The following is a 72089-nucleotide window of genomic DNA, read 5'->3' as shown; positions in this document are numbered from 1 at the left end:
TGCTGACCCCATTTGCAGTTTGAATTGATTCTTGACCTTAAATTTTGATGAACTACTATGAATTAATATAGAAAAGAATCATTTTTATGTGTAAAGATTTGACTTTGAAGTTTTTGGTCCTTGACCCATTTGCAGTTTGAATTGGTTCTTGGAATTAATTCATAAATACAAGTATGAACTGATGTATAGAGAAATCATTTTTATGTGTAAAGATTTGATTTTGAGGTGTTTGGCTGTTGACCTTTGCAATTTGAATTGATTCTGGCGTTAAATTTGATGAACACGTATCGATTGCTATATATAAAGAAATCGTTTTTATGCGTAAAGATTCGATTTTTAGGTGTTTTATAGTTGAACCATCTTCAGTTTGAATTGATTCTTGGGTTTGAGAATGGAGGAGGGTGTTCCGAGTCAAAGTGGGGAAGAACCCACATCATGGGATGAGCTTTACAATGTCAATCTGATGCCTTCAGAGATTTTTGTCAAGTTCAGAAAAGAAATAGAAGGTTATCGAGTTGGTGTTAACTTGGAGGTACTAATTTCTCACTGACCATCTATATCGTTGGTGTTTAATCAATAAACTACGTCTCAGTCCTATACTAGTTGGGGTCGATTATACGAATATGGTGCTTCCTTGATACTTTCTTTGTTATTAGTTTAATGGGGCTATTGTATTATAAAATTTGTTTATGGTTTTTTATTTATGATACATCTTGACTAGTTTTACAACTGGTTTAAAATTCTTTAGCCCCTTTATCGGAGATGGAAGTTCATATACGAGCCTTTGCCCCAGTGATTTTGTTTTTTCAAAGAATAAGGAATTTTGCTACATTTATATTAAAATTTGCACTCATTCTTACAAATGATTTATGGGTCAGTTTTATTTCTCATCCAACAAAAAGAAGAATCATTGATCCATCTTTATCGGCAACTTATTAGAATAACATAATGGAATTTTAAATTCTCGAATAATGTATGTTTATAAGTGTGCAGTATGATGTAAAATGTTGATTAATCAATTCGTCATAAAATTGTTCTTTGAAAATTATGATCGCTAAAATCTGTATTTGCTAACTATCGAATGCAGCTTGCAAGCTAAAGTAATAACGAGTTAAGTAATATATACAGTTATGGTGCTTCCTTGATACTTCCTTTGTTATTAGTTTAATGGGGCTATTGTATTACAATTTTTTTTTTTTTTTTTTTATGGTTTTAACTAGTTTTTTAATTTATGATATAACTTGACTAGTTTTACAACGCTCCATACAATGAGTATCTGGCTAAGCTGGTTTTAAAGCCTTTAGCCCCTGATCGGAGATGGAAGTTCATATATGAGCCGTTGCGTCATGAAGTACGCCTTCTTTCCAAAAAGATCCCAGTGACAAAATTTCTGAATCTTCAGGTTGAACTTTTTCCGTTCCTTCCCTACAACTGTGCTGTTTCCTGCTTCAGCCCTTATCAGCATAAAAGTTATAGGGTAACTGTTTGAACTTATACAGGTTGGTGTAGGCCATAGCTTTCAGTTGCATGCAACTGGTTGGAAATGGAAGCTCAATACTTGTTTCGGTGGAGATGGTCTCTCCAGCATCCGGAATAAAACATCACTTGGATTATGTCCCGGTGTGGATTTCCGTTTTGGATGGAAAGCAGATTATGTACTTCCAGAAGTTACTGGGCAAGTTACTTTATCCTCATTTGCCTTTCACTTTGTAGAGAATCATTGGGATTCTAGCCTCCTGAAAAGTATACTCTCTCCGTTTCAATTCATGTGTCATAGTTTGTCTGGGCACGAAGTTTAAGAAAGTAAAGAAGACTTTTGAGTCTTGTGGTCTTAAATAGAAGTGTCAAATGGGCGGGTTGGGCTGAATTTGAGTGGGTCAAAATGGGCTGACTAAAAGTTACTTGGGCTGAAATTGGTTGGGCTAAAAAGTGAGTCATAACCCAACCCACCCAATTCTTATTAAGTTTCAATTTTTTTTATCTGTTCTTTAATAATTTTTTATGTATGTAAGAAAATATATATTTTCTTTACAATGCCTATAAGTAATGTATCAAACAAAAAAATGGGCTAAGCTAATAAATGACCCACCCAAACTTGTTCGGGTTGGGTGAGTCATGTTTTCATGGACTACTTTTGTCACCCCTAGTCTTAAACTAAAGATACGTATAATGCCCTTTAATCTTGTAGTCTTAAAACATATGCCATGTGGGATGTAAGATGTTGGAATTAAAGTGTTGCCAAATTAGGAAAGATGCATTCTTTGAAACAGACTAAAAAGGAAAGTAAGACAAATAAATTGAAACAGAGAAAGTAGTACTTTAAGAATTAAAACTGACTGAAACTTGGTGTTACTTTTACCTAATATGAATTTTGGACTCCATTTTCAGGGCTTTAGGCACTGGTGAACCATTGTTCAATATGAATTCTGGACGATTACAGGCGTCACTGGATAGAGTGGAGGCCATCTTTTCCCAATAAGCACATTCAGTACTTGGTATCGTCCCTGCTTATACCTTCTAAACCTGTTGAATTTGGTGGTCGCTCAATCTCCCTTCTGTACGTTCATAAATCATTCTTCTTGATCGTTGATTTGTCTGCACATTTATGATTTGGCGATTTGCGTTGACTCATCTTACTTTGCACGTAAACCATTCATCTGCCTAGGAAAACATGAATCACCCAGAGATCTCATTTATGGAGTTTTAGAGACCTCAAGGACTAATCATTGTCAGCTAAGTTGGTAGTTATTTTCTGTCTTAATTTTGTTTATGTCGAGTTATGTTACTTTTTTTTGGATAACCTTCTGTCAGTGTTATGTTATTTTTATGTTCCTCTCCTCGTAAGCAACACTTTTCTGATGTAACTTCTTGCTTGTGCTTTTTTTAGGGATGGGGGGAAGAATAAACACCAGTGTGTTCTGGACTGAATGTCTGTTAAGAGTTGGCAAGGCAAAAGCTCTCTTAATTGTCTCCTTTCTACAGTATTGATCCTTTAATTGTTTGTCTTGACTTGGTTGATTGTCTCATTTGTAATATAAATCACTTCCATTATTACTGAACTTCTATGTAAGATCGGAAGACTGTTATGGAAATTGTAAGAGGATTTACTGCCACTTTTTTAGACCTTGAGGAGACAAGTTTTTCCAACTTTATGTGGTGTACAAGTTTTTCCAACTTTATGTGGTGTACTAGATAATGGCTCTAAAAACAAGTTAAAAGTAGTAGTAGTAGTAGTAGTAGAGCACTGTTTTGATAGAACATTGAATACCATTGGGTGCATAATTTGAACTTAATTGGTTGAGTCTTCAAAATTGATCCACACGATACCTTATCTCACCAAGGAGTTTTGATTGAGCGTGCAGGGAAAAGTAGAGAGCTCGTAAAATGGAGATATGATCGCAGTGGGTTGTATTGCCAAGATTGTACATCATAACGGGTGGTTTTTGAGAGATATGTATTGTAAAATGATTGAAAGCTTGATTTATCTCGAGTTCTGTACTGTAAATTAGTATATTCTACCTTTGCTTAATTTTTTTGATGTAAGCATAGGTGGATGCTATCATCAGGCTCTATCTTGGAAACACATTGAATGTAAAATAAATGTTGAAGAAATCTTAATTAAAACAATGGCAATTCCTTAAATTGTGGATGATTGTCAATTCACGAGCATATGAGGATGTAATTTTGTTTGGTTTGTCGACTTTATGATCTTCGTCCGATTATAATACAATTGGTTTATCTTTGGTGTTTGATTTATAAGACATGTCATTGTTGATATTGACCAACAAACTATCGAGCTCCTAGAAAATGTTGAAGTAAAGAGTGATGGAGAGTTTGGCTGTCCTGCTGTGCAGGGGTACCAAAGAGACAGAGGCGGAACCGAGATTTTTAGTTTTTGGATTCTGGATCACAATTTTTTTTTTTTTTTTTTTTTTTGCTTATTGGTTCTGCCTGTCATTTGTCAATTGTACCGTTGAACCTTTACGCCCCTGCTGGTTCAAAAAAAGAAGAAAATTGGATGTTGTTTGTTGTATGGAAGTGTTGGACTAGAGTGCATCAACATGTGTGGTAAACGAAACATTCAGTTTGAAGAGCAAAGGGCTATTAATCAAGTCCGACAACGGTTTTCCAACAAGCCTTATGAGGAGCTCTAGGAACTCTGAATAGTTGTTTGAACAACGAGTTACATTTAAGTACCATTAGTGCCAATATTGGCATGTTGAGAATAAACCCAATAAGCCTTACGAGAAGCTTTAGGAACTCTGAATAGTTGTTTGAACAACGAGTTACATTTAAGTACCATTAGTGCCAATATTGGCATGTTGGGAATGATGAAGAAATAACTGATTAGTTTGGAATGACGAAGAAATAACTGATTAATTTTTCTATTGTAGGTATTATTTTTTTCTTTCAAAAAAAGAAAAAAGAAATTTTTACATGAAATTTGTTTTTCCTACTTCCATCAAGAAAATTATTTTTCTAACTTCTAATAAACTTAGTTTATTTAATAAAATATTTTAACCAACCAAACATAAGAAAATTGAGATATAAGGGTGTGTTTGGTATGGAGGAATATATTCCTACTAGAAATAAGGAAAACAAGTCCCACATTTCATATTAATCCTCTCCTTACGACCCTCGAACACACCCATTAGCCCAAAATCATAGCCCCCACCTCCACCTACTCCAACCCACCTGGCCACCTCCGATAATATTTTTCTAAAATTATATATCTAAATATTTTTTATTAGTTATTTTAACCTTTTATGTGCAAAAAATATTCCTTCCCACCAAACCCACTCTACATCTTTGTTTTTTTTTTTTTTCCTCGCACAAAAAAAAAAAGGACCATGGAAAGAAGACTTTTATACAGTGTACTGTTTCTCTCCTGTTTTTGATTTGTTATTATTACAATAAAATCTGTGTAGAGGTATTACCTTCTGATTCAACTTGAAGATCAAATGTAATAACTGAATTTTCTTCTTTGTAATAACTGAAAATTCTTCTTTCTTATTGTATTTGATAACAGACTGACTGAAAAGTGATCAACTTTTAAACTTTTGTAAAAAGTCTTTTTTTTTTTTCAACTTCTTCAAACATAAATTTTAATGCTTCTAATTCAGTCTATTAATTGTTCTTTTTGTCATTGTAGTTGAAACCAGATATTACTCCTGAGCAGCTGTAAAAGGTAAACTACTTTTATCTTCATGTGTTTACTAAACATGTATTACGTCTGAGTTTGTTACTTAGTTAACTTTTTATTTATATTTTAACTTCATATTGAAGTTGCTCTTCTTTTCGCTTAGACTATTGCAATTGATATTGCTCAGGTTCATGGTTTCTTACGTTATAAAAATATATACTTTCCAGACAGAAAGAAGATTTTACTTTTACAACATTTTGGTGCTCTCTCTATATTAATTTATGTGATACTATAATCTAACGTTTAGCTCCTGTGAAAATCATTTTGTCATTAAATCACTGCTTTATAAGCGTTAAATTATTCTTGACCTTGAGCAATTATGAGATTGATGCTTGGATTCACCCTAAAATTAATTATGTTAATTCAACCACAATAAAAGGTGTGGAATCTTATCAAGCATTTTTGCTGGTATCTCAAAATATGGAAAAGTGTTGTGCAGGAAGTGATGTTTTTAGTAAAGAACATCTAGATTATGATTTTATACACTGCAACTGAGCTACATTATTATGGTTTTTTTTGCAGTCCTTTTCAGAAGATCATGGACGCTATTTTTGTGAAGATAGTAGATTTTGGAGTAAAGACGTTCAAACGTATCAGTGACTTTGAGGAGAATTTGGAAACTGTGGAAAGAAATGTGAAACAATTATCAGATAAAGCATTCGATGTGAAGACAGAGGTTCAGGGTCGAGAGCAATCTGGAAAGAAGAAGAGGAAAAGAGAAGTCAATTCTTGGTTTGACGAGGTTATAGAGATCGAATTAGAATTACGTTCTTTGAAAGAAGAAGTAACAAGAGGGACGAGAAATGCAGGTGCTTTGGAGAAGTTAAATGGAAGGGTTGGAGAACTTCTTGAGCAAAGTAAACATTTTGGAATGCTAGTACATGACACGTATGAGCGCAATGAGTGTCTACTCCTGGCGCCGCAAGTTCATGAGGAAACATCAAAACAAAATTTAGAATTGATTTGGACGTGGTTACATGTTGAAAATGTCTCAAGCATCGGTATATATGGTATGGGAGGTGTGGGTAAAATGACTTTGGCAAAGCATATACATAACCGTCTTGTTAATGAGATTCATTATCAAGTCTGTTGGGTTACTGTTTCTCAAGGGTTTAGCTTCAAAAGATTACAAGATGATCTTGCCAAAATTGTAAATCTGGACCTTTCAGATGAGGTTGATGAGCATAGAAGGGCAGCCAAATTAAACCGGGCATTCAAAGAAAGGAAGAACATTGTTATCATATTGGATGATGTCTGGGATTGCCTTAGCTTGGAGAAGTTGGGTGACCCTCTTGGTGTGGAAGGCTGTAGACTGATTCTAACTACTCGCTCTTATGAAGTCTGCCTAAAGATAGGTTGTAAGAAACTACTCGAAGTGAAGAAACTCAATAATTATGATGCTTGGGAGTTGTTCAGGAAGAGTCTAAGATGCGAGACTATGCTCAATCCAGATATCGAGTCAATTGCCAAATCCATGGCAGGAAGGTGCAAAGGCTTGCCACTTGGGCTCATCACTTTGGCGGGAAGCATGAAAGGGGTGACTGATAAAAGGGAGTGGAAGAACGCTTTGAAAGAATTCCCTGATGACATGGAAAGTGATGTCTTCAAGGTAATGCAGTATAGTTATGATCAGTTGAAAGATAAAATTATGCAAGAGTGCTTCTTGTACTGTGCTTTGTATCCTGAGGACTGTACAATTGATGGAGAGAAACTAGTTGGTAGATTTATCATGGAGGGACTGGTGAAGGGAAATAGTAGGCAAGAAGAGTTTAACCAGGGCCATACCATATTGAATAAACTAGTTAAGGTATGCTTACTTAAAGCAGTTGATGGTGATTATGAGCTCGGTCAAGCAGTAAAGATGCATGATTTACTTAGGGAAATGGTATTGCGGATCACATATGTTAAACCAAGATACATGGTAAGGGCTGGAATAAGATCACCTGTGCCAGAGGAGCAAGATTGGGCATTCGATTCGGATAAAATCTCTTTTTTCCAAAGCTACATAGGGGGAATCCCTAAAGACATGCACCGAATTGCCCCAAATTATCAACCTTGCTTTTGCCTGGTTGTTGTTTGAGAAGGATTCCAGAATCTTTCTTTCAGCATATGAACAACCTCCAAGTGCTCAACTTGAGCTTCAACTCAGAGCTTATGGATTTGCCGAGTTGCGTATCTAACTTGGGAAGTCTTAGAGCAATCTCGCTTCGAGAATGTAGAGAGCTCAAATCTGTGCCACCACTGGGAAAGCTAAAAAATCTGAGGGTGCTAGATCTATCAGGCACTGATATTAAGGAAGTGCCTCAAGGCATGGGAAGCTTAGTCAAGCTTACATATCTAGATATGAGTGGAATATATCTTGATGAACTGCCAAAGGAGCTATTACCTAAACTTTCCCATCTTCAATACCTCAATCTTCCTCTATGTATTAATACACGAGTTCATGAGAAATCGTCATAACTATGAAAATGATTGGAGGTGTGACATACGAGTCGGGACAAATTCGTCCCTTTTCAATCGCATTGTCTACGAAAATAACAAAATCAAAGAAAGAAGAGTGGTTGTAAAAGATTGCACCATTGAAGCATGTGGAGGAGAAGCACCAACATCAATTATTCTTCCACATGGCATTCAATTTCTAGATATTAACAACTGTCATGGGCTGAGTAGCTGCTTGGTGGACAATTTTCTGACACGGACTACTTTAACAGGCTTGACCTGTAAGATCAAGCATTGTGATGACATAGAATGGATTGTCAATGTGCCATCTGGTAGAAATACTACTACAGACCCACATTGCATACGTTTCCATATGCTAAGTATCTCTTCTTTGCCAAATCTTATTGGGCTTTGTAAGGGAAAGATTGCATCTCATGTTCCATGTGACACCTTCTCGGGTCTTGCATATCTGTATATTGAGAGACCCAATAAGATAAAGAAGTTGTTTCCACGGGCTATCTTGCAGGATCTTGAAAACCTTCAGAAGCTTGGTGTAACTGATTGTGATGAGATGGAAGAGATAATAGCTGAGGAAGCAACTGAACAAGATGGTACAAGTAGCGACATTCTCATCCTTCCAAAGCTAATGAGGCTCGAACTAACCGACCTGCCTAAGTTGAAGAGAATCTGTGAGGGAAAACTCATCTGTGATTCCCTTGAATCGATGAGCTTTGAACACTGCTCCGAGCTGAAGAGGCTGCCTTTCTATGCTCCCACTACAAATGCACATCCTTTTCTAGCCCTCCATACAATCAAAGTTCTAGAAAAAGATTGGTGGCAAACATTGGAGGGGGAACAATCCCATCTCAAGACCCTCTTCCAACCTCACATTACACATGTGCGCTACTAATAGTCCATTTCGAGTTTTTCTTTTAATAAAAAAGAAACATTTGTTTTGTTCTGCGTTTAAGCAAACGTATTGTATTATTATTGTACAGAATTTTAAGTTTGGGTACCTCTGTTTCTTCTCCTTTTAACTCTTCTTTTTCTTCTAATTCTCAAAATCATGTTTTTACTTCATGGAATGTTCTTTTGTTGAGCTTCAAATTTATCTTGATCCATCTTGTTACTTGTATTATTATTAGTATTAAAATTTTACTTCAACTAATCAATTTTCTGTAATGCATTTATGTTGTTTTCATATCAATTTTACATAGTGTAATTATTTTTTACAAATATTTCATACGTAGTTATTTTGGTTTAATTTTGTTTATTGCTTGAGATTTACTTTACTTTTTTCTATGTAGTCACTTTTCTTTTATCATGTATCTTATAAGTTTGTGGTGTGTTTAATATAAAGGAAAATATTTTCCACTAAAAATGTGTTCCTAGAAAATAGACCCTCAAATAATTAGGTCAAGTTGGGTGGGTCATGACCCAACCCATTTTAGCCCAAATGACTTTTGGGCCAATCTTAGCCTAAACCATTTATTACCGGGCTCAACCCATTTTGATTTGTACAATCTCAGCCCAACCCGCCCATTTGACAAGAAGGATTTATTAGGGGGAAAAAACATAATTGTATACTATTTAAAAAAGGGATAACTACATGATATAACAAACATATAGTGGGTATTGACATTTAATAGCTATAGTTTAACTTAATTACTTCTCATAGCAAACATTTGTGTATTAATGACATTTAGTAACTATATATATACACACACCAAATAGAATACCCATCACACTACAACCCAACCCTCCCATCTCTCTCCCCTCTCTTCTCCCCACTGCTCCGCCGCCGACCACCACCCACCGCCGGAGCTCCGGCGAAATGCCGTGCCCCTTCACCACTGTCACTGCCAGCCCCTTCCCGTTTTCCCTTTCTTCTCCGACAAAGCTCCAGCGAACCAAACAAATTTTTATATAGCTGGTTCCGCTGGTTGGCGAAGCTCCAACGAAGTCCCTCCAATCTCTGCCGTCGTCACCACGAAGAATTCAAAATGCCGACGAGGGCAAGCCGGAAAAGAAAAAAAACTCAGATCTAAACCCTCCAATCTCCGCCGTCGCCACCATGAAGAATTCAAAATGCCTACGAGGGAACGCCGAAAAAGACAAAAAAAACTCAAATCTACGTCGGAAAAAAAAATGTGGCCGTTTTAGTCGCCAAAATTTGTTGTATATTTACCGTGTATACAACGTTTTTCGCTTGTATTTGTTGTATACATACCAGAAAATATGGCGTATTTGTTAATTTTTTAGTGTATCTATGTTGTATACTGTATTTTTTGCCTGTATTTGTTGTATTTACCGGTTAATTTTTTGGTGTATGAATGTTTTATACCGTATTTTTCACTCGTATCCGTTGTATACATACCGAAAAAATATGATGTACTTGTGTAATTATTGGTGTATATGTATTCAGTTTTTACTCGTTGTATTCATGAATACAACAAGCCAATTTATGAATACATATAGTTATTTCATGAATACAGTGGAAATTTTTTTTGTTGTATTCATGAATACAGCTAAAAAAAAAAAATTGAATATACATGTGGGAGCTGGGCTGATTTGCTACAGAACGTAAATATTGAAACATTAGCTATGCAGCTTGATTAACCCCCAAATGTTTGCTATTTATGTAAAATGCCCTTTAAAAAATATATACAGAATCATAGCAGCGTTAATTAAATATCATTCCATGACAACTAATACTAACAACACCATAATTGATCTAAAAAGAAGGGATAATTGAAAAAATCCAAGACAAAAAAAGGTAAAATATTATATTGAACATATATACAATTTATACCAATTATAATAAATTTTATAACATAAATATTCCATGAATATGTAAGTGTAAAATTTATATACAATGAGTAAAAATTTTATATAAAAAATATACTACAGATATTTAATAAATTCATATAAATACAAATATATAGATAAATTCATATTTATATAGCATGTATACAAGAATTAAAACAAATTTATACTAAAAAAATAACTTGAATCATTATTTATTCTAGAAATCTATCATGAATATGCAATTGTTATCTTCGACTAAAATCACCATCAATTTTAATCCTAAAGCATATGGAGGTAGTGGGTTTGAGGGGGAGAGATACAAGAGAGAGAACGTGAATTTGAAGGCTAGACATGGCTGAATTTTACAGTTATAGTGATGAGAGAGAAAGCATAATGGAGTAGATATATATAAGGACAAAATTAATTTCTTAATTTATGGTGTTATTTTTGAAGAATTTTAAAAGTTGTGCTATTTGTGTGCCTAATTTTAAAAGTTTGACCTATCGTGTAATTTTCTCATTTATTAGCTCATTCAAAAGGTAAAAGAGTATTGTTTCTGAAGTCCAAGAAAGATAAGGGGTTAAAGTGAGATCGATGTATTCTTCATATTAAAATCTTTGGTATTACAATTCACATATCAATTCACCTTATAAATAAATCATGCATTCTATTTTGTTAAAATTGAATCTTTGGCACTGATACAGTGTATCCGCGCGCGGAAGAGATGTATCAGCACATACAATTGCGCTGGATTAGCTGAAACTATCGGATATCAATTGAATCACCACATACTATATTAGCTGAAAATCTTTGTGTTAACACGTACATTTGCGCTAGATTAGCTGAAAATCATGAGTATCTGTTGTATCAGTGCATACTGCATCAGCGGAATAGCGTGAAAGAGCTTATAGAGCATACAATTACGGACATGTGCATCGTAAATACAGTCTAAATATTTGTCATGTCTCATAATTTTTCCTACACTGTATGCATTGCATTAATACAAAGTACCTTGAGATATGATATACTGAAAATGATATATAATATAATAATGAAAATGCTACATTATACATTAGATATACCCAATAGTGCTTCCGTATTAATAGGGAGTAGTATTCTTACCAGAATGGAGAATTTGAAGGGACTAATTGATATTATAAAAAATTCCTCATGTTTTAGTGGATTTAATTGAAGGAAGAAATATAACCTATCGGATTCAGTTTCCGCATTTATAAGAAAACTGACATATTCAGACCGTTTCTCACTTACTGGATTATACGGTATATATCGTAGATTATGTGGTTTAATTAATAATAATAATAAATTATGAAATATTTTACTCATTTGCTAGTAGTTATGTAGCTTCTCCTATTTTCTTACTATATTAAAAAACAGCCCTTTATTGTTAATGTTTCATCTACAACCTCTAGTCGTTTTTTTTTTTTCCTTCTTCTTCTTCTTATATATGTGCAACTTCAATCGTATGATTTGATGATATTTAGTCATTCGTTACCATAACACAACAGAAAAAGGGAAAAATTTCTATATATACTCCCCAATTGTAAACATGCGATACTGCGCTATCTTTTATATATGTTTTGTTCATTTTCCTACAGGACAATAAATGAAGTGATAGAAAATGGGAAAATTTCATAAATGACTACATTTTTAGTAAGTTAAAAATCTCAAGATAAAGAACATTTTGCTTATTTACAGCCGTAGCTACTTTTTTTTTTGCCGTATTCATTTTTTTCGTATTCAATTTTTGTTTACCGTATTCATGACTAAAATAATTTTTTTCCCAACGTATTCATGAAATAATTATTCGTATTCATAAATTGGCTTATTTTATTCGCGAATACAACAAGTAAAAAAACCGAATACATATACACCAATAATTACACAAATACATCGTATTTTCCGATATGTATACAACAGATACAAAGAAAAAATACCGTATACAACATAGATATACCAAAAAATTAACAAATACTAAAAAAAAAACATTGTATACACGGTAAATATACAACAAATACAAAAAAATTAATGAATACAATGAATTGTATCTTCGAAAAATTAATGAAAACACCGAAAAAGTAACGTGATTTTTCGCATCCCGTACCTAATTTGACCTGAAAAGCCACCGTCTTGGCCAAACTCCGACAAAGCAACACTTGTCGACGGTGGAAGATCCGATGTATATCCGGTCGTATCCGCAAAGATTTGACTCGTATCCGACCGTCAAAGTTCGCCGGGAGAAGGATGGAAGCCAATCGGCGAAGATCCGATTTATATCCGGCCGCATCCGGCAAGACCGCCCGTCAAAGTTCGTCGGGAGAAGGACGAGAGGCCAATCGATGAAGATCCGATGTATATCCGGGCCGATCCGGCCAAGACCGACCGGATTTCGACCGTAAAAGTTTGGGAGAAAGGTCGGCGGCGGCGGCAGAGGGGGGGCGGGGGGAGAGGGAGAGAGAGAGAGAGACGGGGGTTGGAAGTGAATAATGTAATGATGGGGTATTTTACTTTGCATATATATATATATAGAGAGAGAGAGAGAGCTATAAGTTGTATTTAATATATAATTATTAGCTATGAAATGTAATTATTTTAAACTATAGCTACTAAATATAAATATGTAGTAATGTTAGTTATGCTATGTAGTTATCGCTAGAAAATAACCCGTTAGAATTAATTAAATTGCGCTAATAACTTTAAAAATTGTAATATTTTGGTGTACTTTAATTCTCCTCCCCCTTTTGTTATTAAGTAGTATGTTGGTCATGGAGAAGTGACACAGCACTATATCTACGACAAGTTTTATATAGATAGATTTCATTGCTTTACAATAAGCTTTTGCCTATAGAAACAACATTCATCATTATGTAGGTTCCAACTAGGAACCAGCAGGAACGTCTAAAACGCTATTGAACTTGGAATAGGATAAATTAAAAGATGAAATAGGGGCCTTTTTGTATTCTACCATTTTTTCACACATAAAAAGTTGAAAAATATATTTTCAGGTAATTCTTATCTATATCAGTCAAGTAAACTCATATGTCAAATGTTATCATAAGTGTATAACAATCAATCGCAATAACAATGCAGAAAAGGTCCAAACAAACAGGATTATTATAACAAAGTTTTTATTGTATCTCCACAGTATTATTGAAAGAAGAAATAAACTATACGCCAATCTATTTAGGCCCCGTTTGTCCATAGATCCAAAAAAAAAAAAAATCACTTTTTTTTGGAGTTTTGGAGTTGGAGTTGGAGTTATGTTTGGCCATAGTTTTTGAAATTGTAATTTTTGGTAAAATGTAGTTGTAAAAAAGTTAAAAAAGTGAAATTTTTTTGAAAAACAAGTTTTTTGAGTTTTTGGTATTCCAAAATACAACGTCAAGTTGTATTCGAAATTTTCATGGCCAAACGCTGATTCCTGAAAAAAATGAAAAAAAATTCCGAAATAAAGTAAATAATTCTTATGGCCAAACGGGGGCTATAGTCTATACTTGTATAGTAAAAAAAAAGCTAGTTTGAAATAAAACCTTATGCTGAAACCTTTTTTTTTTTTTTCTTTTTTTTTTTTTTTTTTTTTGGTAATTTGTTTTTAGAGAGTGGAGAGAAGTTTCATGGAAAAGAAGGGGAAGGAGCAAAAAAGGGAAAAGAAAGGAACATTATAAGAAAGTGGGAAGAAAAGGAAATGTAAGTGCATTTTTTCCCCTTTAAAGAAAGACCTTGACCAAAACCAATCAGTATTTTCCCTCATTTATATAGTCCACTGCTTCTCTCCTGCTTTTGATTTCTTACACATTATAAAATCGGAGGTACTGCCTTCTGCTTCAACTTGAAGATCAAAGGTAAATACTGAGCGTCTTTCAGCCTTAAGTATGCCTTGTTCTTCATTTTTATTGCATTTGATAACAAACTGACTGAAAATTTGGATTATTTTTTAGCTTCATTTGTAGAAAGTTTTTTTTTTTTTTTTCAACTTCTTCAAATATAAATTTCAATGCTTTTAATTCAATCTATTAATTGTTCTTCTTTTTCATTGTATTTGAAATCAGATCTGACTGCTCAACAGCTGAAAAGATAAATAAATAAAATAAAATAAATAAATATCTATACATACTCCTTCCGTCTCAAGTTTAAGTGCCTTACTTTCCTTTTTGGTCTGTCCCAAAAAAGAGTATCTCTCGTATATTTAGTAAGTTGACAATTCAAACATCCTACGTACCTTAAAATCATAAGATTCAAAAGTTTCTTTAAGTTAAGACAATAGGATTCAAAAATTTCTTTTTATTCCTTAAATTTTGTGTCCAGTCAAGATGAGACTCTTAGGGCCTGTTTGGAAAGCCATCCAAGTAATTGGAATTGGGTGTAATTGGTGTAATTACTACAATGTTTTTAACTGTTTTTGATTGTGAATTCACGCTTAAAGTCAGACTGAGTGTAATGAGAGGGTGTAATTACACTATTCAATTCAATTCTGGACAGTAATTACACCCTGTAATTACAAGTAGTTACTTTTTAGTTTATTTCTTTTTAATTTCTTTTCTATTATTTTTTAATTTCGTTTTATTTCTATTATTTAATTTCTTTTTTATTTTTTAATTTCTTTTCTTTTATAATTTATTTTCTATTTCTATTATTTAATTTCTTTTTTATTTTTACTTTTTAATGATTTGTATTTTTTAAAATATATTTTTCTTTTTATAGAATTTATATTTCATTTCTTTTCTTCTCATTCCCAAACTTTACTTCTTGTGGTTCCATGTAATTGCTCATATTTTTTTTAGTTTTTTATTTTATTCATTTAGCATAACCATGTTAATATTTTAATTTTTAAAACTACATCTTTTAATATTAGAAAGAATGGGTCATTAGCAAACTTAACATATAAAAAGTGAAGTTATTAAAGTAAAATTTCGTTGTGAATGAGGTTATTGACTTATATTTTTTCTTTCTTTTGAATTATAGGAGTATTTACTTATGTTACGTTGAAACTTACTTATGTAACCTTAGAATTTGACATAAGAGTATTATGTTAAAAACTTATGTTAAAAATTTTCTTTCGGATTTTGAATTTAGGTTATATTTTCGATTTTAAAAATATTTGTTTTAGTACTATTGACTCATTGCATGTTATTTATTTTTCACTTACAATTGATAGATTATTGTCAATTGAATATTGTTATAGCATTATATTTATAAATATTCTTTTTTTGTCAAACATCCAATCCCATGATGTTCTCACAAAAAAGGTATGCTTTTAATTTTTATAATCAATTAAAATTAAAATATTATTAATTTGAAATTATATATCAGTTATTTTTTACAATATTAGTTACAAATATATGATTATTAATTAACATATTTTCAAGAAACAATGTATTATTAAATAACTAATATATCATTTATAAAGGCACATATTTTTTAAAATATTAATTTTAATTTTTTTATAATTAAATTTTATTTTTAAATTAAACTAACTGTGTAATTACACTTGTGTAATGACACCTGTAATTACATTATGACAAACAAACAGGTCGTTGTAATTACACTACTGTGTAATTACTAGGCTGTGTAATTAGTAGGGTAGTAATTACACCAATTCCAATTACTAGGTGCCTATCCAAATAGGCTCTTAAAGTAAATTTTTTGCATCCACCACCACCTTAGATAAGGAGGTAAACAAAAGCAAATACGTCCATACACAAAGTGATTTGGCACCGCTCTAATCTCTATGGCCAGCAAGTTCCATCATTTAACTCTCTGACGTCTGAATAACTCCACCTTAAATGGCTATTTCAACAGATTTAAGATGCACTTTAAACTCAGAATTTGAAGCAAAACAAGAAGCAGATGTTGCCTCATCAAAAAGCCGTAAAGAGTTCTTTCCTATGCTAATTGGTCAGCTGTTGCCATTCTCCAATACATGTTAAATTGTGCCTCCAAAGTTTTTAGAAAATATTTGCAAACAAAAATGGACCCTTCTTCCTAAGTCTAATCTATTTGAATCTATAAATTTTGAAGTCAGTGCAGGACTGTGAATTGAAAATATATATATATATATATATATCCTTCTCACTGATATACAGTATCATCAATCCTATCTGACTTCCTTTTGCAGTATATGTGCACGGACTCTTTTGTTTTGGCAGGTGACATTTCGTTTCTCATAGTTGTTTCGTGATTATATATATGCAGCCAGATACCATCACCGGCATTCTCACTTTTGTATTACAACAGAAGGATCACTCAAAGTCTCTCAGGTCTATAAAACAACAAAACCAACAGGATTTGGAAGCTTATGGGATATCTGTACATCATGTCTTCTTTGGTCTGTGTACTTCGAGTTTTCTTCAGGTTTGTTGTACAATTACATACCTACTTCTATAGATGGATAGATTTTTGGCAGGTTCGTTTCACATTTGTTATTTTATTTTTTACAAAGCTGACACCGTGGTACATGGTTATTAGTGGAGCAAATTACTTATAACTTATCAATCCAAAAAATCTTGAACTTGTTGAATGATGATGTACTGCCCTTTGCTTAATAATCAACCAAATATTGGATAATGTTAAAAAGTTAAAATCCTCCCTGGGATAGCAATACTAATTTTACATCTTTCATGTAAGAGTTACGTGCAATTTGCATAGATTTTATCATATCCGAATGGTAAAATTGACTTAGGATACTTGCTAGATTATATGGCAAAACAAGGTAAAGTTGGCTTAGGATCTCAGGCATTCTTTTAAGTGGTCCAATTGAGCACTACAATGCTTCAAAAGTTGCTCTATTTTACATGAGCAGTGTAATACTTCCTTTGTTAAATCTCGTACTTTAGATTCTATCAATTCTCAGTAATGGCCAGCTAGTCTGATATTACTTTCCTTTATTGCATATTATATGAAGCTATTTTACTAGAAATGATACTTAAAGTGCTGAATTTGACATATATATTATAGTAGCGAGAATTAACCAAAAAAATTAATATGATTGAAAAGTTAGTTTTATTGAGAAAATATCACATTAAGATTTGAATTTGAATTATACGCAAAATACGTGATGTCTTGCGCTCATTGATGACATTCATTTGATGTTTTGTTTTTTTAAAAAGAATCTCTTTGAGATGATTACAGTTCATTGATCAGATGTCCAAGAAATTGAAATGTTAAACCAAAGAAAAAAAAAGCCTTTTGAGATATCTCAAAAGAGAAGAGTTCCATATAAGTTGGAAAGGAGAAAGTATTGTTTTTCAGTGAACTACATATTGATTATGATTTATCCTGTAACTGAACTACTTTATTATTATTATTTTTTTGTTTTTTGCAGAGAATTTTGTAAGATCATGGACATTTGTATTGAGAAGATATCTGACGTTTTTGTTGAGAAGGTAATTGATTTTAGCATAAAGGATTTTAGAGGTATTAGTAACTTTGATGAGAATTTGAAAACTCTGGAAAGAAATATAAAGCAATTATCAGATAAAGCAGCCGATGTGAAGATAGAGGTTAAGAACCAAGAGCGATTTGGGAAGAAGAGGAAAAGAGAAATTGATTCTTGGTTTAACGATGTTATGAATGTCTGTGCCTTAAAAGAAGAAGTAACAAGAGGGGAGATAGATCCAGGTGCTTTGGAGAAGATGAATGGAAGGGCTAGAGAACTTCTTGAGCAAAGTAAACATTTTGGCACCCTCGTACATGATATGTATGAGCGCGAGGAGTGTCTACTGCTGGTGCCTGAAGTTCACGAGGAAATATCAAAACAAAATGTAGAAGACATTTGGACGTGGTTACAGGATAATAATGTCTCAAGCATCGGTATACATGGTGAGAAAGGTGTGGGCAAAACAACTTTGGCAAAGCATATACATAATCGTCTTCTTGAGAAGACTCATTATCAAGTCTGTTGGGTTGCCCTCTAGGGTTTAGCATCAAAAGATTACAAGATGATCTTGCCAAAATTATGAATCTTGATCTTTTCGATGAGGTTGATGAGCAAAGAAGGGCAGCCAAATTAAACAGGGCATTCAGAAAAAGGAAGAACATTGTTATCATATTGGATGATGTCTACGGTCGCCTTAGCTTGGAGAAGTTGGGTGACCCTCTTGGTGTGGAAGGCTGTAGACTGATTCTAACTACTTGCTCTTATGAAGTCTGCCTAAAGATGGGTTGTAAAAAACTACTTGAAGTGAAGAAACTCAATACTGATGATGCTTGGGAGTTGTTCACGAAGAGTCTAGGATGTGAGACTGTGCTTAGTCCAAATATTGAGAAAATTGCCAAAAAAATGGCAATAAAGTGCGAGGGCTTGCCACTTGGGCTCATCACTTTGGCGGGAAGAATGAGAGGGGTGACTGACATAAGGGAGTGGAATAACGCCTTGACAAAGTTATGATCGGTTGTGCAAGAGTGCTTGTTATATTGTACTTTGTATCTTGAGTACTACTCCCTTCATTTCAATTTGTTTGTTTGTGTTAGTTACTATTTGGACAATCAGAGGATATATTTGACCATAATCTTTTCAAATACTTTCTAAAAATTTTGAATTGTTAACTATTGTATCTTATAGTGTTTTTTATGTAGTTTCTAAATATGTAAATTTTATGAAGATTCTATTTCCGAATTCACACAAATCATTAGTTAGTGTAATCCTCGTACTCCGAATCAAGCCTCATCATATCATATGATACTATTCTAAAAGTGGGAAGACCTTAAGTTGAAAAGTTGAATTACCAAAATGTCCATTAAAATTTAAACGACCTTTTCGCCCTTAAATATTAGTATACAAAATGAATATATTGCAAAGGTTGTCTTGAAATATTAAACTTCATAATGTTACCTTTAATTGTAAGAAATATATTGTAGTAATGTTTTTATAGGAATTTCTTTAAATTCCCGTGCGTTACTTTCATCTTCTAATTAAAGCTACTATTTACACTTCATTACTCCTAAAAATTTATCTTTTGGTTTTTATCTTTCACACTTGGCCTTTCATATTTCCTATGGTTTTAAATGAGCAAGAAATGCAGTTTCTCACTTATAGATAGTGTTTTTCCGTAAATCATCTGATACCTTCCATTTTTGTCAAATCCCTTCAGATTCGTGGACACGACTGAATAGCTAGGGGGTGAAGTTGGTCGAGATTCGAGGGATACGTATTCTAATACATTTTAAAATTTTATAGTATTTTGTTTTTATTGTAAAAGTTAAAAATCAAATAATCTCTTTACGTTATACTTGTAACTAGGGGTGTTCACGATTTAGTTAAAAACCGATCCAAACCGAAAATCAAAATCAAAACCAAACCGATATTTACTTGGGTTAGGTTTTATTTTTTTTTTAAAACCGATAATATTTAGTTTGGTTTTGGTTTTATTAAAAGCAAACCGAAGAAAAAACCGAACCTAACCGACAAATTTTATACATAATTTTTATAATTATATATATACAATATATCAATTTTTATAAATACTTTTAAATAATTTATATACTTTTTACTTAAAATTTTATTTAATTCTAATAGGCTAGTGAACTCTATACCTTAAGCCGATTTTAAAAAAGAAATTCATGAATTCAAACTCATATATAAGATTTGCCTAGATTTATTTTGTATTTCTTATAAACTTTATTCACTTAATTAAAATCATAAATCTTAAGACATTTTCTCCATAATGCAAGAAACTATAGCTACCACAATAAAAGGGTAAGAAGGGATTATAAGTTGAAAAAAGATAGAAAATTCTCTCCTAATCGTAGGTAGAAAAACACGAAAGAGACAAATACCGTTAATTTTCTTAAAAACTGAAAAACCGACCCAAACTGAAGCAAACTGATGGATATCTATATTTAGTTTGATTTTAATAATTTTAAAAACCGACTAGATTGGTTTGGTTTTGATTTTAACCCAAAACTGACCCATGAACACCCCTACTTGGAAGTGCCAAAAAATCGTGTTCCATTATTTTTAGCTGATTTTAGGTAATATGGACTAGAAATAGGGACAAGGGTCAAAAATACCCCCTCTACTTTCTTTTATTAGCTAAGTTTACCCTTCGTTACAAGTTGGACTATTTATACCTCTGCCATTACCACAGTTAACGAAATTACCCCTCAATTGCATGGAATCTTCTAGATCCACCTCAATTCCCTAGTTTCACTTAAAATTACCCAATTTCCCCTTGTAACCCCCCCGACCCACCTAATTAAAAGGTTTTAAATTTATATAGCGAGTGAAACTCGATCCTAAAACTCGGGAATTGGCCTATGTATTTAACGAGTTATGGATTTTCGTTTCCTATGTATATGGTGAGATGATTGTATCAGACGTTGAGAATTCTAAGTTTAACCGACTCGCACATACCTCATAAAAGGAGAGAGGTGTCCCGGGGAAGTACGGTTGTAAATCGTACCGGGAAAGTCGAAAAAATCTGCCAACCACTTAATGGCGCTCTAAAGGATATATTTTAGAGTCGCCACCTAATTTTTAGGAAATTAAGAAAATCAATTCAAAAAGGGTTCATTTAAAATAGCTATTTTATGACTATCCTAAAAGAAACCTAATCTACCAAAGTCTGGGTAAGGGTTCTGGTGATCCCCCGGGGAAGGTGTTAAGCACCCCAGTATTAAAGATCCGCTCAGTCGCGGTTTAGTTACGGGTTCTAATAGTGTGCCTTATGATTATAAATCATTTTTGATAAAATTGCTTAATTTTAGATTTCCGCAATAAAAGAGTATTATTTACATGCAAAAAATCATTTTTTAAGAAATTGTCGAAGTATAGTTTTGCTCAAAATTGAGCATGGAGTATTTGGATTAATACCTAGGCTAATACCAAGGCTCTTAGCCTAGGTAGGACTCTACATAAGTCCACCCAAAAAGGTTTTGAAAAAGAAGCGTTTTAAGTTTTGAAAATAGTTTTTTATATAACATAGTTTTGGCATACTATAGTATTCGTATATAAACCGTGATTTATTTAACTAAATTATCCAATTTTATACAAGTTTTGGTCTATTTTTTACAAGTTTTATACAAATTTCACACAAGTCTCAATTTTATCAATCCAAAAAAAAGTCCCAAAATAGTCCACATCAGACCCGTCCCAGAAGTTCTGAAAGTGTTAATTTAAGTCCATAAGGTTTTTCGAAATCAAGCAGATTTAGTCCTTTAATAATCCAAAGCAGTCCAGTTCCAATTTTTATGTTGTATAAACGTTAATTAATGTATATATAAAAAATATTTTAGCGACTCAATTACACAGTTATGAGCATAAGGGTGCCAAATATAAAATTTAAAGCTCAATTAATCATAATTTAGAGGCACAAATGTAAAAGTTTGAGGGACTTGGGCCGACCAAGCCCAAGAGAAGAAGTAAAATGCAATTTTAAATTCAACGTATGCTCCATATGCGTTGCCCGTCCATATTTGAGATTGACTCGATCTAGGAAAGTTAGTGGGTTTCGTTAGGGCCCACCAACTCTTACTGGGGCAACCTAAAGATCAAAATGGAGGGTATTGAATCAACTGTTCAAACACCAAGACTTTGACACCTTAATAATAAGTCCTTTCTTCTTCAAAATTTTATGTATTCTATATATATTAAGTAGATAGTAGTATATATATATATATATATCTTATGGTTTTAGTAGAGGGGTATATTTAGTATATATCAGTGCTATGCTTCTGCTTTTTTATAGTATATATAATGTATATGTATTGTATTTTTGTAGGCTAGAACACTTAGTGTTGTTTTTAACTTAGGATTTTTTTCAGAAAAAGAGAGACCCTTAAAACAGCCATATGGCTTGCTATTTATAGCAATCAAATTAGGGTTTAGGTATAGAAAGGGGAATAAAAACAATTATCCCAACGCATAAATTCCCCCCAAATCTTACCCAATATTCAAAAAAAAATTCAAAATTCCCCTAAAGGGCAGGTTAATTCTCAGCAAATATGCCCGAATGTACTATATTCTAACAAGAAAACAGCCGTATTGTACCAGAATTTATCCAAAAATCCCATAAAATCAGGAAATAGTACACTAGTCATCGAAATAGGTACAATCATAGGACAATAACGTAAACAAACGTACTAATGGATAGAAACCCTCCTAAATTCGTACCCAACCACAGAATCCTAAGGGAATTTCCCCTAAAACCCCTTCAAATTTGTATTGAGTAGCACAAGATGGCTAAGAGTTCATGACTCCGCCCATGGCATCCTCAATACTTGAAGGGATTCGGGTAACACCTTTATTAGGGTTAATTTTAGGAATTAAAATGTGAATTGAATTAAATTAAACCTGATAACCGATAAAATAGAGGATGGGGATGAAAACCCCCCAAAAATTAGGCCTGAAATAACCATGGAAGTGGCTGAATCAAGCTCGCGATCAAACCCTAGAAAAATCGCCTCATTTGGGAGAGAAAAAGACGAGGGTGCGGGTGGAAAAAACATTTAAATTAACCCCCTTTTTATTTAATATATATATATATATATATATATATATTAATCATTTAGGCTAAATAAAAATTAAAACTCGTAAAGTAAAAATGCAAGCTTTAAAACAAGCCCAATATTGATATAGTTCCGGAGGATATTCAAGAGTATGAAAAATGCGGTCAAGAGTAAACCGTAATTTATACGTCGTTTTAATTAACAATTTTTCTGAGCTAGACGGAATGGGATGTGTATCTTCTTTTCAAATCACGTTTGTGAAAGTAAATAACCCGTAATTTGTTGTATTCATTAATTTTTTATGAAAAATAATAATTAAACGTCAGTTTTGCAATTTTCTCGAAATTTTTAATTTTTTAATTTTTAAAGGGCATCCTCACCCCGTCTTGGACTCGGGAAATATGGAAATTAAAATATATGTTTTATGCGGTGAAAATTAGGTGTCAACAATGTTAATTATATATATTTACTTAATCCCAAAAGCTAGCTCATGAGGGGAGGGTTGCCCAAGTCCATATAAGTAAACCACCAGTCCATTTCCTAACCAATGTGGGACTCTAGCCCACTCCAATATGCCTCAACTTCAGCCGTATGTGGTTAAGTTTAATCATCTTTGTCTGAACTTTAGCTATTTTGTCTGACGTTCAATCATTTTTGGCTAAATTTCATATAGAAATGTCTAAACTTTGACCATATGTAACTTCAGACACGACATGTCTAAAGTTATTCTGAAGTAGCTGTAACACTCCATAAATTTAGGTTAGGTGTGAATTGTTAAATTAGTATTAGTGTGATATTTTAGCTATATAAAGTCCCACCGGGATGAGTTTGGGTGGAAATAGTTGTCTCAGAATAAAAACGGATAGCGAGGTGCATAAGATTCAATAGAGTCAGCTAAGTTTTCGATAGGTCTGTCTTCCAGCTTGATTTCGTGAGAATATGTTGGAAATTTAAGAAAACTTAAAATATGAAAGTTGTAATCCTTTGAAATATCTTTCAAAAATATGTAGTGGACCCCAAACGGAGCTCTGTACATTTTACTAAAGCGTGCTCTTGCAAGCCCCATTTTTATAATGTTTAAGCGTAGGAGGCTCGCCGAGCGAGTGCCAAAGTGAGGCTTACATACCAATACAATTTAAATATATGTTTATTTCACGATGAAGTCCAATTTAGCGAGGTGTGTTCACCACAATTATATATATTTGCTTTGGAGCTCCGCTCTCAATTAGCGAGGTTTCGTAAACTAGTTTCATGTCATGTCGGATACTCGATGGGTACTTCGCCCCTGGCCTATAAAAGCAACCCTTAGATGATTTTATGTCATTTTGAAGTTCCAACTTTGTTCTAACGCCCTACTAGGCTACGGACTTTAGCATTTTCTCCTCTCCTCATCCTCCAACGTCATTTGGTCAAATTATGTAAGATCACTCTAACAATTCCTAGGTAATATTTTAGGTCGGAATTTTTTCTAACATTCTTTTCATGATCGATAAGCGAGCCCAAAACATAGGATTTCCAAAGTAAATCCTTCTCAAGCGATTCAAAACTAGGGTTTTGTGTGTTCTTCGTCAAATAAGTAACTTTTTGATAGTTGTTGTAAAGGAACGTTAGATATATATATGTAGTGGCTTTACGTGTGAGAATATTGTTATTCTTTCCCACGCCACGTTAATTCATGAAATCTTATTTCTCCTCAAAGTTAGATAATCATTGATGAGGGCGAGGATGAAATAGATACAAGTTAATTATATATATGTATTGTCATGCTCAATCATGTTTCAGATAGTTGTATTCATGTATATCATTACGATTGTCATGAACCTGTATGTAATCCATGAATACCCATACTTTGAATCCCATGGGTTCTCAATTGCAAGTCATGAACCAATATTACTTTACTCCATGAGCCATGCATGTTTTCATGTTTCATACAAGTTATATTATGTATTTATATACATGTTAGATTATCTTTTCAAGTCATGTTTCCGAACCATGTTTACAAGTTATGTTACAAGCAATGCTCACAAGTTATTTTTTACAAACCATGGGCTCAGATGCCACTTATATTTGTGTTCATGTTTTTGGGAGTTGCACAGACTACCGAGAAGGCTCAGATAGCCTGAAACTAAGTATGCCAGCGGAGGATAAAGGTCGCTCCGCCCAGTTAGGATGACACCTTCATGTTTTCTGTTACTGGATATTTTATGGATTTATTCATATCATGTTCATGTATCGTACCCCCGCGAGGTACGAGATAGCTTAGCTGATTGGGCAGAGATCAGACGCCACGTGCTCACGTGGTGGTTACATGTCGTTTATACTAATGCTCGCCCACTTAAAATATTTTACTCATGTTACATATATATGTTCATGTCAGATGTTTCTCATGCTCATGATCAGCTTATAGTTCAGTCTCAGTTCCTATTATTTCATTTGCCATGTTTATTCATTCAGTTGCTTTACATACCAATACAATTCAAATGTACTGATGTCTCTTTTGCCCGGTGTCTGCATTTCACGATGCAAGCATTGATTTACAGAACGACGGATCTGCTCGTTAGGACTTCACACATATTAGCTATTGGTGAGCCCCATTTTATTTGGGTATTATCCTTATTTTACTTTCATGTTATGTCATGCAGTAGAGGTATGCCGGGGGCCTTGTCCAGGTGAACAGTTTAGTATTCAGATTCATGTTAGAGGTTTCATAAACTAGTTTAGCAGGTCATGTCAGATATTCAATGGTACTTAGCCTTTTCGGCTACATATTCATGATGTTCCGCACTTATGTTTTTAAAGTATTTTCAGTATTATTATGATATCACATGCTTTATTCAGATTTTTCATGTTTTAACTTATTCCGCATCAGTGCATGTCCCATGTTGATTCAGCAAGCCATGTAGTTCGCTCGGTCACATGCATGAAATTGTACCAGGAACAAAAGACGAGTGTCGTATTATGTCCAGTGCCATGGTTCCCTTTTTGGCATGACAAATGTAGACATATACAAATTTTTAAAATGTGTGTACATGCTAAATAGCGGTATCCAAATAGTATACCCCGTGAAATTTTTACATTTTATTTCTTGCCTTTTTTTTTTTTTTTTTTACATTTTATTTCTTTCCTTTTTTTGTTCTTTTGATGTGCAACTTCTATCGTGTATTTTACGGTATTTGCTCATTCATTACCAAGAACAAACAGAAATACTCCCAAAATGATGAACATTTGATACTTCACTATCTTTTAAATTTTGTACACCGTTATATACTGCTATTCAACTTTTATAGCATCATTATTATTTTAGATAGTCATACATTTATTATTTGCGTACTTTTCTTATATCTGTTAAACACCTCTAATTATAACAAAGACTAGTGAATCTTTCCGCGCTTCGAGCGGTAAAGAAAGTAGAACCATAATTTTTAATTCATTAATTTTATTAGAATTAAAATTAAAAATGTGAGTTCACTCGAATATTAGTAAATCATATGGTCAGAGAAATAATTAATCTTATACTGCTACATATTATAAATCACTCAAAATCAACCATCGTATTATCTTGAATTGTTACTTTTGTACAATGTTTTTTGACATCCGAACTATATACATTTTCTATTGACAGTATTTGTTATTTCTTTTATTTCCTTTATATTCTCCGATGATGACCGTATCACTCACACTTTGACTAAACCTTCTAAATTTGGGCGCTTGTCTTCATCTCTCTCTCTCTCTCTCTCTTTTTGATATATTTGATATCTTAATTTCTTGATTTATATGCATGTTTGTTACAAATTAGGTCTCTTCACATATTTGATACCAAAGCATATAAGCTAGATTTAGCTTGTAATAGGGGAGAAAAAAGGGGAAAAGAAATAACGATTTACATAAAAAAAAAATTTAATAGAAATTCAACATAATGTTTTGGTTATACATTAGTGTGGATAGAGTGGAAAAAAAAATTTACCGATGAATTTGGAATTTGAAAAGTTTTCAACTGAATTTTGTTTCACTCACAAAATTTAAACTTTTTCTTTTTTCAGTTTAAATGAATGTCCAAACATAACTCTGATTTTCATATAGTCTTTTCAACTTTTTTCAAACATAACAATTTTAATTTCCAAACGCCTACTAAATATGTCCAATTCAATATTACCGAAGATAATAAGTAGTGCAAATAACATTAACTTCCTCAAGAATTACAGGATACATTATTGCCTTTTCCTAAATAATATGTAATGCACGTGACATTAACTTTTTCAGGAATCGCAAGCTAATTTTTATTTCAGCTTCCTCATAAAGGAACTAAGTACATCAAGCCAGAGACAAACTAATCGCATTGCTAATTAATAAGAGCAATCTTTTGTCTTTTTTTCTTCAAGTAAATATATAAAAGGGTGATCTAGACTCTTAATAATAGAATTGAAAGAATACAAATCAGTACTTTGATTGCACTTATATTTCTCCCTCGATCAAATTAGAGTACCTGCGGTATAATAATAGATACGAATTCTACACATCCCTAAGTATTAATTATCAAAGAATGTGTCAGTATCCGTTGAACACAAGTAAAATGGAAGTAAATTTCCATGAAATAATTCTGACATTATATCGTTGAGGAGCCATCACTAAGCTATTACCTCAAGCCTTCGAGTAAAGATAAGGATTTAACAATTTCTCACAATCTAATTAGAAGTGCTTTAACCAAAATATTAAATTAAATATTAACATGAATTTAGTTTGAAATACAAAAGGTCTGAGAAATGTAAAAGAATGACCTTCCTAAAATAAAGTGTAAAGAAAATTAAGAGAAAAAATGGCAAGGGAAAGAAAGAAGATAACAGGAAATGTCATACATTTTTTAAGAAAGACAGAGTGAATTTTGAATCTAAGCAATCCTTGTAGCTGCAGCCTTCATGTGGCTGTATCATAGTCGTAAAAATCAAATAATATATATTCAACAGAACTAATATTTTATATTAAAAAGGAGCTCGCTCAAAACAACTCAACCGGCCAGCAACTATTCTTTTAGCATTCTAATTATAAATAGAGGCTGCAGTAGGACTTTAATATGATTAAATATATGCATCTCTTAATATAACTTTTTTTTAATAATACAAATAAATGAAACTTTCAATAGAATTTTAATTAAGACAAATAAATGCCACTTTTAATTGGTGAAACGTGGTGGAAATTTGTAAGTTACACTGAGCAATAAGAATTTAAAATGTACTGTACATTGGGTAATTGTAATAAAATTGGTATTAAGTGTCTGTCATATTAAATTTAATAAGTCTTTTCAGTTGTCTATTACTAAGCACAATAATTACGAGATAATTAGATTTTTCTATTTTATAAGTAGAGAATAGGCCCAAAAAAAGGAGAAAAAAGATAGATACGTTTCTAGGCCATAGAAAGATGTCACATCACCTTTTGTATGCCTAACTTTATATTATCTATATATAGATATAGATATTGATTTGACTTGTAGTGTCTTTATATAGATTATAAGGAGCTAATTCCCTGAATGGTCATTCATGCTCTGAGAATTGCCTCCTAAAATCATTTTTTTTAGGATTAGAATATCACTCAACTATCATTATTTTTCTCAGAATATACTAATCACCACAAAACCCTCCTTCTCTCCTAGTTGACATGTCATTATATAAATGCCAACTAGGAGAAAATGAGGGTTCTATAATTCATTGTTATAACAAATATAAATGAATCAATATCTAAATTAAGACTGAAAATTAAATGATTCATTATCGTCCTGTAATATGATGCATGTTTATTTATTTAAATTTAATGATGAGTCATGAGATGTTGTAGTTTTGATGATTTGATAAACACACCAAGGACCAGGTCCTTGATAAGGTCTCCTGAGCACTATACGAAACATGACGGTGATAAAGTCTGTTGCATGTTTCTCGCACAACCGCAACAAAGATAGCCGTATGTGTGCTAGGAGCTACTAGTCCTTGGAAAGTCATCATATATGGTCACATGTTTCTCACATGCTCTCTACTTTGGTCTCATATATATAAAACATATTAGGAATAATTTGACCTAACACTTGCAAATCAAAAAGATATATTTTTCTCAAGTGCAGCCGCCACCTATCAAGGTGCTCTCAAGAACAAGCCTCAACAAGCCAAAGGACCAGATCCCTAAACTGAAGATGCTTTAAGTTCTTAGGGTGTTTCGTCTTTGTTCCTTTGTTCTATAAATTGTAAACCTACTCTTCTCTTTTAAGAAGTTGCGTGTAGGTGCTTGAACTCCAAGGAGATTGCTTGTAAGAAGATTATCTTTACAAGTTCTGAGAGGTACACTAGGCTAGAGTTAGTCTAGGTGTATTAGTTTAAATTCTCAGAAGGTGTTTGTGGACTGTTCACCCACTTAACCTTTTGAGTGGTACATTTGTCTCAGTGAAGGCAAGGTGTATTAGTTTGCTTGGCTAAAGTTAGTCGAGAGTTGCTTGCAAATAGAACATTTGTAAGGGAGAGGAATTAAGAGTTTAATTCTTGGGTTACAATAGGTTGTAACTTGAACATTCCTCAATTTTGTGAAGTTGGAGATCATACTAGAGTAGGTCGTGGTTTTTAATCCCTTGAGCAAGGAGTTTTCCACGTAAATATCTTGTCTTATTTATTTTCCGTTATTATTTGTGAAAACAACTTAGGAACCAGGTCCCTTAAATTGTTTCGGTGAACCTCGGGTGGTAAAACACTAAAAGGGTGGACTCATAGGTTATATCATTTAATTTCTAACCTCTAATAGTATAAAACACTTTACACTATATGTCACTTAGGGTTCTATTGTAAGGTATCATATAATTATTTTGATTATTACCTAAATTTTATTGTTTCATACCGTTAAGTTCATTATTACATAATGATGACAAGAGCCATTTCATGTGACGATTAATTTGGTGTGGGCGCGTCGTTATTTTTTTTCTTTTCATTTTGCACTTATTATTTAATGTTCTTGTTTCACACTCCAACTCGACTCTCTTTTTTTAAGAATAACTCTACATGTATCATATCTTTTTCTTTGTATATTGTAGGTTTATTTATCAAATTCCTGATGCATGGCAGTATGATATAATGGAGAGAATTATAATCTATCAAAACTTGCATTTATCAAAACAACACAGAACAGTACAAATATAACCCATTTATGAAGCGATATGTAACAACCATCCAGACAAGCTTGATGAACCTTAGTTATTGAACACATAAATATGACACTAAGCTAATATTACATATTTAATTTATGTAAAGAAAAGTACACTAGTACAAAATCATATTTAGTAAGTTGTATTAAGAGTAAAACCCACTTTACCCTGTAATATTTTAGGTTTGAGAAACATACACTTTTACATTTTGATTGGGACAATAAACTCCCTTAATCTTAAATTAATGACTAGAAACGAGTTGGATTATTGCATATATTTTTGAAATGTCAAAAACAACCTTCAATTAATATGAATTATGTATTCTTTAAAATAGTCAAAAATTTAAGTAGTTGCGGTGTATAAAAATTGAATTTCATACCTATTCTACTTTAATTTTTTGCTTTTGGTATTTAAAGTCTCATTTTGTTGTATGACCTTTTTGTAATAGAGCTTCAAATTATCTTGATCCATTTTATTTAGCTTTAGTATTACTAATCTTGGAAATTTTATTTCATCGGATCAAAAAGAAGGATAATTTTATGTCAATTATTCAATATTGTATAAAATATTATTCTATTTTATAAATATTATTCTATTTTATATTATTCTTACATATCATAAGCTTTGTTTCCCCCAAAAAAAAAAAAAAAACAATGTCAAAAATAACTTTCAATTTATGATAATCTTTTATGCGCCTTTCAAATCAAGAATGAAAAATACCCCAAAAAAAAAAAAAATTCAACAATAATGTATATAAGTAAGTAAATTTTATTTAACAATCCTAAAACTTTGAGATTAGAAAATAATGGAGTACATGTTCATCTCTTGTATCACGAAATAAAACCTTATTTGAGTTTACATTTTCAAGTAATTTTCAAAACCTTTCACCATCATTCTGGTTATTGACTATATTTATATTGGAGATTATTACTTTTATTTAAAATATTTACCAATAAAATAGTTTACGAAAGAATCCGACTTTGAGTATGTAAGTATAACATGAAAATAGTATGTAAGTATAACATGAAAATAGAAGAATGATTTACATAATTTTAGTTGTTGTAGTAAAATTTCAATCTAATAATAATATAACTAACAAGTTATCTTAAGACATTTTTAAAATTTGAGCTCTAAAATAAAAAAGAAATATACAATAAAGCCTAATGGTCAAGTTTTGAAAACCAAAAGAACAAAACAAAAACCAAAAATGAGATGTATAAGTTTTAATTATAAAATATCATTACTTAAAAATTTAATCACTAAAAAATAGGCTACAGTTTATATTACTGAGGGTCATTTTTGACATTTAAAAATATATGTAATAATTCAAATCATTTTAGTCATTAATTTAAGATGAAGAGATTTATTGCCTCATTCAAAATATGAAAAGGGTATTATTTCCCAAATGCCAAAATGTTAAGGGGTGTAAAGTGAATTTTACTCAAATATTAATAATGTTACTACTGAATGTTTTGCTTTTTCCCTTTACATTTTTTTCAGGTGTATTTTCAAGATTCCATAATTCTTTCCTCCAAGAAGAACCAAAGGGCTGAGGGAAGTGTATCTGCAATCAACAATATGCCAATCAAATGGTAACCATTTTTTAATTTCACTAAAAACTTAACATTAATTATAGATTTTGGTGTGTATGTTTATATTTATTTTGTTTGTGGGTAGGGTTTTGCACTGGCGACCAAATGCAGGGACAACAGTGAACAGTCAAATAGTGAATGAAGTATCTCAATGTGTTGAAAGTATTAATGGTATTAAACAAGGAAGATGGAAAGCTACTCTTAGCTTTTATAAACCCATGCTTAGAGGTACTATTCCAATTTACTTAATAAGTAGTATCTTTGTATTTTTTGTTTATAACTGTGATTTACTGTAAAGGGGTGATCTTTTTTTTATCTGGATTCATTAAAAAGATTGGATTTTTGTATTTTTTGTTTATAACTGTGATTTACTGTAAAGGGGTTATCTTTTTTTTTTTTGGTATGGATTCATTAAAAAGATTGGATTTTTGCATTTTTTGTTTATAACTGTGATTTACTGTAAAGGGGGTCATCTTCTTCTTACACGATGTGGGGTGGGTGGTGGGTTGGTGGTGTAGGCCTGTAGGGTGAGTGGTGGGGTGTGGGTTGGGGTGGGGTGTGGGTGGGTTGGGTGTGGGATTGGTGGGTTGGTGGTGTAGGCCTGTAGGGTGAGTGGTGGGGTGTGGGTTGAGGTTGGGGTGGGGTGTGGGTGGGTGGGTATTTTTTGAAAAATGTTTTTCACTAAAAAATAGTAAGAAATTCACTTATATTCCAAGAACGCATTTTCCGGGAAAGCGTTTTCCATGGAAAAGATTTTCCTCCATACCGAACACACCGTTAGCTTCTATAAACCCATGCTTATAGGTATTTCATTACTTAATAAGCCATAGTAGTATCTTTGCACCTTTTTTATGTGGATTCATTAAAAAGATTGGATTTTTGGGAAGGTTTACTCTTCTGTAAGGTAAATTATTTATAAGTAGTATTGGAATGATTTTGGTCAAGAATAGAGCAAAATGGTTGAGGAGGATTCGTATAGCCGACCCCAACTTAATACGGTTGACTGATTGAATGGTCTATTTCGTAAGGCAGCCTTTTGGAAGACTTAGAGGAATTTTAGGGGGGGTGGGGGGTGGGGTGAAAGGGATTTGAACATTTACAGGGGCGAGGATGTGAAGATTTACAGGGTAAAAAAAAAAGAAATATTAGGGCTCCCATCGAGCAGCCTCTGGTGAGGCTAAATTCAGTGTCCTTTGGGAGAAAACCCCTGATCCTTCTAGGCTATATGTAACAGATGCAGGGAAACATTGATGTATTTGTTAGTAGTAATAAATTTAAGCTATTCATTTACAGGCTAGTCACACTTGATAGTGCACATGTGAACCTGCTTCAACCTCACTTGTTTTTTTTTTAAAATAATCAAGAAATTTCCTGAGGGCAGTGGTGCATATGCTCAAAACTCAATGCATAATGGGCCTGTTTCTCTACCTATCCACTTAAATACATGGCTTTTGTCTGCGGCAAGCTTCGAATCTGTAAAATACGTCTAACTCACACATCACGTGTTGCCTTCTTACCACTAGACCAATACATTGGGGGCAACCTTGCTTGGGATTTCTGTGAGTACTTTTGCACCTTTTATAGGAGATTTGATTGTGGAATGATATTTTTGTCTTGTAGAACAAGCAAATACAATGGAGTTTCCCCGAGATTTTTTAGGGATTTCGCTTCAAGAACAGCCCAACAAGTATTACTTTGTAATTAGAGGACAACGGATGATCTTGGAAGCAGAGTCATCAATTCAGACGATAATGGAGAAGTTGCAGTCTTACAAAACGAGGGTTGCACTTAATTTTGAGGTTTGTAATAATGAGATCTGCAAATTATTGTTTGTACTGCAGGAGGTGATTAACTTATCTAGCACCATCCACAGTCTTGCTTTGTAAATTTAAATGTCTATGATTGATCTTTCCGCATTTATTGTGCTTCAATGCTCCGTGAAGATTGAAGAACTTCCCCACTTGAATGTTACTATTTGCCTTATAAAGAAAAGGAAGATTGAAGAAATTCAAGATGATTACTGTTTAACGGACTGCATTTTAGTTCCTCTAATCATAAAATTAGTCATAAAATACAGCTTCAATTCTTATAGAATTGTGTCATCCAGTTGGGTGGCCATTGGCCAACTATACTTTTTCAAACAGGACTCATTCATTTGAACTGGCCAAGCTTGTTCCTTGCAATACCAAAAGCATTATATGTTGTTGATGAAGTTGTCTGTTCTCTTTGGTGATTCTTAGAAGATATTTTCCATACATGCCACTGTTTTGCCTTGCTCTGGTTTATACTTCAGAATTCTATAAAAAGGACTTACTTAGCACTACTTCATAATACTTATTAAATTTTTTACTTATATAGGGGTTTCAATATCAACTTGGTGACTTCCAGCTGCGAGTGGGCAAAGTTGTTCCAATCCACTCTGAGAGCTTGAGGGGAATAGTTATGGAGGTATGAAATAACTTTAATATATATTCTCAATTGAATGCTTGTTATGTGATTAAGCCTTTTATGTTTGTTATTCTGCATGGAGAGGACTAGATTTATTGTGCTTTCCTTTGAAAAACAATTACTACTTGTGTCCTTTTCTTAATGCTAAAAGATGGTCACATAAACATCTTTTCACTTGATGGATCTCGATTGAACAAACAAAGCAAAACAAAGAGAACTAGTCTGCGAAGACATCTACCCTCTGACTAGTAGGAAATCATCTGACTACTTCTGTTAGCAGGTTTTTCCAGGTTGGTCTTATTTTAAGGTAGAATGAGGAGATGAGGAAAGAGATTATAAGGCGATACACCTTTCCACGAACAACATTCTTGTATAAACCAAATAAAAAAGAAAGAATTATTTCAGCATAATCTTCTGTTTTTCTTCTAATCATATTATTTGCTAATTATTTCGTTGAATTGCAACTGTACTCCACAAATTTTAAGCTTTTCCATTTTGAGCATGTTGGCCTCACGAGATGTTTGTTTCTTTTGTAGATGGAATATCTTCCGATTTCCTCATGGGAGAAATCACACCAGATTATGGGTGAATTCTTCGACATATGGCAGGAAGCTCTTGGAAAAAGATCATTACCAGGTCATTTTGTGCACATTGAACCAAGTTTTTCCGAGTTTGGCCTCTCTGATCAATACACTTCACAGCACACAGCTGTACAGTATGCTAGCATCATGGCTCAAATGATAGCAACAGTTCAACCAGCACAAGCAGTTAGAAATTAGATTGTAGCAAAATGTTCTGTTGACATAATAAGATTTTAGCATTGTACCTGTTGTATTCTCAATACAAGAAGACATTAAAAGAAATGGTTTTCCTTTGGCACCAGACGCCAGTTCATTATGATGCTGTTACTGCTGCCTTATATAGAAAACCAATGTTAAAGACAGATCTAGTTAGTATATTGGCCTGAATATGGTGCTACTGCTACTGAAATTAAAGTGCTTAGATGATTTTAACCTTGGCCTGAAGCAGCATAGAGGTTACTCATATGGAGGTGCTTGCTTCCTGTAAATTGTTTTGTACTCTTTTATCTTCAGTAACAGACTGGAATATGCATGTAGAACGTGATGTCGATATGTAGCTACTTCTTATTTACTTGCAGCTAAAACCAGAATCTCAATACAGAGCAAGCTTAAAGCTATTTTGTTTTCAGATTACTGTGAAAACACTATGAGTTCCCTTTACCCCCTCCCGAATTCTCTACTTCATATTTAATTTTATCTATATAAAAAAAAATTAAAAAATTGAAAGTTTGCATGGTTAAATTTGGTGTGGGTTGGGTGGTGGGGATAGTGAGTGATGGTGGGGTGAATAAGAAAAAATTTCTCATTTTTTATAAAAGTTTATAAAATATAGTATGAAATAGGAAATTTGGGAGGGGGTGGGTGAGTGGGAGGGTTGGATAGAGCGGTGGTGTGGGTTAGGGGTAGGTGAAGATGAAGTGTTTGAGGGTGGTGGTTGGTTGGGGGTGGGATTTGGTTGGGGGGTGGGGCGGGTGATGGAGGGTGGGGTTGCTGGGGTACGGGTGGTATATTTCGAAAAATATTTTTTACCAACCAATCAAACATGAGAAAATAAGTAAAAATTTACTTATTTTTCACCACTCAACCGAACATGAAAAAATAAGTAGAAATTTATTTATTTTTCAAGTAACATTTTCCTCCGTACCGAACACAACCTTGATAGAACACAATACAATAACGAAGCATGAGAAACAATCATCCAAAAGGGGGTAAGTGTACACTATACCTTTGACCAAATCCCTAATATCCCATTTATAAAACAGCCCACGTTAAAATCTGTGTAGAAGTATTGCATTCTGCTATAACTTGAAAGTCAAAGGTAAATACTGAATTTCATTCTTCATTTTTACTTTATTTGATAACAGACTAACTGAAAGTTTCAATGTTTTAAACTTCATTTGTATAATGTTTTTTCTTCTTTTCAACTTCTTCAAATATGAATTATATTGCTACTAATTGTTCTTGTTTTTAATTGTATTTGAAACCAGATCTGACTGCTAACTGTTACTAAACGGGTATTACTTGGTTCAAATTTTTATTTTTATTTTTATTTTTAACTTCTGATTGAAATTTCTCTGGTTCATTGTTCCTTAAAGAAAATGGTTTTTAACATTTTTGTGCTCTCACTAAAACATCAATTTATGTGATTTAATCAGACCATTTGCTCCTTTAAATATCAGTCATTATAAATTTGTGTTAGAAAAAAACTATAATATTGATATTGAACAGAAATTAAAATGGTCAAAACTTAACACAAATAATAATGTGTCCTTGAACGCGATTTTGGTCCGACTAGGATGGAAATCTTTCTTTATTATTTGCATTACAATAATGGTTTAATGCTAACAATTTGCTTTATAATTGTCAAATCTTTTCTTGACCTTGAGCAAGAGCAACTATGAAATATTAATGCTTGAATTCCCCCTAAAACTAGTAGTGTTAATTCTACCACCACCACAGCAGGGCGGAGCTACGATTATGTTCGTTGATTCATCATAACCCAATATTTGTGTTAAAAATGAAATATTTATTCCAAACGCATTAAGCTACCCACTACTAAAAAATTTCTATTTTCCCACTGATTTCCTACTGAAAAATGTTTAGTGGCTATTTTCCACTGAACGTGGGTGGGAAAAACTTAAATAGTAGTGTTTTCACACGGAAAAAGTAGGAAGTTTCTCAGCATTTCAGTGGGGACCTGCTTCCCACCATGCGTTTTCCCTGTGAGCTAGTTCGGTGAGAATAAGGTCGGAAAATCATGTTTTATAGCACAAATTTCCTACTAAATGTTGGAGGGAAAAACATCTTTTTCTAGTAGTGACCTTTTCTAGAAATCAAAACCCATAAACTCAAAGTCCTAGCTCCGCCTATGCGCTAAGGGGTGTAATCACTTGTGGGATGAGATTGTCCATTGTTAATCAAAGGTCGGGTTCGAGTCCGGGGGAATAAAGAAATTCCTGATAGGGAGCATTTTTTCCCCTTATATGGGCCAGTTTTGCGAATATCGATGAGTCGAGCTGGTGAGTTCTGAATAGCAGATGGTTATAAAAAAAAAATATATGTTGATTCTAGTTCTATAAATCCTAGCAATTCTTTTAGAATGGATAAAACTGTGAAAAAAAAAAAGGGGCTTTTTAATAACTGAAGAGGTGCAACAACACAGAATACTGCTAAACAGGTTCAAACAGCTATAAAACTCACTTCTCTAGAATCTTCAATTATGTAATTTGTGTAATTCTTTTTCGTTTGTAAACAAAGAAGAGATGCTACTTCCATATAAAAATTCTATCTAATTAGCTTTCATTACAAAATGCACTGTACTTTTGTTCCTATCCTGGTGTGATTTGCCAAACTTTAACATAAACATGTAAAATTGTTGTCTTAGTAATGGCTAGCTAGTCTGATATTACTTTCTTTGTTCCATATTATATGAAGGTATTTTACTGGACGTGATGTTTAAGGTGTTGATTTAGACATATATATATATATATATTTGATAAAGGTAACCGTTATATAGATACTAACAGGTATACTACACAAATTGTGAAGTCCCCTCTAAGATATTACAAAAAGGTTCACAACTACTTCACATTACAAACTGTCTAAAACATCAAATGTATCTTCAGTTTGTATTAACATTTCCTGTTTACAACAAAAATAAAGAGGCCTAGAACAATTCATTTTCAACTTCTGAATATTGCGATATTTGTCTTCAAAACATCTCTGGTTCCTTTCTGCCCATATAGACCACCAAATACATGCTGGGACAATCTTCCATTTCTCCTCCTTGTTGGCTGCATTGGCATCTCAGTTCCTGCATTGTAATATTTCCTTAATGCTTCCTGGCATCACCCACCTAATTTTCCTTAGGTTGATAAAGATTTTCCATAGCCGATCAGCCCATCTGCAACGTGAGAAAAGATGACTGGTCGTCTCTGCCTGTTCATCACGTAAGTAACATCTAGAGCATAGATGAAAGCCTCTTAGCCAGTTTCTCATGAGTCAGAACTACTTCTTTAGCCAGTAACCAGCTAAAACAGGCCACCTTGCATGGAATTTTAACTTTCCATATCATTTTCCATGCCCAATACTCCACCTGATTATTGAAAGGATTCAGATCCTTGTAAGCAGATTTAACTTAGAATTTCCTCCGACTGTCAACTTGTCGGACCAAGCTGTCCTCCTCCTCTACAAAACCATTGAACTAGGAAAGTGCGTTGAGGAATTCTGCTACTCTTTCCAGTTCCCAAACATTCAAAATTCTTCTGAAGTTGAGATTCCATCCTTGTCCAGTCCACATGTAAGCCACTGTTGCTTGTTATTTTTGGCACCAAATGAAAAGTTCTGGAAATAGTTGTTTGAAAAGAGTTTGACCAATCCAGTTTTTATTCCAAAATGAGATCTTTCTGCCATTCCTAGCTTTGTATCCCAGTTTTGACTGAAATAATTGCTAGAGAATTCTGATGGATCTCCAAATGCTACATCCATATGGAGTAGAAACTTGATTTGTAGTCTAGTTGCCTTCTTCTTCATATCTTGCTTTCATGACATCTTTCCATAGCATGTTGTCTTCTGTGGCATACCTCTATAGCCACTTCATCATCAAACTCCTATTGTGAGTTTTCATGTTCCTGACTCCCATTCCCCATTCTTTCTTGTTGTTGATCAATTCTTCCCATTTCACTAAATGGACTTTTCTTCTTGTCTCCATTTCCTTGCCAGTAGAAGTTTCTCCTTAAAGCATCAATCTTGTTGATCACATTGACAGTAGCAGGAAATATAGACATCATATAAGTGGGCATTGCATCAAGTACACTGTTAATTAAGGTTAATCTTTCCCCCATTGAAATGTATCGACTCTGTAGCTCTTGGATGCCATTCACCTCATTTACTGGATATATGTAGCTCTTCCCCCAATGAATGTGAAGACCTGAAATTACTTCCAACCAGGATGAAAATAATCCTCAGAATCAGAACTTGTCTTTTTGAGGCCTCACAGTATACCAAAGTGTCATCTGCATATTGTTGGTGGGTTCCAAAAGTTATTCATTTATAGTAGCGAGAATAAAAGAAAATGAAGTAATATGATTTAAAAGTTAATTCTATTGAGAAGACATCACATTAAATTTGAGTTATAAGAAAAATACGTCCAGTATTGGGCTCCTTGATGTCATTCGTATAATGTTTTTTATTTTTCTTTAAAAAAGAATATCTTTAAGACGATCAAGTTCATTGATCACACGACCAAAATGGAGAAGAGTAGTTAACTTTAATTTCATTTGTGATTCTATCTTTGCTTCAGGAATTAGAAATCCTGTATATGTCGTGTGAAGATAATTAAAAAGTTTTAAATTTGAATTCTTGAAAGTTTTAACCGGTATAGAAGTAGAATGTTGTCAATATTTTGATTATATCTCAAAATGGAAGTGTTGTGGAGGAAGTATTATTTTCAGTAAAGTAGATGTTGATTTTGAATTTTTCCACTGCAACTGAATTACATGCTTGTGGGTTATTGCAGTGCTTTTCAAAAGATCATGGACACTTTTATTGAGAAAGTAGTAGATTTTGGAGTAAAGAAGTTCAAAAGTATCAGCGAATTCGATGAGAATCTGGAAACCCTGGAAAGAAATGTAAAGCTACTATCAGATAAAGCATTCGATGTGAAGACAGAGGTCGAGAATCGAGAGCGATCTGGGAAGGAGAAGAGGAAAAGAGAAGTTGATTCTTGGTTTGACCAGGTTATAAAGACCGAAGAAGAATTACGTGCTTTAAAGGAAGTAACAAGAGGGAAGAAAAATGGAGGTTCTTTGGAGAAGATGAATGGAAGGGTTCGAGAACTTCTTGAGCAAAGTAAACATTTTGGAATGCCCGTACATGATATATATGAGAGCGACGAGTGTCTACTGCTGGCACCGCAAATTCATGAGGAAACATCAGAACAAAATTTAGAAGAGATTTGGATGTGGTTACAGGATGAAAATGTCTCAAGCATAGGTATATATGGCATGGGAGGTGTGGGCAAGACGACTTTGGCAAAACATATACATAATCGGTTTGTTAAAGACACTCGTTATCAAGTTCATTGGGTTACTGTCTCTCAAGGGTTTAGCATCAAAAGATTACAAGACGATCTTGCCAAAATTGTGAATCTGGATCTTTCAAATGAGGAGGATGAACATAGAAGGGCAGCCAAATTGAACGGGGCATTCAAAGAAAGGAAGAACATTGTTATCATATTGGATGATGTATGGGATCGCCTTTGCTTGGAGAAGTTGGGTGACCCTCTTCGTGTGGAAGGCTGTAGACTGATTCTAACTACTCGCTCGTATGAAGTCTGCCAAAAGATGGGTTGTCAAAAACTACTTGAATTGGAGAAACTCAATACTTATGATGCTTGGGAGTTGTTCAGGAAGAGTCTAGGATCCGAGACTGTGCTTAGGCCAGATATCGAGCCAGTTGCCAAATCCATGGCAGGAAGGTGCAAGGGCTTGCCGCTCGGGCTAATCACTTTGGCAGGAAGCATGAGAGGGGTGACTGATATAATGGAGTGGAAGAACGCCTTGAAAGAATTCCCCGATGACATGGAAAGTGACGTATTCAAGGTACTGCAGTATAGTTATGATCGGTTGAAAGATAAAAAAATGCAAGTGTGTTTCTTGTACTGTGCTTTGTATCCTGAGGACTATGGAATTAATAGAGATGAACTAATTGATAGATTTATCATGGAGGGACTGTTGAAGGCAAATAGTAGGCAAGAAGAGTACAACCAGGGGCATACCATGTTGAATAAACTAGTGAAGGTCTGCTTACTTGAAGAAAATGATGATATAGGAGAAGTAGTAAAGATGCATGATTTACTCAGGGAAATGGCATTGCGGATCACTAATTTTAAACCAAGGTACATGGTAAGGGCTGGACTAGGATCACAAGTGCCGGAGGAGCAAGATTGGGCATTCGATTTGGATAAAGTCTCTTTTTTTAGAAGCAAGATAAAGGGATTCCCTGAAGACATGGCACCCAATTGCCCCACATTATCGACCTTGATTTTTACTTGGTGTTGTTTGGGAAGGATCCCGGAATCTTTCTTTCAGCATATGAACAACCTCCAGGTACTGGACTTGAGCTTCAACTCAGAGCTTATGGATTTGCCGAGTTGGATATCTAACTTGGGAAGTCTTAGAGCACTCTTGCTCCGAGGATGTAAACAGCTCAGATCTATACCACCACTGGGAAAGCTCAAAAACTAAGGGTGTTAGATATATCTGGAACTGGTATTGAGGAAGTACCTCAAGGCATGGGAAGCTTAGTCAAGCTTAAATATCTATATATGCGTGGAATATTATATCTTGATGAACTGCCAAAGGAGATATTACCTAAACTTTCCCATCTTCAATACCTCAATCTTCCTCTATGTATTAATGCACGAGGTGAAGACTTGGCCAGCTTGGAACTGCTCGAAGATTTCAAAGGCCGGTTCTGCGATTTGCATGACTTCTACAAGTTTATGAGAAATCGCCTTAACTATGAGAAAGATTGGTGGTATGACATATTTGTAGGGCAAGAGATGGACGCTTCTCGTCATGAGGTCTTTGTAAATAGTACATTCAAAGAAAGAAGAGTGATTGTAGAAGGTTGCACCATTGAAGCAGGTGGAGGAGAAGCGCGAACATCAATTATTCTTCCACATGGCATTGACATTCTAGAGATTACAAACTGCCATGGGCTGAGTAGCTGCTTGGTGGACAATTTTCTGTCACAGACTACTTTAGCAGGCTTGATTTGCGACATCGAGCATTGTGATGACATAGAATGGATTATCAACGCTCCCTCTGGTAGAAATACTACTATAGACCCACACTGCATACATTTCCATAGTCTGCGGGTTGATGTTTTGCCAAATCTTGTTGGGCTTTGTAAGGGAAAAATTGCATCTCATGTTCCATGTGATACCTTCTCTGGTCTGACAAATCTGGTTATTAGCAGATGCAATAGGATAAAGAACTTGATTCCGCAGGCTATCTTGCAGGATCTCGAAAACCTTCAGAAGCTTGTTGTACAAAGGTGTGATGAGATGGAAGAGATAATAGCTGAGGAAGCAACTGAACAAGATGGAAGTGGCCTATTAGGTACAAGTAGTGACATTCTCATCCTTCCAAAGCTAACAGAGCTCCACCTATACAGCCTGCCTAAATTGAAGAAAATCTGTGAGGGAAAACTGATCTGTGATTCCCTTGAATCGATGAGTTTAGGTCGCTGCCCCGAGCTGAGGAGGCTGCCTTTCTATACTCCCAATACAAATGGACATCCTCTCCCAGCCCTTAGAGAAATTGAAGTTGAAGAAGATTGGTGGGAAACATTGGAGTGGGAACAATCCCGTATCAAGACCCTCTTCCAACCTTACATTTCATATGTGCGCCACTCGGCCAACCCCTACGGCTAAGTGTCCATTTCGATTTTTTTTTTTTTTTTTTTTTTAAAAAAGAAACATTTGTTTGTGGCTCACTTGCTCAGCAATGTTTTTCTCTATGATGCAACTTTTCTAATTGCATCTGATGAAGATGATGATATTTCATCTGATTGTGGCTCACTGGCTCAGCAATGAGTAACCTTTCTTGCTCTAATGACACACTCTTGCTCTTTTTTCACTTCCTTTTTCTTTTAACCCCAAAGAAATGTCTGTATTCAGTTTAATTTTAGGAATATATAGCTAATAGACGGCTTCAGGGAGAGCTACCCTTGTTCAAGGTGTATCAAATGACACTTATTAAAGACGTTAGCGCATATCAATAAACATTTCCCTGGAAGAAGATTGAGCTTTAAAATGCTAGTGAATCTATCCGCGCTTCGCGCATATATTATTAAAATGATTAGGCCAATCAACATTACAATTAATCTATGATTCAAAGAGTATTAAAAAATGAAAAAGTAAAACTAAAATTACAAAATTTGAATCTTATTACCATCAATTACGGTACGGATAAAAGCATTTGTACTAAAACGGTTTAATCATGTCATATAATAATTATCATCAATATTCTCTAAAATTGCCAAATGAATCGTGAGAGAAAATAGAGAAATATAATTTGCTAAAAAATTTTGGACCAAAAATAAAAATGCAAAAAATCAACTCAAACAATGACACATTAGCTTAAGAAAACGGTAAGTAGCATGCCACTCAATGAATTTCCAAAATATTGATGCTAATTGAGTTCATCTACTTTTCTGCAGTAATAAATACACAGTTGAAAATTTTTCTCGAACTCTCAATATAGTTGTGACTCATAAGTGTGCTAGGGTCAACTTCCCTCCTAATCTTCTTTTTTACAAAACCAATCTTTCCTCCTTGTAAATCTCATGACAACCTTTAGTCAATGATCGCACTTCACTGCCAAGTTCATTAACCAAGTACATGTACTTAGGTTTCAGATTTCCTCAAGTGATAGAGAAACCTGATATATGTCTCTGAAAATCTAACAAATCAAAAGACTGAGAAATCTTCCATGCTAGCGCTGCTAAAATTCTGTGAAATGTCATCTTTTACTCTCTTTAATTAAGAAGTTTGTTATGCTTGAAAATCTATTATGAATGAGCAAAATATAATGAAGAATAGGAGATAAAGATAGTAAGAAATCCATCTCTATGAGAAGTTGGCGAGAGGGCCATTTTCTAACTTGTTGAGACGACCCAACCACACTCATAGATGGCAATGAAGAACGAATGTCATATCTTATAGTTGGCTTATTGACTATTAGTTTCTAAAGCTTAATTACATATAGAAACTGCATTAACAGAGCATTAAGGGAATCAGTTTTTTTTTTTTTTTTTTACCGCCATCGTTACTATTTTTGTTGAAATTTGCTAGTTGGGCTTCTTTAGGGAAGGCAAAGGGCTGCAATATTGCTGCATTAATGTTTCTTTAATTAAGATTTTGTGGCCTCTCAGAATAAAGGGAAAAAGATTACCAGTGGGCAAAATCCTGGCTTGAAAAACACCACATGAACAGTAGAAGCTTCTGTTTTCCACCACAATGGACTCAGGGTGAGTACCAGACTTTGTTTAATTTAGTAAAACACCGATCTGAGACTGAAGCTGCTTTCTGAAGAAGAGAAGAAGTCTTCTTAAGTATGGGATGTTACGGGATAATATTGCATGGAATGCAAATCAGTGGCGGAGCCAGGATCTTAATTAAGGGGATTCAAAAATATAAAGAAGTATACAAACGAAGAAGCCAAGGGTTCAACATCTGCAATATACACAAAAAAAAAGTAATTTTCACCTTGTATATACAGTGTAATTTTTCGCCGAAGGGGCCCTTACTAGCTGAGCCCCTGAGTGCAATAAGTAACAAATTGTCCACGAGAACTGAGGCAAATTGTTGCTTGAAATGGTATGATCAATTAACATCACCCATGGTGGCGAAAAGTGAATGGGCAGATGTTGATGACTATCGCCTAGTTGATGCACTCTTTAAGCTGGATGCAAGCTGCATAGAAGATGTGGACTGGGACAATCTTCTTGACCACAGGTGGCCTGGAGGGATATGTTGCAAGAGATGGAACCAAATGGTTCTTCACATAGGTCAGCTTGGAAACAGCAGGTCATTTGCCGAACAAGTACAAGTTCTAGCTAAGAGATACCGTCCCGATTTGGCAGAGGTAAGAGAGGCTTGAGATAGCAAACCAGTCGTTTCATGATATGTCCACCACTCATGTCTGGAGAGATTTATTTTCCAGCAACCACCCCCTCTCCGTTTTGGTAATTATTACTTGCTAAAAGATTTTTTAGAAAGACATAATTTGGCAGAGATCCAGTACTGTGTGGAAAGAGATCAATCAACTTCAACTGCAACTTGAAAATCAAGGTTTTGACTATGTGGTATTATCATGGCTATCATGTTTCTGTTCTTTTATTCAAGAATTCTTAAGAAAAAAATTGGATGTTATATTCCATGTCGATATATGTAATTGCTTGTTGGTCTTTCAATTCTTTTAAGATGGTTCCGAGACCAATCAGCTAGAGCTAGTAATGATTATATATGAAGCTTAGTGGATAATAATCGTGGCATAACATGCAGCTGATGATGGATTTAAAAAAAAAATCCACATAAATACTTATGGCTTAATTTAGATCACAAGTTTAAAAAGTATTCCTTTCATTCTTAAATTATGTCCACTTAAATATTTTCACATAAATTGAAACTGAAGGAAGTATCGTATTACTTTTAGAAGTAGTCATTCATACATGTCATTACGAGTTTTAAAACAGTTCTGAAAATCGACTGAATTGAACACGAACTAGTTATTTTTAAGTAAAACCTCTAATGTATATTATATTGCACCTAAAGTTAGGGTGGTTTTTTTTATTTAATAAAAAATCGAACCAAACCAAACAATTTAGTATAATAAGATATACCTTATGTGTTAAGTTTAAAAAATAGAAAACATTTAAAAAGTTTGGATTGTTAGACTTGGGAGACCAGCATTCTTAAGTAGTTATGTACCAACTGGCATGTCATTCCTCCAACTTGATGCATTTCTTCGTGCATGGTTTCACCATGTGATAAAAGACCATAACTGTATAAGTGCATAGCATTGCCTTGAAACTAACCACTATTCCTATTTCATTAGGTGATAGGCGGATCTACCATTGAAGTTACGGGTCTATCAAAGTCCAATAGTTTTGATCCACCCTATATTCGTCTTAAGAAATTCACTTAATATTTACTATAAACAATATATCCAAAACCCATAAATTTAAAATCATGAATCCACCTCAGATCTTTCGATATCATCCAATGTGGGAACATCGTCTTTGGAGAAGCATCCTTCAAAGTTTTGGCTATGGCAGTACATGACTAATTTACAGTGAAAGCAAATCATTAGAACAAAAATTTCTTCCCAAAAGCAACCTAATATAGGAAGAACAGATATGGGAGAAATAGTAGTGGAAAAAACTATACAAAGCTGAAAGTTTGAAAGATGGTACATCAAACAAACTATTGTTGAGCTTAATCTGTACATGTCCAAGAACGGTATCCTTCTCTTCAGAATAGTACAAAAGATCTAACTGTTGAAGAAATTAATCACTTGCTCAGCTAGCACAGCTAGTCCGAATGAAACTATTCACGCGTTCGATTTTTCAGTGTGGTTAATTTTTTCTGCAGTTCCAGGTTTGACATCCTTTCCAGCTCCAAAGCGCGTTCGAGCTTTAATCCAGCCAGGAAATACATTTGGTGTAATACTTTAGTGAAGTGGAAAAGGAAACGACGATATTATAGCAATGTATCACAAATAATGAAGTACTACCTTAGCTGCCCGGTTGCTCCATTCTCCCAGAATAGCTCTAAGTCTCTCATTTTCTTCTACATACTGTTTCAGAGAGAGAGATGTCATGCAAACTACTTCAGTAGAAAAGGGCAAGATCAAGCCAGAGCCCGAATACGATACAAGACAGACAATGAAGATAGAATAAACCTAGTTGTGACTAACTACTACCTACGGCTCTTATACCAGTACAAAAGTACACATAATAATTTCTTTTAAAACGGTCCAATTTTATTAGGCCGATAAATGATTACACCAAAAGTTAATAATACATATAAATGGAAGATGTGTTTGGGACTCTATCATCATTTGTCTTTCCTTATATCTAACTGTTACATCATACATGTTACATACAATGGTAAATATGGCCTCTGTTTATATTGAATATCCAAATTCTAGAGATTTGGAATGGTATTACATCAGAAGTTAATATACTACATATAAATGGATGACGTGTGTTTGGACTCTATCATCATTTGTCTCTTCTTACATCTAACTGTGTCCCAAGGTGGCAAAGACATTTTCTTGTAATTGTTTACACTTGAAAGAATGAACACCAAAGGAAGACAATCCAATTAAGATTAAAAATTTGAGCTCCTCAAATTTGAGCTCCTCAAATTTAAGTGAAACAAGGAAACCACGCTGCGAAAAAGTTTAGATGCGTGAAACAAATGTATTTCTGTTAAAAGCAAGAACTTTAGTTTATCCTAAATATAAGGTGGTCATACAGCTAATATTAAATGGTACATTTGGAATAACAATTAGGGTTAACTAGAATGAGAAAAAAAACAGTCAAGATATTAGGCTCACACCTGATGGAGCACATTTAACAAATTAGATATAACTAGATACAACAGCCGACAACCAACAACTAATTAACAGCGGAAGCAGAGAGACCCAAGAAATATAGAAGTACAGTCTGATCAATGTGCTAAATTATTTCAAAATGGCCCATTTTTACTAGGCCAATAAATGACTATATGAAAAGCTAATACCGCAATGTTATTTTATAATAAGTTTATTCTGAATAGCAAATAAGTCCCAATTGCTTAACAAAAGAAGACGAAAAAGATGCAAGCAAGTCAGAATTAACATAAGTGACCATTCCCAGAAGAATTAAACCCAGCTGCAAGTACACCAAATATATTACTTCTTCTCCAGACCCAAAAATGTACTGGACTTTTAAAGCGTTTTAAAACACACCTGATTGTTTGTGTTGCGAATACGTTGAATCTCAGCATCCTTCTCCTCTATTATAGATCGAGCAAGCCTCAGCTCAGATTGCAATTGATTCATCTGCAACACACAAGTACTTAGTAGAAGAGGTAAAAGGATAAAACATGCTGTGCTAAACTTTCAGTTTGAAAGAAAGAATTTTTTGAGTAAAGAAATTACAGTCTTAATCAGAAACAACATTCCACCACAAAACAAAAAAGGGAATGAGAGGAGAATCTCACTCAAAAGGAAGACCACAAAAACAGACGTGCAATTGCAAATGTACTATTCAGAACCATAGGTCTGTTGGGAATGAAAAAGGACAAACAGCATGCCACATGTTACCTCAGCTTTGAGTGTGCGTAACTCTTGATCTCGAGTTGCCAATAAGTGAGCAAGATCTACCTGGCAGAAACAAGACGACTCGTTAACTTCATCACTTTCAAAACTTAATCCCAAATTCTAGTGATTAATAACTATTCAAGATGGCTGGTCTCATTATCAGCAGTCCCATTTTATACAGTTAACAATTTTTCTTTCAGAAAAAAAAAAAAAAATTCTCGAGAGAATCATAAAAGATGTGAGTGCTAGTGTATGCAATATTGTTCTCAGCATCTATGATATTTCTTCTTTTTGAATTATTTTCTCTTTCAGTTGCTACAGATACTACTTACACAGTTAGTCAAAACTCATTGACATGAGAGATCAAAATGATAGAATCAGGGCTAAGATTTAATGCCTCTACTAATAGGATAGAAAAGCTGGGTGATCATCTTAAACAGACAGTACCTCACTGAGATCTTATAAGTTTCATGTTTCTCAAGTTTTTTTTCCCCTATTTTATTCTTATAGCTTAAATATAATTAACTTGCCCTGCATCCAACAAGTACATTTAATTTTTTTATTTTTATTTTTTTTGATGACATGGGAACCCGCAGCCACTACCCTTCGGGTGCGCACAGGGTAAACCCAAAACCCAACTCCTGTGCAATAGCTCGCAAACCACACAGGAGAGGTAACCCGCACTAGGCAAGCCCCGTGCGACGAGCTCGACCCAGAAGGCAAATCCCCTGCTGTTGTAGGCAAGGGGTTTCGAACCTGAGACCTCCATTATGAAAGCCCCATGCTCAACCAACTGAGCCACCCTTGCGGGTATTTTTTTTTTTTTTTTAGATAATACAGAATTGGTAATTGACAAGGATAAACATACCTGAGGTGCGCTACCATCATTAGACCTTTCGTATTTGCTTAAGGTTTCTTGCAGTCCAAGAATCTAGAAGAAAAGGGATTAAATTAACTAAGAGAAGAGAAAGAAAAAGTTCCATAAGAAACAATCAGGATTAAAATCTATTTGGTCATAACAGATATATATATCCTGAAGAGACTAGATCTATAAATGTCTACACGTGCACCCTTTCCAAGAAAACCAGGAGAATCTCAACTTCTAATTAATATACTTCTATGTGCTATTAGCTACTTGATTCACCAACTAATAAAACTGGAGCAGCCCACAGTCCAGCTTCTACCCCCTCTCCAACCCCAAAAGTTTGGGAAGTGTATTGCCAGCAAAATCTCAGAATTTTTAATAATCGCATACCTCCTCACTCAAAAAGTGTATATTTTCTTGCTGATATTGCAACAGTGCCATCTGCTGATCTGATAGTCGACCGCCGTCCTGGTACCTGTACAACAAAAGGCTCTTAGCAAAATTATCATTTTTATCATCTAGAAGACGCAGTAAAGCAACTGTCAAGCATTCTTCAATCTCTTCTCAGAAGTCCTATCCAGCGGCCATAAAGGTAGCATCACATTGACATGATAAAAGTACCAATCATGTTGCCTATAACGATTGGTTTGGAAAGCACAAAAAGATATTTGGGATTTATTATTTTAGCATCAGTTAATCCTCCAAAGGCCTCCCACTTCTCCAACTATCAAATGCTCGACCATATCAGAGATCAAAATAGAAATCACATAGCAAAAGCCCTGTTGGTACTAACTATAAGTCTGCGTACACTCTACCCTCCCCATACCCCACTTGTGGGATCAGACTGGGTATGTTGTTGTTGTTGTATTCAACTATGTCATTACATGCAACTAAACATGACATTGAGAATTACACTGTAATTAAGTTATGGCCAAACACAGGTCCTTGTAATTACTATATTGTGTAGTTTCTAGGTTGCGCAAGTACTAGTAATTACACGGACATGTAATTACTAAGTGGTTTCCAACATTCCCTTAAGGTAAAGTGAGAATTACCAAATTATTGGACAAAATGTTTCTCCATAATCAGAATGTAAACTTGAGAGGTACCTCAAACCTTCCAGAGAACTTGATGGTTGAAGTGGAGAATAAAGTGACTTTAAAACATCAGGTTGGGAATCCAATGAATTGTATTGGTGAACATAACCTGCAGAGAGTAGAAGGTTTAATTAACTTTATTTTGCATCTGCACTTTCTAATAATATAGAACAGGTTGGAATTTCTAATAAGTGATTAGAAGCCAGAAGAATTATTTTCATTTCTCAAATATGAAGAGGCTTTAAGTTTTAACATCATCTCTCTAGCATGCAATTCTGTATGACTCTTCTGTAGACAATTAAGGTGTTTAAAAACGATAAAATTTTACCAAGGAAATCAGACTCTTGTTAAAAGCAACCTATAAAGGAGGTTAGTCACAGGGGCAGAGTTAAAAGTGTCGGATACGGGTTTGGCCGAACCCAATAACTTTGGTTCAAACCCTGTATTTGTCTTAAAAACCCATTGAATATGTACAAATTATTAATTTAGAACTCAGTAACTAAAAAAGATTAGACTCCAAAACCCATAAAATTTCAAATCCTGGCTCCACCTCTAGTTACTCACCAATATAAACTGTCATGAAAGAACTAACACATACTACTTCTGTCAGCATGATAATCCTGCAAAAATGAAGCAATCAAGACAAAGAAACTATTGAAAGAATAAACTTATAAACTTCAATACCACTGCTATAGCACATGCAACCTACAACTCTGCACGTCACCTAAGGAACAGAAATACGACTATATATATATATATATATATATATATATATATATATATATATGAGGTCCTAATATTTTGAAAATTGTAAAGCCTAGAAGCACCTTTGCATTGAGCCTTCACCAGTGAAACCTCCAAGTTCTTTCTTCTCCCACCCGTGATTGACAACTTTAAGGATTTAGATGGATTTTTTTTGGGGAACTAAGATCAAGTTCACGTGCCACATTCACGAAGTTCATTTAATGCCCAAATATAAATGGATATAAATCCCGCCCCACAAATCTGACATTTTTTGTCAAACTTTTGTGGATCCAACAGAACATATTGATATATCGAATCCACTTTCACTGTTTTCAGTCCTTGAAGTAGATCTCTCTAAACCAAAGCGAGAATGGTAGCAGTTTAGGTTTTACCCTATGCCTCATTACACTCTTCATCTGTGCGAGTCTGGAAAATGTCTCTTTATTATAAATTCAGTCTCCCTGAGGTGGATCTCTCTAAACTAAAGTGAAAACTGCAGCAGCTTATAGTTTACCATCTGCCTCATTACACTGCGCAGTTGCGAGAGTTTTCTGGAAAATATCATAACTGAAAATTTCAGCTAGTATAGTTAAGATGTTTCCCTTTTTAATTCTTATTTCAAAACAAAGCAAATAAAAATAAGAATCAGAGAATCAGTTCATTTACCTTTTTCATGTTAGAACCCGGCGGACAATACTTAAAGCCCCAGAAAACTCCCATATAAGACTCCTTGAGAGTCTCCCTTTTCTTGTATATAACTTATATATGGATTGGAAATAAAGTTGTTTATTCCCACTCATGCGTCCGTATTTGAAATTGCTTTAGTTATCCGATTCTTCGATTTTATTATCATATGTTGTTTCCTTTGCTTTGGTTATCGTATTATCTGTTGTTGCTACTGTTCTTTTCTCCATTACTTTCAACAGGGGTTCTTCACTACTGTATTTCCTTTTCATACCTGATTTGATATGCTTTACTTCAGCCGAGGGTCTATTGGAAATAGCCTTCCTACCTTCACAAGGCAAGGGTAAGGCTGCGTACACACCACCCTCCGCAGACCCCACTTGTAGGATTACACTGGATATGTTGTTGTTGTATCCAAACTTGAAATCCTAAAGATTTTGGAAAGCTTTTTTAAATTGTATCCTCAAAACCAACTCTCTGACTTAAAATGCTACCTTGACTAAAAATGCCTAGCATAACTTAGATTTAACATTTATGTTTTAAAGGAATAATTTACTAATGTAATACATCAGAAATTATCCTCAAATTAAGAAGGAAAAAGTCACCAGGAACCATTTCAAATGGAAGTTGCTAAATAAACATCTCTTTATGCAAGAAGCTGCGCATAACTAAGAAAATCCATGCGGCCAATTTCTTGGAATGTAAACCTGAGCAGTGTCGGCATAGAGAGGATGCTAATATGTGGATCCCAAACCATGACAAGCAGCATCGCAGCAGTTCCTGTAATTGAAGTGTTTCAAATGGATATCCATTTTAAAACAAACAAAAGAAAAACGATTTCTTATTTTTTTTTAAAAACAATTAGGAAAGCAACTTAGAATTAAACTAGTTACTAGTTCCTGAAATATTATTCAGATAACAGAAGAATCTGACAAGAAAGTACAGCAGTAAAGCTTTTCTTTAAAAAGGAAAAAAAATGGTCTTAGCTTGTTTCATGCACACATTTTGATCTCATGAATATTATCTTTTAAGCTCAGAGTTTGTTAATTACTTCTCACTCAGATTTACCCAGCTTTCCTTTTCCCCTTCAGGCAGTTGTAGTGAGAGTTGAGAAGGTCCAAAACTGGATCCCCATGTGCAAATTAACAGATCATACATAGAAAATAATTGTAATTCTGTAAGGAATTAACAGAGATGCAAATCATTTATCGCAGATTAGTGTCATTTTTATTTTTTTTTATTTTTTTTGGTAACAGTAAATTAGATTCACTGGTAACATTTATAGCAGATTAGTTAGCATCCAGATGATTTCTTCCCATCTGCCTAAGTCATAGTAGGAAGAATTACAAGACATCTGTGTTGGTAGGAAGTAACAGGTACCCAGTGGAATACTCGAGGTATGCCCAAGCTGGCCTGGACACCACCATCATAAAGAAAATAGTTGAATACTAATAGCAAGATTTGTTTTGACCACAGATTTGCAGTAGGGATAACCAGAACTAATTAAGAAAAAGGATAGTACAAAGAAAAGATTGACAAACTAGAGAACGAGGTAATGCATACCATATGCGATTGTAGCAAATGGTAGGCGAATAATATGCTTCAGTTTCTGGCTGAAAATATAGTACCCCTACAAAATTAAAGTTCATATTATTGCAAATCTTAGAAAATGTCGCTTATCAAACATATGATTTTGAATGATAGGAACTAAAATAAAGATGGGCAATTATCTATCTTGATAGCTGAAATATATCAGTAAAATCTAATTCCTATCCAAGTAGTGCTACCAGAAGTCTCCCATTCACCAAAAGAAAGATACCAGGAACCCTGAGAATATGCATCAGAATTGCAGTGCAGAGAAGTTGCCAACTCGCTTAACTGACTTTACCTTTCTTTGTACCCCCAAGATAGAAAAAAGAAGGAAAAGAATAACCAAAGCTTGAATTCCATATGCGATTCAACTCTTCCCTCTGCTTATCGAAACCAACCTTAGAAGCAACTAAGTGCTAAAAAGTACACTTCATCATTTCCTTGATCCATTCTCAAGGTCTTAGGCCCTTCTACAATTTGTTTCCAGTGAGATCATGCTCTACCTCATTTGGGAAACCTTGATTCCATACAGTTTGTATATCAGGTTCTTCTACTATACTGATCTGTTTCTCCAGTTTACTGGTACCCACCACTTTGCACACCCCGCAGAGTGCATACTAAGGAAAGGCCACTTGAATAATACGAATTTTTTGGCACCTTAACATCATTTAACATGCAGAAGACTTCACAAGTAGATGATTTATACCAAGATTATATAAGGAGAGATTCCTTTTTTCCTTTTGATAATTAAGTATATATAAGGAAAGATGTTTAACTCCATACTTTCTTCTGTGCACATGTCACAAGTGAAGGAAGAGGAGAAGGGCGAGGTATGGATGAAAGGTATATCCAATGAGGTAATATATTCGTTTATAGCTAAAGAAGCTTGATATTGCCCTTCCAGTGATGGCCATTGCAAGAACAAAACCTCAATCCCAAGCTACTGGGCTCGATACATATTTTTATCATCAAAATATAGTAGAAATGCTGACCTGTAACCGTATTTTCTTAACTTGATAGACCAAATATTGCTGAATAATGCCTACAGATATCAAACACTTCTGTTTAGGCATAGAACTATACAGGGAAGTCACATGCTGGAAAAATAGAATGAAATGCAGAAGACTTAAATCTTATGATTTGCTGAAAGCAAAGGAAAGAAGCCAGAGAATGTGACTTCATAGCTCACCTGTGACAACAAGGAGGGCAACATTAAAACTGCAAAGAAGTGGGAACACTAATCTTTCTATAGGATGAAATATCCATGTAGCTCCCACTGCCAAAATAGCAAAGCCTGCCTAGAATTCGTCATGATTAGTTCACCTAGAAGGTGGCTAAATTTGCATCTTTGTCACAGCCACAAAGAATTCATGAAGTAATACTTGCCAATAAGAAACAGTAGAAAATACTCCCAATAAGGCTCGTAGGCTTCCTATGACCGGATAGAGGTGCTTCATGCAGTACGTCCACGAACCTACAGTTGAACAAGCAGCATAGCAAGAGAAGCTGAATTATTAAGTCAAAATGGGAAGAATTTGTTGTTCAGTCTCAGCATTTAACTTGAATAGTCATATGATTTCCTAGACACATCTCTACTTTGCTTACACAACCTGTATATCATCCTAAGTTCACCCCTTACAAATTACAGGCTTCTTAGTATCTAGGCTCCACCTTTAAAGACCACTAGACTATAGTCACTTAGAGAATTATAAGAAAATCATTCAATTTTTTTTTTGAAACAGAAAATCATTCAATATTTGGAAGGTGCTTATAGAAGAAATTCAATCACTACACCTCAATCCCGAACTAGATGGGATAGACTATATGAGTCCTCTACATCCATGCTATTCTATTTACACCCATTTCATTCCAAGCCGCTGTTGCACATACCTAGTTGGCGACGTCCCAACCAATTTAGTATTGGAGGATTTAACATGAGAAGAAATCACCAACTCCCTGTTCTCAGTTTATGTGGCATACTTTCGTTTTTAGTTTGTCCCAAAAAAAAATAACACCTTTATATATGTATAAATAGTTAGCTTTAAAATTTCTCATTTTACCCTTAATGAGATGATTTATAGTAACATAAATGTCTAAAGGTTGTTTTAAGCCATAAGATCCAGAAGTCTTTCTGTTTTCTTAAACTCCGTGCCTAGTCAAACACAAACACATAAAACTTTCTCTCAGTCAACCAAAATTTACAATAGCACCCTTGCAAACTATTATTTTTTATTACAATTGCATCTGAATCAACATGAAGACTCCTTATTAATTTATTAGGTAGATGCTACCACCTATCAGTACAAGTATCGGGTAACTCTACCCCTCCAAGCTTAATTAGATTGGAGGAAATTCACCTCGTGTCGTATCTACCGGGATTCCAACCTTGGTCCCAAGGTTGTTACTCAGCTCTTCAACCACTATGAAATCCCTTACGGGCAATGTTATAGATTGAACCAGAGATCCCAACCAACAAGACTACCCTATTAGGTCAGCCTATAAACTCATTACCATTTCTCTTTTTAATCAATGAGGAACAATTGCCACATAAAAATCGCCCTCGCTTGAGGGCCAACGACTTGGTTGGTCACGACTGACACCACTTTTTTCATCCAGGACACAACTCTTGGCACCCCTCTAGCCTAGTTGGTCACAATTGGCATCTCAGTCTAATTTTTTATTATTGCGCTCAGTTGGTCACAGCTGGCACCACCCCTCTTGGATCTAGACCACCACTCTTTTGGGTCCAAGCCACCACTCCGAGTCTCGGTCCCCAACATTGATTGACCTATTCTAATACCAATTGTTATAGACCAAACATGAGAGTGCAATCCTAAAGACTAGCTTATCAGGTGGGAAACCCCATTCATCCTATAAACACATTAGTACTATTTCTCTTTTTAATCAATGAGTGTCAATTAACACGCAACAGCCAACCCTTGCAAACCATCATAACGCCGCCCTTTTGACTTTCCTAAATTAAGGTTTGCTCAACCAAAGTACAGTGTTCCTGTGAGTTCAACTAGTTCAAATCCCCAATTTCATAACAATCGAAAAGTACAGCATCTCATTCATTTTTTTTTTTTTCCTCATTGAGCTCAGTTGGTTACAGCTGGCACCCCTCTTGGATCCAGGCTACCACTCCTGGCACTCTACTAGTTGGGCACATCTATCACCCTTTTAGATCAAGGCCCACTCCTAGTGGTCTATTAAGCGACCAGTCCAAGTCTCGGTCTCAAGCATTGATCGACCTGCTCTGATACCAATTGTTATAGCCTCAACAAGAGAAGCCAACCCAAAAGGCTAATCTATTAGGTGGTAGAGCCCACTCATCCTATAAACACTACTCCCTCCATTTCATACTAAGTGTTGTTTTTAGCTTATGCACCCTCCTTAAGAAATTGCTCACTCCTAGAAAATTAAGAGTGTTTTTACTAACTTACCCCTAATAAAATTTTACTACCTCTTTCCTAGAAAAGCTACTTAATAATTCTTGATTATGTAAATAAGGGTAATTTTGGAAGATAAGATCAATTTCTTCTTGAAATTCTAAAACACCACTTATTTTGAAACAAAATGAAGCCTAAAACCTATGTTGCTCGGACTCTTTAAAAATGGTGACGGGTGCGTGTCAGATACTCCAAAAGTAGTGCATTTTTGGAGTATCCGACACGGGTGCGGCATCCGTTTTGGAGAGCCCGAACAACATAGCCTAAAACACCATTTATTTAAGAACAGATGGAGTAAACTATTTCTCTTTTTAATCAACTGGGGACAACTGGCACACAACAAGCAACCTTTCCAAACCATCATAACACCACCCTTTGACTTTCCCAAATTTAAGGTTTCACTCAACCAAAGTACAATACCCCATGATCTCAACTGATCTCAACTACAGTTCAAATCCCCAATTACATAACAAATAAATGTACAACTATTTACTGATTTTCAACTTGCTGGATTGGAAAACATGATTTAATAAATAACTAGTATTTGTTTAGCAGATAATTAACAAATTAGGCTATATTTGAAATTCCAAGTAATTAACAAACTATGCTATATTTGTCATACAGTCCCTTGTGATTTCAACTGATTTCAATTACAGTTCAAATCCCTAATTACATAACAACCAATATCACAAAAAGAATGTCCAACTAATTTACTGATTTTCAGGATGATTAAAGCAAATTACTAGTATTTGTTTAGCAGATAATTAACAAACTATGTTATATTTGAAATTACAAGTACCACAATAAAGACAAATAAAATGAAAATTAGAAAACTGATGATGTTAATAAGTATAATTAATTGGAGAAATTAGCACTTACAGATTGTTTTCGTCTTGTGATGTAGAAATTAAAGAAGAATGTATTTCCGTAGACATCTTTATTTTGAAAGAAATATTTTCAGTTCCTCAAAACATTTTATTCCTTGAGAAAATAACAAAAATGGTCCTTTAAGTTTGGTACAGGGACTAAGTTATCCCGGAATTAGAGTCTTGGAATTATAATTTGTGGACTAATCTATCCCACTTGAGTGGTGGGATAAAATAATATCAAACTTGATGAGATAAAATGGGTCATCCAAGCCTAAGTTTGGAATAAATTTTATATCTTGTTTGGTTGAAAGTATAAATTTATCCCTGATACCTTCAACCAAACAAGGCATAAACTTAATCCCAAACTTAATACCGGGATATCTCACCGTATTCCACGTACCAAATGATCGTTTGCACGCGAACTAATTTATCCCATCTGGGAAGTGGGATAAAATATATTTTTTTCCCACTTTTTTCACTTTGAGTATATTCAAACAACCAAATATTTTTTCGCAAAAACTATAACCAAACACAACTCCAACTTCAAAATTTTCAAATAAAGTGAAATTATTTGATTTCTATGGCCAAATGCCTACTTAGTCTCCGTCAAATATTCATCGAATACTGTTAGATTTGACGGGAATTATGAAAAAGAGATTTAACTATGAATACCAAGAAAGTCTCTCATCAAATCCTAAAACATGCGACACAAATAACTACACTAGACACTAAAAAAATATAATCTATTATAAAATAAAATAAAAATAGCAGAAATCACACCTCACAATTCACAAAGCTGCACCAAACTTTAAAAATAAATTAAAAATAGCAGAAACCACAAAAAGTGTACCTCTAAATGAGAGTTCCTGCTAGTTTTCTTTTTTCTATTGTTCCCCTCATATCTAACAGACAAAATCCGATAAATATTTGATGAAGATTAGAAGTGTTAACTTTGACAAACTTAAAGGATCATAATTGTTAAGTGCATACCTAAGTGACTATATTGAACCTACCTTTGGATCATTTTTGTCATTTTTTTTCAGCCTGCTGGGCTAGGAAAAGATGATTTAATAAATTACAAGTATTTGTGTAGCAGATAATTAACAAACAATGTTATATTTGTAATTACAAGTACCACAGCAATGACAAATAAATGATAACTCGGATTAACGATGTTAATAAGTATAATAAATTGGAAAAATTAGCACTTACAGATTGTTTTCGTCTTGTGATGTAGAAATTAAAGAAGAGTGTATTTCCTTAGACATCTTTTTTTTTTTCAATATTCCCAGTTCTTCAAAACCATTTTACTTGGCTTCCTTCATAGCTAATTCAGATTCTTTTTTTCTTCTTGTTTTTCTTTCTTTTATTCCATAAAATTGAAGAAAAAAAAATTTGACAAAAATGGTTACTTAAAGTACCCTCGAGCAGTTTTGATTCTTCAAAATATATTAAATGTGAAATTCTTAGTCTCCGTCAATGTCACGCCCTAATCTTAATTGTGTGTTTATTGGCCGAGCGAACCCGACTCTTATTTCTCACACATTCTCTTTGGATTCTTAAATCAAAGGTAAAATGCATAGTAAAATTTTCAAAATCTTTTGTCGTTTCTCAGTTAAACACGATAAACATAAGGGTTCTATAACATAAGGTATAATAAATTCATCAACTAGTGGAACCCTTTTCTATTACGATGTTGTGAAGTCTCTAACTCGAACATGACATCATAGCAGATTTAACTCTCGAGCAAATGGAGATGCCAACCGGAACATCTTCTATAAACCATCTTATCAAGAATTCTATTGTGCGAGTATGTAACATATACATAAAAACTGAACAGGAAGAGACAGCGAAAAAAAGTATTAAGTAGCAAAAATAACATATCATATCATATATATTGCTCGTGGAACGTGCGGCCCGATCCATATATTGCCGTGGAACGTGTGAGATCCTTTCCATATAAAAAATATGCATCCGGGATAACATCATAATATAGTAGAAATAGCATATACATAACATCGTAGCCATGAGAGCCCAAATGTGGGTGTGCTCCTCGGAGTGACGTAAGGTCGTAAACCTCGATGTGCGTTATGACATCGTTATCCTTAGATTGTCGGTGCACCTACGGCCATATGTAATATAGCTTCGACATCTATGCTTTACCTAGGGCCATATGTAATATATTCGAGATAGACATTGACCCGCTCACCGAGAACATTAGAATGCTAGACTTGGAAACCTTTCGGGAATCATTGTAAGACCTTTTAGGCACTTTAAGTCTTTAACATTTCTGGAAGTGGAAATACGGAGAATAGCATGTACGACATCAACATATAGGGGTCATGCCTTTGAAAGAAGAAGGGGATAGCCTCACATACTAGTTGTGGACACTTTCTCATATCGGGCATCATCATTGTCGTCATATAATTGCATTCGTCGTTTTAGTCATAAAAGCTTTCAAAATCGTAAAACTTGGATTTTGGAGAAAAATGAATATTTTAGAAAACATTTATCAACTTTTAAGGAGGAAATCATACTTTGAAAGCATAACTTCTAACTTTTGAAAACAAGGACATTACGACAGCATTGATAAGATTACATCATATGATTCATGCCATAGAAAGAAAGGGCTTAGCCTTAACATACCTGCGCCGCGCCTTACTAGCTACGCTTATTCGTCCAAACTTGTTGCCGCTAATCTACATTTAAGACGATTAAGGCAATTATTAGATTCATCCTCATATGCCTCTCTTAACCTTTCATATACATTTATATTAACGAAAAAGATCTCCCTATAAATAATGAGAATATGGCTCGGCCCCAATTCATCCATTAACAACAATTTCAATGCCAAACCAACAACAATGCCAACAATCTTACTAACAACAATTCAAGTATTCAATTAATTGATTCACGTAATGTTCCAACAACTTAGTCGACACACTACCTTACTCGAAACCTTCAGATTCAACACCAATCTTACACTCCATTATCATTCACATACGTTAACTTCAACAACAACCTTTATTCTACATGACATAATCCATAACGACAACAACTAAAATGTCAAATAACATAGATTTACATTAACTTACCAAAACACCTATTATCCGACCATAATCACTTCTTACATCTTTTTATGTATTTTCATCCATCTCTTTTCATAACAACAACATCCATAATATCTAATACGCAAGTTTCCCTCAAGTTAAACATTATTCAATCTCTAAACTCATTTCCGGAATCCTCCATAACCATAACTGGAATATAACTTCATACTTATTTGTAATTCGAGTTCTTCAACTACTCAACACCCTTACTATCATAAAATAATTGTAATACTCACCTTGATTATATAAGGATGATCTTTGGATGAAAAATATTCCACTTGAGGAAACTCCACTTGAAGAAGAAAACATCAACTTTTGAGCTTTTATACCCTTGATCCTACTAACTTTTGATGCTTGATCCTTTAATCTCCCTACTTGGATGTGTGATAGTGTGATATGAAGAGGATTCTAGAGGCTTGGAGAGTGTTTGGGTCGTGGAAAATGAGAAAAAATGAAAGGAAAACCGTGCCTTATAAAAATAGAATTGGACCGTATGAAATTCTCTCGGAATTTTCCCTTCCCCTTTAGTTTTACAGCCAAACATACCGTACAAAATATACGGTCCGTATATTGGACCGTATAATCCCAGTCTTTCCGATTTCGTTCTCGTCACTTCGTTTGATCTCGAATTATGGAACCTTCCGTACTTGTGCGACACTTCGTTAGCGATCTAATGGACCTTGTGACTCGTCCTTAAATCCTCGTTAAACATTCGTTAGTTCAATGGCCATGAAATCTTTTCCAAACATAACATGTACTCTACTTCCTTTTGACGAATCTAGTTTCCACCAAATCCTACGACTCCAAAACCTTATTGTCTATACACTAAGGCTGCCAATTGCTCTCTTATAGTCGTGAAGGTCTCATGTCCGCCTTGACTAACGTCAGTCTACTCGTAACGGAACGACGTGAAATTACCGAGGTGTAACAGTCAAATACTTAATAAATTTTGAGTATTGATTTAACGAAAAGTTTGAAAAATAATTTTCATCAGAAACATCATGAAAATCCCGTCAAATATTAGAAATTGTAACATCAAAAATTTCACCAGCCACCAGAAATAAATAAAAATAGCAAAAACTACACTAGACACTATAAATAAATTAAAAATGGCAAAAAGATACAAAAGACTGCACCTCCAAATATGAGATTCCGTTAAATCTTTTTTTTTTTTTTTTGATGAATTGTTGTTAAATCTAACAATCAAAATTTACTGAATATTTTTACTAAGACCAAAAGTCCGCACCTTTGAAAAAATCGACGAACCAAAACTGCTCAAGAGTATATCTGAGGATTATTTTAAACATATCCTAAACCTAAACCTAAGGACCTTTTTTGTAATTTTCTCGATAGAGATTATTTTATGAGTTTAAGTTTATTGTATAACAAAGTATTAGACAATTAAGTCGCTTATAACTATTTATAGTAAACCTCAATTGGTAAATTGATAAAAAATAATTAACTACTATCGAAAATTAAACTACACAGATGATATAAAAGTTTTATACAATTTGTTTATATAACTTAAATTTTTATTATGTGCATATTTAGTTACTTTAAACCATGAAAAATATCTTATTTGAAGAAAAATAATTTTAATGAAAGAGGATAATAACTTTCTTTTATAAATAAATATCAAATTTCCTATTCGAATAAATTGTTTTATCAATAAATGACATTGTTATCAACATCTAATAACCTTGATACCATTCATTGTCTATTGTTCAAGATGGATATACAGAAAAGGGAAATTTTGTTTAGATACCATTGATGATAAATGGAACTTGTTTTCCATACTTGCATCAAAAAAGTCAGAATTTTTTAACCTTAAAAAAATAAAATCAGAATATTTTTACCAACGAAGCATGAAAATTTTGAGAAATATTTTCTACCGAATCAAACCAACCTTTGTGACATTTTTTCTTCTCTTGATTTTATTAAAAAGAGAATGACACCATATATATTTCTTTAATTTTAAATTTTTATTATTATCATTAAATGGAATTCTCTTATAACCATAGTTTAAAGGTTATTTTGTGGTATGCGCTCAAAGTTTTCCTTCTTTATTATAGTATATTGTATCCAATCAAACATTATCACATAAAAAAAAAAAAAAAATGAGAGATCAATACGTATTCACAACACTTTCATTCTCTGTCTTTCAAGTTTAGATTGAAATCACACATCAACATTTTCAAGTTTTGTTTTTTGTTGTCTCTCTTTTTTAATAAGAGAAAGTAGATGCAATCAGTGTCTGATGCAGCATGCAGACACTGAGTTCATCTGAATCCCATTAGCCTAGTACTATCGATATGGAATATATATAAATTTACATGTAAAAGTTCATTAAAATTGCAATAAATAATATATATTAATACAACAGGTACAATACCAAGAACTATAAAGACTAAATCCACAATTCCACATAGTTGAAACTCCTAATCATCATTTGAAATGCAATAATAATAATCAAGAACGGTAAGCTTGAATAACAGACTGAACAACCTTAATGTGATTGATAGTGTGTGTATTGAATATAGCTGCACTCAGAACATTAATGTCACGACCCAAATCTGACACTCAGATTGTGACAGAACACCTGACGAGCTTCTACCCATAAGGCGAACTCTCTAAGCTAAACATGCGAAAATCAACAAATAAAATGAATAATACTCCATGTCTCATAATATAAAGAAAAGTGCGGAAGCGAAATACAAATACTGAGTCTGTTCATAAACCTCACAAAAGTTCTAAGTCATGGAACTATTAGTATGAATACAAAAGTACGAGACGTAGCTCAGTACTACTAAGTCAACGAAAGAAAAAGAGGCCGCTCCGAACTAATGGTGGTGCACCTCGACTGAACTAGACTGAAGAAAGTTGGAATGATCAAGTATCAGCTACCTGGTCGCAATTAACCACACCTACACACATACAAACGTCAACAAGCGTGAGTCTAAGAGACCCAGCAAGATCATCGACACACTCTCAGCTTCCCCCCAGGGCAAGTCGTAGAAATCCCTGATAATGCATAAAAGCAATTAAACAGTACAAGTATATTAAATATATACAAACACTGAAGCTGAAGCTAAAATCCTGAAGCATAAACAAGCAACACAAGAAATACACTGAATCTTAATCTATGCTCACGGGACACGGTACGTAGTTGTCCATGTCTTACCCCGTCTTCCGGAGTGGCATTATTTACCCACATTTTATCCGGGTTACTTATAATTCTGGCATCTACCTCCAACCGAACTCAATGGGGTGTGTCGAAGTATGCCTCTCTAAAGATATGACAAAGTGTAACAAACATCCAATCAATACCAATCCTAAACTTTACATATATAGCAAGTATCTATTTAAACGAAATTACGCTAAAGGACTCATATGTAGGGGTGGGCATGGTACGGTATTTGAAACTTCGGTACGGTAAATTCGGTTTTCGGTTTCTAATAATACTATACCATTACCGTACAAAATTAATTCGGTATGATTAGGTATTTTAAAGTTCGTTTTCAGTATTTTACGGTACGGTAAATCGGTACCATAATTTATCCGATTTTGACTTACATATACTCATATCGTGGAGAATTATGACTTCCGCTACTTAAGAAGCGTCTCAATTATTATGTACTAAACACCTTACACATGTAAAAATGTGCAAAAGAAAGTACAAGCAATCCCCTTCATAAATCAATTATACAAAAAAGACATTTAAATCAACATAGAGTAATCAAAGTTCCAACGTTTAAACAATTAGTTTTCTAATAATACTAGTTTATATATTTGTTAGTATTATAATACTAAGATATATGAATTGTATATATAATTATATACTTCGGTATGGTATTCAGTATTTCGGTATTTTCTTTATGATTACCGAATACCGTATCTAATACCAATCATTTTAAAAATGCATAACAAATACCATCATACCGAAATCGCAATATAAAAAATTTCTGTTTCGGCACGGCAATCGGTATCTACCATACCATGCCCACCCCTACTCATATGGTCATTACTTTACACACTTGAAAATTATCCACTTTAGATCATGTTTGCGCATTCACATGAACTAATTAATTGGTTTAAATGCATACATACAACACAAACCATATGTTTTTTATGAAAAGCAAGTAAACTAAGAGTTTAAGTCTCACTTGCCTTATAACCGGTGCGCAAACCTCTCTTGAAACGCCAATATCTCTTCAATTGATATCCAATGGTCTTAATCTATTCAAAGCATAAATAACAGGTTCAAATTAGTCTAAAAAAACTAATCCCATAATTTTAGAATACCTCGAGTTCAAAGTCCAATAATTGACATGCTATTAGTCGACTAATCCCTTTAATCACTCACATATTCAAAAATGCATTGTTAAAAAAATGCTTTCCAGCACAATATGGTAGAGATTCTGTCTCATTAATCTTTCCCGTACCAACACATGAAATTATAATTTATAATACTAGTCTAACATATTTGCAGAAGCCCAACGAATTCTCTGTGCAAATTAAAGTAGGACTATAGTTTGAGAAGTTTTGTCCAATATAAAAATAATATTGTTGTTCCCAAAGCCTAGTCAACACAATCATTACCCCATAATCATTTGTCTCCCGAAAGATAATTCTTTGCATTATGAGATAAAGGATTAACTGTACTCCTCAATTCATGAAATATAGCTATAGAATTTCTAAAAGAGAGCCTAGCCTAGTTTCCTGTCTATGATGAAATAAGCAACAGGAAAAGGTTAGCATATAGACTTGACTCGCCTCCACTTGTCATCTAATTCTTTCCTCTCAGACCAAATCCATGTTACAAAAATTGCTATAGCCACGACAACTTAATGAGAAGCAATGCATAACTGAATCTTCAGTAAGGGAGTCATACATCCTTTACGGAGCAAGCCGAGTGAAAAAGAGAATGAAATTAGTGTAATACCTGTATACGATAATAGATAGTAGGAACTTCTACTCCTCCTCACTCTCAGTTATGTTGCCAAAACCCCTCGCCTGATGTTACGATGTTACCTCCTCAATACCAGAAATCTTCCAATCCCTAATAACCTCTCAAAACGTGGCCTGCAATATGGGGTGGCTTGGCCCACTGCTTTCCTTTTAAAAATATTTAAGTCATTAATTATTAAAGTGATGTTGGCCCATTATCCACTAATTAAGTGACTACGCTAAACTATATATTACTATTACTACTATAACCCATGCTTCGTCGTCAGTCATCATTTAAAAAAAAAAATCAGGTGGGCCCCATACTAAAAACACCAAAAATTTTTTTTTTTAAAATCAGGTGGGCCCCATACTAAAAACACCAAGAATATTTTTAAAAAAAGGAAAAAAGTGGACCCCACCATCTCCAAACTCATGTAAAAAAAATGGACCTCATATTAAAAAAAAATCAAGAATATTAAAAAGAAAAGTGGACCCTATATTAAAAAAACAAGCAATGTAAAAAAAAAAAAAAGGCACCCCATATTAAAAAATCAAACAATATTCATGTAATTCCCAAAGTATCCCCATTAAATCAATAATGGTGGATTCATTGCCACATGCGTATCAACCCATTAGTGGCAGCAAATGCAATTATTACTTATGTAAAAAAAAAAAAACGGATCACATATTAAAAAAATCAAGCAATATTAAAAAAAAAAAATGGACCCATATTAAAAAAACAAGCAATGTCAAAAAAAAAAAACGTGCACCCCATATTAAAAAATAAATAATATTCATGTAATTCCTTAATATCCCCATTAAGTTAATAATGGTGAATTCATCATTATCACGCGTATCAATCCATTAATGAAAGAAATGAAAGTATAGACAAAGAAAAGACATGGATCCCATATTATTGCTTTTCTTAAAAAGGTTAAGCCAAACCATACAATTTCCTTTCTTTTCTTATATTACCGAGATCTAATCTAGATATTTAATCGTTGTATTTGCTATTCCGCCATGTCATTTATTTGTTATGTTTACTAAAATAAATATACTTAAAATATTTATATTTTAAAATAAGATAGAATTTAATTACTTTTTCATTTTCTTCTTACCCTAATAAATGTGAAAAGAGATTAATGTCGTAAAAGAAAAATAATATTAAATGCAGATCAAATAATTAATAAGGTAAATTAGTCAAATTATAATTCTAATTGACGTTTTTTTTAAAAACAAGGTAAAAGACAACATGACAAGTAAAATGAGATAAACCAAGAATATTTAACAAAAATTAAAAAATAGTAGCTCTTCGTTTAAATAGAAAATCAAACTTCTACTTTGTTTCTTTTTAATTTTTAAACATGTAAAATTAATTTAATAATTTGAATTAGAATTATCCAAATCAAAATTTGATAAAAAAATAATAAGTATTGTTTAGGTCCAATCTACATACATTAACAATAGAATATTTTACACCTTTAAATTAATCGAATTAAAATTTAAAGTATCAACTGATGCTTAAATATTGCTATTGTTTTATCTCAAAGAGAGGAAAATAGTTTCCTTTTAAACAAGTCTTCTCTTTTAAAAAGTATTAATAAATTTTTGCCAACTTTGTATTCGTGGTAAACACTAATATAATAAAGTTTTGGATACGGAGCACAAACTACAATGTTATATTAATCGTGTTATATATATATATGCATAAAAACAGTGCAAACTTATGTATGTTTATTAGCAATATAAAATATATATATATATATATATTATCACTACCCAAACACAACTACATACGCATAGATACATTATAATCCAAAGTGTTGGGACCGTCCATACGCCGCATACGTCGTATATAGTATATATATATACACATATACACTACTACTACTAATACTTTCAACAAAATAAATAAATATAAACATATGGTGTGACTATATTCCATAATTACCCGCTCCGATTTGAACCCCGTTAAAATTAGTAAGTTATAATTAATGGAATAATTCTAAAATCCACTTGCGAATAAAAAATATCAGGTAGTTACAATTAATTTTGGATTAAAATCACACATCAACGTTTTCAAGTTATTGTTAATATTTTTGTCTCTCCTTTTTTAATAAGCGAAAGTAGATGTAATCAGTGGCGAATGCAGCATTCAGACATCGGGTTTATTTGAAAACCCAATGGTTCAATACTTTTGAGGTGGAATGTATATTTATTTGTAAAAACCCATTAAAATTACAACAAACAGTAGGTTTAAATTCACAATATTAAAAATACAAGGGTCCAATGCTAAGAATCTTAAAAATTAAACACACAGAGTTTAAATTCTGAATCTACTTCTGGATACAGTAATAATCAAGGATAAGCTTGAATAACAGATTGAACACCATTAATGTGATTGATAGTGTGTCTCTTGAATCCAGCTGCACTTAGAACATAGGCACATTCTTTTGCAGTTCTCTCTTTCCCATTGCTTGTGTGAGCCATCATCACCAAATCTAACATTAAAGCCACATCCTTGAGCTTTTCTCATTTCCTTTAATATCTTCTTTTTCACCAATTACTGCCTCTATTATTATCACTTTTCCTTTGTCTTTTGGAATTGCTTCTCTACACTTTGTTAGGATTTGTATGCATTCCTCATCTCCCCAGTCATGCAAAACCCACTAATATAATATAACCAACATATGTGAGGTTATGCAAATTAAAAACACTACTAAGAAAAAGCAAACTTCCGACAAAATCCGTTGTAAATTGGTTCATTGGGAACGTTTCCGATTGATTTTCGTAGGAAATTCCTTACAAAACGAGTCAATTTCTGACCTGATGTAAATTAGCTCGCCAGAAACATTTCCGACTGATACGTTTTGTCAAAAATCTCTTATGGATCTGACTGTATATATCTATGTTCTTAAAATAAGAATGTTAATGGTACGTACATACTTATATATCTAAAAACTGATTTTTATCGGTTCTTGATCAACCGGGGAATATTCAAGAAGACATCAACCAAAACGCTAAACCACCTATGTTCAAACGCCCCTTTCCAGCCTTCTCCTTAAAGAAGGCGAGAATAGCATGCCTGCTTTCCTGTTATTCGAAAGGCCCCTGTGATGCTGGCACCGTGGCATAATCTTAGTGCATGTATTTCGTCAAAGGAGAATAATACGTCCGCATTTGATGCTGCGCACGGAAAGGATGTCTGGAAGTACACTAAACCGACCCTAGACACAACAACCTCCTAAAGGTTGACAGAAATAGAGATAATATTAAATATTCAACGGAATTAAAAATGTTAAAAGCACTTTAAGGAAATATAATCATTGGACAGAAAATAGTTTCCAAAATAATTAACTAGAGAAAAGTTCTCTTCAATTAAGTTCCCTGTTAGATACATAGATGTAAGTTCCCTTCAATATATTAACTAGAGAAAAGTTCTCAAGTTGGTACTTTGGAAAACGAAATTTGGGGTACAATTTTTTTAATAAATTTTGAACATAGTACAAATAGCTAGCTTCTCAAAAGGTGCAATACTAATTAATACAGCAACTCTTACATTTTGAACGAGCTCTTGTATTCTCTTTATAAGAATTTCATATGTTGTTTTGGAAACTATTTTCTGTCCAATGATTATATTTCCTTAAAGTGCTTTTAACATTTTTAATTCCGTTGAATATTTAATATTATCTCTATTTCTGTCAACCTTTAGGAGGTTGTTGTGTCTAGGGTCAGTTTCCGTGTACTTCCAGACATCCTTTCCGTGCGCAACATCAAATGCGAACGTATTATTCTCCTTTGACGAAATACATGCACTAAGATTATGCCACGGTGCCAGCATCACAGGGCTGCTTTCGAATAACAGGAAAGCAGGCATGCTATTCTCGCCTTCTTTAAGGAGAAGGCTGGAAAGGGGCGTTTGAACATAGGTGGTTTCGCCGTTTTTGGTTGATGTCTCCTTGAATATTCCCCGGTTGATCAAGAACCTATAAAAATCGGTTTTTAGATATATAGGTATGTACGTATCATTAACATTCTTATATTAAGAAAACATAGATATATACAGTCAGATCCATAAGAGATTTTCGACAAAACATATCTGTCGGAAATGTTTCTGGCGAGCTAATTTACTCAGGTCGTAAATTGACTCGTTTGTAAGGAATTTCCTGCCAAAAGTCAATCGAAAATGTTCCCAATGAACCAGATTACAACGGATTTTGTCGGAAGTTTGCTTTTTCTTAGTAGTGTTTTTAATTTGCATAACCTCACATATGTTGGTTATATTATATTAGTGGGTTTTGCATGGGGGAGATGAGGAATGCATACAAATCCTAACAAAGTGTAGAGAAGCAATTCCAAAAGACAAAGGAAAAGTGATAATAATACAAGAATTGGTGAAAAAGAAGATATTAAAGGAAATGAGAAAAGCTCAAGGATGTGGCACTAATGTTAGATTTGGTGATGATGGCTCACACAAGCAACGGGAAAGAGAGAAGCGCAAAAGAATGTGCCTATGTTCTAAGTGCAATTTGGATTCAAGAGACACACTATCAATTACATTAATGGTGTTCAATCTGTTATTCAAGCTTATCCTTGATTATTACTATATCCAGAAGTAGATTCAGAATTTAAACTCTGTGTGTTTAATTTTTAATATTCTTAGCACTGGATCTTTGTATTTTTAACATTGTGAACTTAAACCTACTCTTTGTTGCAATTTTATTGGGTTTTTACAAATAAATATACATTCCACCTCAAAAGTATTGAACTATTGGGGTTCAAATAAACCTGATGTATGACTGCTGCATCCGCCACTGATTGCATCTACTTTCACTTATTAAAAAAGGAGAGACAAAAATATTAATAATAACTTGAAAATATTTCATCTACAACTATTATCTATAACAACGATTCATTATAATGACCAAGTTTTCTTTAAGATATTTCATCTCATGTTATAGCCGATATTTCATCTGATATGTTATACCATATATATGTTTTCTATAATATATCTGAACAAACATTAATATTATTTATGTTAGGTTTTTGTCCTGATTTTCTTATCATATTTGAGTTTTACTTTTCTCAGGAAGGAAAGTCAAAGTATAACCATAATCATTTTAATTTTCCTGAAAGGAAAATATAATTCTCTTACGTATTTGACTAGTTTTTTTCTTGGGGGAAAATTTTTTGGATCTCTATAAATTGACGAATCCTTCTCATACAACACAACACGAAAAAATATCCACAATGTAGTTTCTAAAAGAGTCTTGTTTAGGGGGGGATTTTTCTCTCATAAATTTTTACGAGTTCTTTTATATTAGTTTTTTATGTAGGTCAATTGACCAATTAATATTAAAAGTATTATGCGTCTTTAGTATACTTTTTTTTTGTCCTCTGATTTATCGTTGCCAAGATTTGCAAATTATTAGCTGATTCTTTCGATCCCAACAAGTGGTATCAGAGCCAATGGTTCAAAAGGTTAAAGACAGGTTCAAGGCGGTTCAGATCAAGCTACAACCTATTTGATGATAATGAGGTTTTTGTCCAAAAAAAAAAGTCCCAGATACTATATGTGGAGAAAAAAGCTGCAACCATATTTTCAACATTCCTGCTGCTGCATTTTTAAAAATAAAACAAAATGTTTTTTTAAACCACTTTTAACCAATAATATTTTTAACTATGGCAAGCAGCAGTGATGAAGATTATGTGAAGAAGACAGATCAAGTTTTATCAAGAAAATCTAGGCCAAAAGGGGAGATTTGTTAGGGTTTTACCCTGATTTTCTTACCATATTTGAGTTTTACTTTTCTCTGGAAGGAAAGTCAAAGTATAACCATAATCGCTTTACTTTGCTTGAAAGGAAAAAAAAATAATTCTCTTCCATAGTTGGCTAGTTTTTTTCTTGAAGGAAAATGTTTTGGATCTCTATAAATTAAAGAATACTTCTCATACAACACAACACGAAAAAGTATTCACAATGTAGTCTCTAAAAGAGTCTTGTTTAGGGGGTGATTTTTCTCTCATAAGTTTTTATGATTTCTTTTATATTAGTTTTTTATGTAGGTCAATTAACCAAATAATATTAAAGTATTATGTGTATTTAGTATACCTTTTTTTTTTTTGTCCTCTTATTTATCGTCGCCAAGGTTTGCAAATTATTAGCTTCCGCATGACGCCCTAATTCTTTCGATCCCAACAATTTAGAGGTTTGGAAGTCTCGCATTGGGGGTAAAACATTTTCTACCAAAGACCACTTCGTTCTCAAGAATTGAACCCGAGACTTCTGGTTCTTCACTACAACCCTTGGTGGTCCTTTAATGAGATATTTTACGCCACATAAATATACTTATTATTTGTTTAGCCCACAAATTTTCAAATATCAATTTTCTTTCTCTAAATTTCGTGCTCAGCTAAACACCTTCAGGTAAATTGAGACGGAGGGTGTAACAAATAACAAACTATTTAATCATACCTTAGGATACGAAAGAGGGAAGAGGAGCAACAGCCAAGTGCAACAGATCGTTGGTTTAGGCTAACAGATTCTTGATTGCTTTCCAAGAAATCAGCAATTCCCAACTCAATGGCTCATTTAATCACAGCCATTTATGTGAAACCAAACACATACTTCCACATATCTGCTTGGGT

General features: G+C 33.8%; 7 protein-coding genes and 1 pseudogene across 20 annotated transcripts in view; 6 read left to right on the top strand and 2 right to left on the bottom strand.

Annotated features, from left to right (window-relative positions):
- Positions 1–3669, top strand: part of LOC132030894 (uncharacterized) — a 4068-nt gene extending 399 nt beyond the window's left edge. Inside the window, exons 2-7 of one of the 7 annotated variants that reach the window (XR_009408131.1) lie at positions 341–532; positions 1250–1402; positions 1500–1675; positions 2389–2557; positions 2666–2741; positions 3363–3669. Coding sequence is in view for 4 of the 7 variants with exons in the window: in XM_059420671.1 (XP_059276654.1) it covers positions 392–532; positions 1250–1402; positions 1500–1675; positions 2389–2479 (561 nt within the window). In the remaining 3 variants the exon portion in view is untranslated. Of the gene's footprint in view, positions 533–1249; positions 1403–1499; positions 1676–2388; positions 2742–3362 lie in introns of all 7 variants that reach the window. The other 6 variants (XR_009408130.1, XR_009408129.1, XM_059420671.1 and 3 more) reach the window with 6 other exon arrangements.
- Positions 3670–4855: 1186 nt separating this feature from the next.
- On the top strand, positions 4856–19082 carry LOC132030893 (probable disease resistance protein At5g63020). Of its 6 annotated transcripts, XM_059420669.1 has the most exons (5): positions 4869–4963; positions 14065–14310; positions 16584–16614; positions 16703–16819; positions 17790–19082. In XM_059420669.1, exons 4-5 carry the CDS (start codon positions 16764–16766, stop codon positions 18379–18381), a joined length of 648 nt encoding a protein of 215 aa, XP_059276652.1. In that variant the 5' UTR covers positions 4869–4963; positions 14065–14310; positions 16584–16614; positions 16703–16763; the 3' UTR covers positions 18382–19082. The 6 variants fall into 6 exon arrangements, with proteins under 6 accessions (XP_059276651.1, XP_059276652.1, XP_059276653.1 ...); XM_059420670.1 differs by lacking the exon at positions 16584–16614; XM_059420666.1 differs by lacking the exons at positions 4869–4963; positions 16584–16614 and adding an exon at positions 16268–16336 and having other exon boundaries at positions 16661–16819.
- LOC132031926 (probable disease resistance protein At1g61300) lies at positions 5661–8552 on the top strand. The gene is made up of 3 exons (XM_059421786.1): positions 5661–7159; positions 7228–7628; positions 7915–8552. The coding sequence occupies exons 1-3, from the start codon at positions 5676–5678 to the stop codon at positions 8550–8552; spliced, it is 2523 nt and encodes an 840-aa protein (XP_059277769.1). The 5' UTR covers positions 5661–5675.
- On the top strand, positions 18423–18854 carry LOC132031925 (probable disease resistance protein At1g52660). The gene has a single exon (XM_059421785.1). The coding sequence runs from the start codon at positions 18423–18425 to the stop codon at positions 18852–18854; it is 432 nt and encodes a 143-aa protein (XP_059277768.1).
- Positions 19083–31530: 12448 nt separating the features above from the next.
- On the top strand, positions 31531–35260 carry LOC132030892 (mediator of RNA polymerase II transcription subunit 20a-like). The gene is made up of 5 exons (XM_059420663.1): positions 31531–31678; positions 31764–31906; positions 33299–33477; positions 34037–34126; positions 34663–35260. The coding sequence occupies exons 1-5, from the start codon at positions 31554–31556 to the stop codon at positions 34903–34905; spliced, it is 780 nt and encodes a 259-aa protein (XP_059276646.1). The 5' UTR covers positions 31531–31553; the 3' UTR covers positions 34906–35260.
- A 2448-nt stretch (positions 35261–37708) lies between these two features.
- On the top strand, positions 37709–42851 carry LOC132030891 (putative disease resistance protein At4g10780). The gene is given in 2 exon segments (XM_059420662.1): positions 37709–41448; positions 41451–42851. Coding segments are annotated over 2 exon segments (2940 nt in total). The 5' UTR covers positions 37709–39704; the 3' UTR covers positions 42647–42851.
- Positions 42852–45954: 3103 nt separating this feature from the next.
- On the bottom strand, positions 45955–58693 carry LOC132030890 (protein FIP1-like). 3 transcript variants are annotated; one of them, XM_059420660.1, is made up of 14 exons: positions 58597–58693; positions 54449–54540; positions 54256–54360; positions 54059–54108; positions 53040–53106; positions 52184–52256; positions 50613–50668; positions 50061–50157; positions 49342–49426; positions 48955–49017; positions 48090–48149; positions 47733–47825; positions 46512–46574; positions 45955–46411 (listed from the first exon to the last, which is right to left on the bottom strand). In XM_059420660.1, exons 1-14 carry the CDS (start codon positions 58650–58652, stop codon positions 46325–46327), a joined length of 1047 nt encoding a protein of 348 aa, XP_059276643.1. In that variant the 5' UTR covers positions 58653–58693; the 3' UTR covers positions 45955–46324. The 3 variants fall into 3 exon arrangements, with proteins under 3 accessions (XP_059276643.1, XP_059276642.1, XP_059276644.1); XM_059420659.1 differs by lacking the exon at positions 58597–58693 and adding an exon at positions 57395–57520; XM_059420661.1 differs by lacking the exons at positions 45955–46411; positions 46512–46574; positions 47733–47825; positions 48090–48149; positions 58597–58693 and adding exons at positions 48206–48617; positions 57395–57485 and having other exon boundaries at positions 48877–49017.
- A 9056-nt stretch (positions 58694–67749) lies between these two features.
- Positions 67750–72089, bottom strand: part of LOC132031924 (acetylserotonin O-methyltransferase-like) — a 4397-nt pseudogene continuing 57 nt past the window's right edge.

The sequence above is a fragment of the Lycium ferocissimum genome, chromosome 9, assembly GCF_029784015.1.
Source record: "Lycium ferocissimum isolate CSIRO_LF1 chromosome 9, AGI_CSIRO_Lferr_CH_V1, whole genome shotgun sequence".
NCBI lineage: Eukaryota > Viridiplantae > Streptophyta > Magnoliopsida > Solanales > Solanaceae > Lycium > Lycium ferocissimum.
The sequence above is the reverse complement of the archived record's forward strand: the minus strand, read 5'-3'. Positions and strand labels throughout refer to the sequence as shown.

Bases quoted from the DNA above. Each gene is read 5' to 3' on its own strand.
- LOC132031926 (XM_059421786.1), top strand. From the start codon at position 5,676: ATGATTTTATACACTGCAACTGAGCTACATTATTATGGTTTTTTTTGC. The intron at 7,160-7,227 runs GCAAGATTGGGC...GAATCCCTAAAG, and splicing joins AGATCACCTGTGCCAGAGGA to ACATGCACCGAATTGCCCCA. The intron at 7,629-7,914 runs GTATTAATACAC...CTACTTTAACAG, and splicing joins ATACCTCAATCTTCCTCTAT to GCTTGACCTGTAAGATCAAG.
- LOC132030893 (XM_059420668.1), top strand. From the start codon at position 16,764: ATGGGATATCTGTACATCATGTCTTCTTTGGTCTGTGTACTTCGAGTT. The intron at 16,820-17,789 runs GTTTGTTGTACA...TGTTTTTTGCAG, and splicing joins GTACTTCGAGTTTTCTTCAG to AGAATTTTGTAAGATCATGG.
- LOC132031925 (XM_059421785.1), top strand. From the start codon at position 18,423: ATGAATCTTGATCTTTTCGATGAGGTTGATGAGCAAAGAAGGGCAGCC.
- LOC132030892 (XM_059420663.1), top strand. From the start codon at position 31,554: ATGTTTTGCTTTTTCCCTTTACATTTTTTTCAGGTGTATTTTCAAGAT. The intron at 31,679-31,763 runs GTAACCATTTTT...GTTTGTGGGTAG, and splicing joins AACAATATGCCAATCAAATG to GGTTTTGCACTGGCGACCAA. The intron at 34,127-34,662 runs GTATGAAATAAC...TTTCTTTTGTAG, and splicing joins TGAGGGGAATAGTTATGGAG to ATGGAATATCTTCCGATTTC.
- LOC132030890 (XM_059420660.1), bottom strand. From the start codon at position 58,652: ATGTCTAAGGAAATACACTCTTCTTTAATTTCTACATCACAAGACGAA. The intron at 54,541-58,596 runs GTAAGTGCTAAT...GTTCAACTGTAG, and splicing joins TCACAAGACGAAAACAATCT to GTTCGTGGACGTACTGCATG. The intron at 47,826-48,089 runs GTAACATGTGGC...TGTGTGTTGCAG, and splicing joins TACGCACACTCAAAGCTGAG to ATGAATCAATTGCAATCTGA.